This window comes from Panicum virgatum, chromosome 4K, assembly GCF_016808335.1.
Source record: "Panicum virgatum strain AP13 chromosome 4K, P.virgatum_v5, whole genome shotgun sequence".
Lineage (NCBI taxonomy): Eukaryota > Viridiplantae > Streptophyta > Magnoliopsida > Poales > Poaceae > Panicum > Panicum virgatum.
This window is the reverse complement of record NC_053139.1, coordinates 36709318-36776065: the sequence shown is the minus strand read 5'-3', so window position 1 is coordinate 36776065 and position 66748 is coordinate 36709318. Positions and strand designations below refer to the sequence as shown.

The following is a 66748-nucleotide window of genomic DNA, read 5'->3' as shown; positions in this document are numbered from 1 at the left end:
AAACCATGGCCTCCAACACATGATGTTCCTCCCCCTGTACATGAACGTAGATCTAGAAAAGAGAGAAAGGAAAAGACAAGAGGTTCGTCGAGCCATAGGACACCACCTGCACCACCACCATCTGTCAACTGGGATGACGACCTAGATGATTTCATGCCATGATCTATAACATATGATTTTCATCGGTTTAAGATGTATTCGCATTTAGTATTGTTAATGTTGTATTTTGCTTGTATGTATGTCTCGTACCAAACTTGCATTCACTGGATGTAATGGAAAATACGAGAGTGATCAGATGCGAACGTTGAAGTGTATAAAAAGCACTAGGGTGTCGGACCCTCTTAGCCCTCTGCTGGGCACGGACATGGCCCTCGGAGCTTTTCATGTGACTAGAATACTATAAAGCACATATTTAATTAATATAACGATAAGAAATAAGAGCTAAAAAATGCATTACATAATGTGAACCATCAAATTTTACATCATAATACAACGATAATGAAACAAACATCACACATGCAGTGGCATGGCAGAACCCGTTGCAAACTACGGTAACCAGATTCCGGACTAACCTAACATGCCTTAGGTAATTTAAAAAAAAACAGAACAAACACAATGATGCAGCAAGTCACTAGCACTATGGTAGTTCTAGTAGCCGTACCCCCAAGTAGCAAACTGTGTTGAGCCTTCTCCGCAGTATGCACCCATTGCAGGTGGTGCAGGCGGTGGTGCCGGAGGCGCAGGGCCCTTCTTCTTGTGACAAGGACAGTTGCAGTAAGGAATAGTGCATGGTTCATCCTGTGCAGCGGCAACATTGCTGGTATCATCATCTTTGTCGTCTTTGTTACCCTCGCTCACTTCCTCGTAATGGTTCACCTTGTATTCCAGATCACAAGTGCTGAATCCGGTAGGGCTTCGCCGCTTCCCTTCTCCTCACCCCTCTCTTTTTTTCTGGATTTTTGGTGGAATTTTCGGGCTCAAATGAGGAGGGAAGGGGGGTTGCATCTTATATAAGGGGGCTTACCCCGGTCGCCCGCGAAGGGGGCGACAGGCCCCCCTGTCGCCCGCGGGGGCGGGGCCCGACAGGCCCCCCTGCCGCGCCCGTGGGCTGGGCCCAGTGGTCGCCCGAGGGGGGGCAACAGCGGGGGCCGACAGGCCCCCCTGCCGCGCCCGTGGGCTGGGCCCAGTGGTCGCCCGAGGGGGGCGACAGGCCCCTTTTTTTCCAAGGACCTCGTTGCAAATTTGATGAAAAAAAATTACACTTAGGGCATGTCGCCCTATGGTGGGCGACCGGGGGATATTTTTGAAATATTTCAAAACGGACATATATTTTTGAAATTTTTATTTTTTAAAAATATAAAAAAGAAAAAACGGCGGCCTGATCCACCGACACACCGTTCATTATGGATTGGGCCAACGTTGTTATGATCGTATGGATGACAATACTGCATATGCAGCCCACCAAATGTATGTATTACCGGCCAATGTTAGAAATCGCTCGAGCTACTGGCAGTCAAATCATCGCACAAGACTCAATAACTATTTTTTTCGGAACAAAAAAAATTTCCCGAACCAATTTTTTGTATTTCTAGAATAATTAAAAAATTATTTCGGAACAAAATAAATTTGTTGTAAAACAAATTTGACTATGGGCCAATTGTTGGGCCAGTTTAGGCCAAAAACGTAAAATTTGGAGTGGGTGACAAGTCTGATGGGGTCACCCCGTGTGACCCCAGCAGTGCGAATACTAGGGGTCGCGCGCGCGGGTGCGAGCGCGCGCGTCGCACAGGCCGTGCGCGCGGCCCACAGCGCTCCAGCGACCCACAGAACGGCCAATTGGTGGATTGCCAGCCCAATTTATGTTTCACCTTTTTTCTACCGGAAGTTCTAACAATTTTTTTTTCTATTTTTTGTTTTAATGGAACATTTGTTCAGTGAAATATTTTTTAATTTTCAACCGTTCAATGGAACTTTTCTCCCAACGAAACATTTTTTTCTAGCAAAATATTTTTATTGGAACATTATATTCTGACGAAATTTTTTTGTTGAAACATTTTGTTCTAGCGGAACAATTTCTTATAATTATTGGAGACGGCCCAGCTTCCCCCGGCCCATCTTCCCAGCGCTTCCACGACCCAGCCCCCTGCGTTTGTGTGACAGTGCAGCTCGGGGTAGGGATGGCAACGGGTCGGGTATGGTGCGGGTAGAGTAAATACCCGCCGGTGACGATACCTGAAACTCTAAGATATACCCGTACTCGCGAAGTCTAGCGGGTAGAATTTTATACCCGTACCCGTACACATCGGGTACGGGTCGGGTTTCGGGTACCCATCGGGTCTACTAATGATAGCATAAATAACAAGTCATTTGGTCCTATAGACTAGCATATTTTGAATTTATTGCATATACATGTGAATGCAAAGCATTAGCAAAATAGAGAACTAATAATCGGTTCATCCTGCACCATTTTTTCTTTTCTTCATCATTTTTTTGTAGTTGTATGAGAGTAAATGCACAATTCTAACTAAGTATTTCATCTAAAAATGAAATAATGATGCATACACTTCACTACAAACTATAAGCAAAATATGTCGCTTTCACATTTGTTACATAATCTTATTATTAATCTATATAGTTCATACAATCACAAGAAAATGAGGCATAAAAATTTGAGAATGAATGAGTTTGCTAGGTTAAAAATTATTGTATTTCGGGTACCCGGGTACCCACGGGTAATAATTCTTACCCGCGCTCTACCCGCAGGTAAAATTCTATACCCGTACCCGCCGGTAAAATTTTATACCCATACCCTCACCCATCGGGTCGGTGTAACACCCCACTTTTTAAGAGCACGCATTAACCCTAAGTGATTGGAGTTAAGAGAATAAAAAGGAGAAGAGACAAGAGAAACAGAGGAAAAGAGTAAAGAAGAGTCAAACTGGATCAAGTCCGGTCAAACTTCATCCAAATTTGAAAAGCTTGGAATGTTCGAAGGTCAACTTCTTTGAAGAGTGTCAAGCAGCATATTCAACAAATGACTCTAAGATTTGAATTATGGAATCCAAATTTCCATAAGAAAGGGGTGGAATTTGAGTTACCTCACAAGACAAAATGGCTACTTGACCATGTTTAACAGCATATAATTGGAAACATTGCTAAGTAAGTTAATTATTAGTTAACATGGGAATACGGTACAAAGTGTATACTTTGCAAAGGAACCAATGTTGCAGTATTTTAGAGGTATTAACAATTTATTTGAGGGGCTCAAAGTTTGCAGAAAATGCTGAAACAGCCTCAACACTTGAATATTTTCAAGTCTGAAAACAGTAGTGATTAACCAAGTTTGGATCCACTTTCTGAATGAATTTATATGCAAACTTTGAGATGTGATGGACTGAAAATAACATTAGTGTACTAAGGATTATTTTAGTCAATTAGTTCAGTGGAAAATTTGAAGAATCATATTTTTAATCAAGGCCCCAAGTTGCAATGTTGGGCTGTTTCTGAATTCAAGTGCTAGCTGAAAATGGCTGTCTGAATTGCTGAAAGACATAAATGGCTGAGTTTGGCAGTGACTAAAATGATATTTGATGTATCCACTTTGTGTAAAAGTTACAAAACTGGAAATTTGGATGTTTAGGATTCACATTGGTACTATTTATTTATATTTTAATTGTCAGAAGTTCATTTAAATTTGAATGCAAAAACTGGTAAATGGAATAAGTTTGCTGAATTTCTGAAACTCGTTTGAACCAGACATGTTCAGAGCAAATTTTGACTATCTTAGAGGCCGAATTTGTGGATGTGCCTGAAAGAAAAAGTGTAGATAAATGTAAATACTAAAACTTTTATTTTGGGAGATTTTAAAGTATAGTATTGAATTTTGGAGATAAAAGAGCTGCAAGGTTCAGGTTCAGAAATCTTCAGTTTGAACTCAATGCATGCAGTACATTTCAGAGCTCTTTTTAAACAAGTTAGAAGTCGAATCATGGAAAGTGAACAACATGAAAAAGGTAGCCGGATGAACCCTATACAACTTTTATCTTGACGTATTTCAATGTTCAGTGATGAAAGTTTGCGATCTTTGTACTCAAAGATGGGAGGCTTAAGCAAATACACTGAAACTCTGTATGCAAAAATAAAGCCAACAATTTCAGCAATGTTTAGAGCTATTTTTGGGCATGGTCGAGGAAGAATTAAGAAAAATGCTCAACATGAAAGTTGTGGAGTGATGTTTCGTCTACAATTGTTATTTTGTACGATTTCAATGTTTATGTACCAATTGTGGAGATATTTAAGCCTGAATTTGCGGGTTCAGAAGGAGAATAGAGAAGAATATGCAGACTGACATAACAGAGCTCGAGCTTATCCAGTTATCACCTCACCGCTGATCTTTCGCGGTAAAAATTTGAGTGAGACACGTGTAGATTCAAGGCCAGGATAGCAGTAAGGTCTTCAGCATGAGGTGGCCGATCCAGAGGCGATGTGAATTCAAATAATTACCGCCCAGGAGCAGATCATCTTCAACCTCCCGCCATTCTGCCCCTTTGCTCGAGTTGTCTTCACCAGTGAAATTCGTCTCCATCGCTTAACCTCCGACAAATCCCTCGCACACACATCACCAGAATCCCTCCCTCGATCGATTCGAAGAGTTTTTAGCACCTGCCACCGACCACAGGCGCTAGCTTGCCATCATCTTCTTCCTCCGGCTACCAACGAGCAGAGAAGCTAGGTCGCCGGTAAGCTCTAGGTTCCCAAGGTTTTCGGTCGCGTTTGGGTAGTTGGTTAGGTGTCGTGATGGTGAGAGTGCTGGTCGCCGTGTTTTTCCGTGGCCAGGGCGGCCGGAACACGCGCCCGCCGCCGTGGCCGGGCATGGCCGCCGGAGGGTGCCGCGGAGCTCTGTGCTCCGGCGGTCCCAAGGTCCGATTTATGGCTGGAATGGGTTCGTGGGGTGGATTTGGTGCTCCTAGAGCCCACTTCCTGCGCGGGGAGGCGCCTCCCTGGCCGGCCGGCGTCGGCCATGGCGGGCTGCCGCCGACCATGGCGTTCCTCGCCGGGGCGCGCGGGATTTGGGGGTTTGGGGGCACGGGTGGCGTGAGGAGATCGGGAGCAGGGCCGCAGGCTTAGGGGCCGGCTGCCGGCCGCCGGCGTGGCCGCCGCCGGCGAGCTGCCGGAGCCGCCGCTCCCTGTCCATGCGTGGGCGGCAAAAGCAGAAGAGGGAGGCTTCCGTGAGGAAAAAGGAGAGAGAAGGAAAAAAAAAGAAAGGGATATAAGGGGTTTTGTGTAAATAGTTTAGATTAATTTTGTTTCTTGTGTTAAAAATTCTTTGTTTATCCAGAATTAGTGAAATAAATTTTGTTAGTCTTCTCAAAATATTATTTATGATTTAAAATTATAAAAACATTGGGTTGTGAATAAGGATTTCTATTTATTTAATTCCTTTATTCGTAAAGGACTTTAAATAAATGTTTAAATCCTTATTCCTTTTTGGAAATAAAATTTGCATAATTTTTAAATTCTTAATATAAATAATTATTAATAATAATAAATAGGAAATTAAGCTTTTTCTTAAGTAGAATAATTTAAGCTACCTTCTTTAAATGTTAAAATTTGTTTAGGCTCAAATAATTAGGATTAAAGTGTGGGTAGAGTTCTTAAGTGTGTTTAGGTGTTGGATTACAACTTTGTAGGGGTATAAGGTTGTAATTCAATTCTTCCAAATGCCTTGCATTCATGCACTAACTTTGCATCCCATTGCGACTAGAACCTGAAGTCGAGGTCATCTAAGTCAAGCTCGTCGAGCCATCATTCGAGGCTTCAGAAGAAGAGAAAGGAAGTTGATCAGGAGAAAGCTCGTACAAAAACTTCAAGTTGAAGCTTCACCTTCTGAAACGGAGCAAGGCAAGCACCGGAGCATCTACGCCTACTAATTTCCTATTATTGTTATTATTTCATGTTATCGCATATGAATGCTTAAGTCTAGGAGTTGTTTGAAACCCATTTGATGCATGATCAACTTCCTTGTTTTAAGGACATATTTGCCACCTTCTCAACTAGATAGTTCATACCAAGTGTCTAAAAGAAACTCACACTAAAAGCAACCAAAGGTCCAAATATTATTCGATGGTTCACTTGATGAAATAAAACAATGGCTGATGAATATGGTGGTCATTGAGTACAAAGCAGAAGAGGAGTTCTGGCTCTCTCCTCACTTCTAAAGAAAGAATAAGGAACTACGGTATGTTTGACCGTAGATCAAACGTTGAACAAACTGGTCCTATGCTGACATATGGAACCAGTAAGCCCGGTAGCTTGGTTGACCTAAATACTTGAACCGAGTGTTACCCCACCTGGCGTGGGAAGTTGGCGGGGTCGTAGCCTGAAACTCGTGTCGTGATTAGGCCCGACGGGGGGTCCTTCACGGGGGTGCGAACCCGGGTCTGGGTATGCTTGGTTCAGGGTTTAGTATCCTCCTCGTGAAAGGTTGTCGCGTGCAGCTTATTGGAAACTGTGCGTGACGTGTGCCCAGTTATCTCCTGCAGGATGTAAATTGATTCGAATCGCCGCAATTCTCGGATACAAATGCCGTTTGATCTCTCTTAAACATCGTAACTAATTACGATGCAACCAGTATAAAAATTGTTGCTTGTGAACCTAGAGGTATCTTGGTGCATGTATATTAGATTTATTCTCAAGTTAGTGTCTATATGTGAGTCTTTAGTTAAGTAGTCGTTGTTTTGGAGTCCAAATGTTTGAACAATGAACCAGTCCACCAAATACAACTTTGCATGCTCCTTGTTTCTATATATATATATTTTTATATACTCGTGTAGTCAGGTCAGTCTTGCTGAGTACCTTTTTGTACTCAGTGTTTGTGCTTAAATGTTTTTAGTAGCGCCGCCGGAAGAGCCGCAGGAGTGAAGCACCAAGACTCAGAGAGTATGTTGAGTCCATACATCTCTTAATGACTTATAAACTCTTGTGAGATAAGACCTGCATGTTAACCAACCCTACGGCTGTAGGTCTACGCATTCAAACTCTATAGAAATTGAAATGACCCGGGTTTCCGGACGGACAACCCGAATCCCTGTATCGTCGTGATAGTCCCTGAATCAGTAGCTATCACATACAGAACTCATTTCAGGCAGTAAATCAGTTCATACTCACTTAAAAGATTCAAACATGGGTTTAATTATTACAATATCCAGAGAATTTGCAGTACGAAACTTTTATTACAAGCCCATTGGGCTAAACTGGAACAAACAGAAAACGGTAGCATTAGCTGGTCTTCAGGCCATCCTTCAACTCAAACTTTATCTCCACAGGCAGCACTTGAGCGTAGCACGGGCTTCTAAGCTTCAGTCGTACCATCCGTCATTGTTGGCGTCGAACTCTTGCTTGGATCCTGCATCTTGCCAAACTATCCCCAAGGACGGGATAGGTTCACGTCACCATCCGTATGCAAGCTTTAAGTGGATGCAAAGGTAGAAAGAGTAGCCAAAGGATAGGCTGAGGTTTCCTAACCAAGCATATACATATATATCCATATACATGTCTCTCACCCATCCCAGGTCGGTGCAGGAAACTCTTTCTCCCTGCACCTCATCTGACTCCACAGGGGGAAGTGGACTAGAGGGAGGTAGAAATACTGAGATTCACTACTCTATGAAAGTGCAGCCGGATCAAGAGATGTACATGACCGAGTACGCGGCTATACGTATAGTTTTCACCCTGCAGGGGTTGTACACCTGTACCCACTCGGGCTGCAAGTTGGGAGAGACCCAACTGAGACACAGCCCCCAACCATGACTCCCTAACCATGACAGTATCATCCTGCATTCCCGGGGTGGGATACATTCGCCGCAACAAATGTTCCGGGGCTGTGAATCTCTAACTTGGCCATTGGCTTCGAGAATCTCGGAGACTGGGGTCGGAGAACCCGACCAGGCCCACGCACCCCGAATTGGGCGTGCGCGGTCTACCCTCTCCTGGAGACTAGGGTCGGAACACCCGACCGGGCCCGACGCACCCCGAATTCCCATGGGCGTGCTCGGCCTACCCTCTCCTTAAACATAGCCACAGTCTGGTACCGCACAGCTAGGAATGGCTGGAACCCCTGCCCATATGGGGGTAAGTGGTGTGTACGTTTGACATAGTTCCGTCACCTGGGGCACTATCTTGATCTATATTGCCGGGGTAAGCATCTTCTCGCGCATTCCTCCGTAAAGGTCCGCCAAAGGCACCCATAACAGGTATCGCCTCTCCTTGGGCAACCACACAGGTACACCCCTTCTCATCCCGCACCCACCACAGGTGCTCCTTGGGATGTGCCCACCACACATCCCCGGCCAGTCGCTTGCCCCCGCTAAAAGCCGTATCACTGGCTCCTCACATGGTGGATCTCATGCATGCCAGGACTATCATAACATGGAATCCCATACCCAATCACTCTCATAGTAGCCAAAGCATCCAATAATCAATCAAGGTATAATAGGGATGCAAGGAATACGGTATAAGTAGGCCATGCGGGCTAATCTCTCACACACAAGTAATGCGATAGCAATTCTAGCAAACAATGCCTAATAGGGATTCAAGTCATAGATGGGCGTGAATCTGGCAGCTCTTCGTTGTCTTTCAGGGTCCTCGGGGTCTTCTCATAGCCCGGGACGTCCTCCTGGGTCTTCTGGGCGTCCGGGGTGTCGATCTTCTCTTCAGCAGCAGGACCTATTCGTAATTACAAATTACTACAGGGGCCAAAGTGCAAGAATGCACAAAACTATCCAAATAAGATCCAAAACACAACAAAACCTACTCTATTGCGTAGATCATGATTTTAGAAGAATTATGAAACTGGTTTCATAATTTTCGAAGCTCCGGTGGATTTATTATCATTTTTTGAAGCTTAAAATAATTTCTAGAATTAATAAAAGGTTTTCAAAAAAAGAAAAACACACAGGCTGACATGTGGTAGCACCAGGGAGTGCCACATATCCTGCTGACGTCAGCATGACGTCAGCACTGTAGGATCAAGAACACCGACTAGAGGGGGGTGAATAGGCGGTTTAAAATCTAAAGCCAACAACACTATAGAAATTTAATTAGTAACAAAGGAAAGCTCTATGTCAAGCTATTACTATCTCTAGATGGGTTTGCAACCTAGGGTGACAAGATACAAAACAAGCTCTAGTAAAGTAAATTGCTCAAAGTAAAAATAAGAATTAAAGTGAGCAAGAGAAGTAACCAAGCTTGACACAAGAATTTATCCCGTGGTGTCGATGACTTGCCGGTCACCCCTAATCCACGTTGAGGTGGATTCCAAGAATCAACCGCTCCTCTATCAAGAACCTCTTGATCTTGAGCCGACTTGAATCAAGAAACCGCTGCACACCTCGATTCCACTAGAGTTGCTCTTCACCACTCCGGTGAGGTGAGCACAAGACCTCTCACAACCGAAATCGGGGCTCCTCAACAATCTCCTTGGAGGAGCTCCACGAAATCCTCTTCTCCAAGCTGTCTAGGGAGCGGCAACTCTCAAGTGTAACAAGTCGATGACGCTTGCTTGAAGTTTCCCTAGTGCCACAAAGCTCAAACTCTTGATGCAATGCACTAGGAAGCTCTCACACCCTCAAAAATGCAATCTCTAAGCAAATGTGTGTGAGAGAGGGATGCCTTAGCTCTAAGATGTCAAGTATGCAGTCCAAATGGCCAAGAGAGACACCCAAAGGCCGGGCAATGGGTATATATAGACATCCCTCCAAAAACTATCCATTACACTCTTTTCTGCGAAATCGCGGACCGTCCGCATTTCAAAAACCGGACTATCCGCCGTTATAAACCAGTGAGTCAGAGTGCATTTAATGTGTGCCAGAACTAGCCGTTAAGCCCTGGCGGACCGTCCGCGACCCAGGTGCGGACCGTCCGCAGTGAGTGTTCCACACCACCAGAGACGATGCCAGAGACGAAACATCGTCTCTGGTACAACTTTGAAATTAGCCTGCGGACCGTCCGCGCCTCAGGAGCGGACCGTCCGCAGTTCAACCTTGAAAACCCACCAGAGACAACAATGTCTCTGGTACAAATTGTCAAATAGCCGGCGGACCGTCCGCGCCCCAGGGGCGGACCGTCCGCCGCACAGATCATAAGCCCAACCAGAGAAAACACCCTCTCTGGTACAATTTGAGTTAGAGCTGCGGACCGTCCGCCCACCTGGGCCGGACTGTCCGCCAGACACCTCTAAAAACCACCAGAGCCAAACATGCTCTCTGGAACGATTGCGGACCGTCCGCGCCCCAGGAGGCGGACTGTCCGCGCTTGTGCAGTCAGCTCTCAAACATTCTTTTTCAAATCTTTTCAAAACATCGTTAGCCCTCATGCATGCAACTAGACATTTTGAGCAAAATGGCACTAAGGACCCGTCAAGCACGAGTACATGACGCCTCTTGATAGTACGGCTATCTATCTAACAAATCCGGTCACTTTTCATCCACTAAACGCCTTGTGACCGGTAAAATACAAAAGCCCTATTTTATACCTTTGCCTTGTGCCCGAGCTTTGCTCATCATCTCCAAAACTCCATACGTTCACAACCAAATCTCTTTCATCCGTGGTTCAACCTATACTCATTATCTCAAATGAAATCGTTAATCCACAAACCGTTGTCATTAATTACCAAAACTCGAATTAGGGGCCTAGATGCTTTCAAGCACGGGGTCCGCCAAATGCTGACGTCATCATGGCCTTTGATGACGTCAGCATTGACCCGGTCAACATTGACCAAGTCAACATGTCAAACTGGGTCCACGTCCAGGTGGGGTCCACATGTCAGCGACACTGGGTCGATGACCAGTGGGCCCCGCGTGTCAGGTTTGGGTAAAAGAAAAAGAAAAAGGTTAACGGGTGCAACAGGCTTAAAGGATGTTCGGGTCGGCTTGGGTTGGACGATTGGCTCGGCCCGCGACGGAGCAGGCCGGCTCGGCTCCTCAGGCTGGACGGCTCAGCGGACTGGGTTGCCTTACTGGATCGGCTCGAGATCTAGGGCCGGCTTGGATGCGCGGCTCGCAGGCCGGCTCGGCTTGGTTCGAAACGGCTCCGCTGGATGGCTCACTTGGTTGAGCCGGCTTCTCCTTTTTGCCTCCTTTTCTTTCTCATGGTCCTGCGGATTGGGCCGAAGGCGGCCCAACTTCTTCTTCACCTCTTTCTTTTCCTTTTCTCCTCCTTCCTTCTCTGGCTGACATCCTGGTCCCGCCGGTTGGCGTCTCCTTCTTCTTCTGGCCAGTGGGGCCCGTCTGTCGGTGACCCAAGGATCCGGTGTGGCTGGGTGATCCAGTGCAGCAACTTCGTGTGTGGGTGTGTGTGCTTCTTCGCGCTACAATGGAGTAGGGCGAGGCGGGGAGGTCCTGGAGGTTCGACGGCGACGGCGAGCATCTCTGCGAGGCAAAGCTCGGCGGTGGAGGCATGGCCACGGAACGAGGGTAGAAGCTCTGCTCCGGCAAGGCAAGGAGGACTGGGCACGGGCTCGGGCAAGGCTGGGGATGGCTCGTGGTGACGCGGTGGGCATCATCCCCCTCGGCTCAGCCGGCCAGGGATTGGGGCGGTGTGGCTTGTCCACGCAGCAAGGCAAGGGCGGATCATGGCAGGGCGGCGGCGGAAGCAGCGACATGGCGGTGGCTAGGCGAGGCAGGCGGGTCGGGGCTGTGCCGTGCTGAGCTGCTGCGTCGACGTCGGGGTATGGGGCGCTGGCGCGATGTCGAGGTCCCGGCGATGGCGGCGTCCTTGGCTGCTCCCCCTTGGCGCGGTACTGCAGCACCGTCTGCTCCTTGGCTGGGCGGCGTCCGGGCGGCGGCGACGCGTTCTCCTCCTCTTCTTGGCGACGTCGGCACCGGGCTTTGGCGTCAGCGGCAAAGGACGCCGGCGGCCTCCTCTTCTCCTCCTTCTTCTTCTCCCTTCTCTCCTCTGTTCTTGCCACCTCTCTGTGTAGCGGCGGTAGGGGAAAAGGAGAGGTGGCTAGGGTTCGTGGCGGCTGCGGACGACTTTATAGGCGGCCGGGCTAGGTTTCGCAGTCTGAGCACGGACGCCAAGGGCGTCGATTGGATGTGTCGCGGAGGCGGGACACACAGCGAGATCACGCGGCTCGGCGTCAGGGTTCATGGCGCGGAGCGCGGGGAAAAAGGTGCGCGGGGCGGTCAAGGCGCACGGCCGGGTGGTCTCCACGCCTTGTCGCGGAGCGGAGGCGGTCGCACGGGAGCAGGTGGAGGCGCAGGCGCGGGCGGGGCCGGAAAGCAGAGGCGTCGGGAGGAAGGGGAAAAGCAACATGGGCGCCTGACGCGTGGGGTCAGGTTGGCAATGGCACAGGCAGAAGGGGGAGGTGAGGGGCGCTGGGCGTTGCTGGGCTGCGCGATGCGTTAACGGGCCGGTGGGGGGAAAACAGGCCGGTGGCGGCGTGCTGGGCTGGGCCTGGTACGAGCACAGGCCGAAGTGGCCTGCAGGTTTGGGCTAGCTCGGGCCACGCGTGGGAAGAGCTGGCAGGCCGGGCTAGGTTCAAAAATATCCAGAACTCCAAATGTTTCACACTAATAATATTATTCTTATATTTATTGAGTTTTAAATCCTAGGAATTTTGAGAGAAAGAGAAGTCAACCTTATGTTATTCTAGCTATTTTCACATTCACACAAAAAGTTTTAAAAACTCGTATTTTTGGAATATATAACATTCCGTAAAAATTACGATATGTTACAGAAATGGTTTGTACTAAGGTTTTATATATATATATATATATATATATATATATATATATATATATATATATATATATATATATATATATATATAAACTTTCAATGTCTGTGTGTGATATCTGATGTTCCAATGCAAATCGATCATGTACGCTTATCTGAGACATGGTTGTACGGTGGATGATTCAGCTGAAACCCGACGGACTACTGTAAGGATCGATGGACCAAGAGGGGAGTGAATTGGGACTTTTTCAAAATTCTAAAACAAAATAAATCAACCTTAACCTATGCAATGCTAGTAAGGCTCAATTCACCAACCGGCTAACTAAGCAACCTACACAAGCTATAAAGAAAACAACAAGATATAAAGCTAAGCAAGGTAGAGCTAAGTTATGATCTCAAGGGTTAAGCACATGAATAAATTGCATGAAAGTAAGCGCTTGAAAGTAAAGAGTTGGCAAGAGACGACCGGATTTTTTTTCGTGGTGTCGATGTGTTGGCACACACCCCTAATCCATGTTGTGACACTCACTAAGAGTCTTATCACCTCCCTGTCACCAAGACAAGGGTGCTCACTAAGAGTCTCCGTTCACTATCCCGGTGTGGTGGAGCTCAGGCCACGTACAATCTTCTTCGGGCTCCCACAATCAACTTGGCAAGCTCCGCAAGAAGCACCTCAATCATCAAGATCGCCTAGGTGATGCCAATCACCAAGAGTAACAAGCTAGGGCCTTCACTTGAGTAAGAACCGATCACCAAGAATGGATGCACACAAGCTTCTCTCTACTCAAGTCCTTAGCCTTGCTTCTTGGATGATTGCATGATCAAATGAGTGGAATGTGAAGCTCAAGGTGGCTCTCAACAAGAGAATGAGTGTATGAGTGTTGCCTGGTGTCAAGATACTTCAAAATGACCTATTGGAGGGGTATATATAGGCAGCTCACGCGGATAGAGCCGTTGGAGAAAAGCTGCCAGAAAAAGTACTCAACGCCGGTTAATCTGACGGCCCTCCAAAAGTCATCGTCGGTTCAACCGATGAATGTAAACTGCCCATTTGAAATACTAGCCGTTACAGCTCGGGCAATTTAACCGACGTATCATCGGTTTAACCGGTGAGTGTAGTTGTCCACTGATCAACTGAAAAACCAACTCTCTGGACAACTGCACCGACGCTAACTCAAATCCTTCGTCGGTTTAACCGGTGAGTGTAAGCCTGAAAACCCCTGAAAAACCAACTCTCTGGACAACTGAACCGACGTTAATTTTAAACATCGTCGGTTAATCCGGTGAACACTGTGTCCAGACTTCAGCAACTGCGTTTAACCGACGTATAGAAAATTGATGTCGTCGGTTAAACCGGTGATAAGACTTTTTCTTGATTTTGCTTTTTCTAATCTGAGTCTTGAATGAAATCCAAATATTCTTGAGATATGAGCTTAATAGCACTTGTTTGAGCTTCCAAGAACCTGAGTGACCAATGTGTGCATCTATTTTTTGATTGACCATGTCCATACTCAAGTTACTTGGCCTTAACTCCTTTTAATAGTGCGACCTCTACAAAACTATAAAACCTATACTAACCTAAGTGTCCTTCTCAACCTTGCGACACTTAGGACTAGAAAGATCCTTAGTCTTGTTATATACTTGAGTTGAATGCCGAGATCGCCTTTTTGAATAATGAAATTTTAGGAGCCTCTTTAACATATGATCCAATGAGCGATAAGCTTTCATTAAGCTGCACAAACTCATTAGTCACAATAATAGTTGTCATTAATCACCGAAACATACCTTGAGGGACTAGATGCTTTCAACTACCGAATTTATTCCATTTTAAGAGCGTTGGCTAGATTATCTGTTTAAATGACGGTCGGGCGCTCTTAAGCCGGGATAAATTGGGCGGTTCCGCCACAGTCGGGTACCCGCGGGTACCGTGCGGGTAAAGTTGCCATCCCTAGCTCGGGGTAACGCGGAGACCCTGAGCAGCCGTAAATATTAGGAGTCACTCGGGTGACTGGCAATCAAATCATCATAGAAGACCCAATAACTATATTTTTGTTCTAGAACATTTTTTCCCCAAATAAATTTTTTGTATTGCTTGAACAATTAAAAAATTGTTTTGGAACAAAAAAATTTTGTCTTGAAATAAATTTGACTAGATTACATATGTGGGCTGATTTGTTGGGCTAGTTTAGGCCCAAAACATAAAATCTTGACTAGTGTGACAGGTTGGCCGGGGCGCGGTTAGGTGTCACTTCAGGCGATATTTGCACCAATCGTCACCTAAAGCGGGATTAATTCCCCCCACATCCGAGAGAGTGCACTTACTATTGGGCTAATGAACTTTAGGCCCACAGTTTGCTAGCACTGTTTCTGCGCGTCAGCGTCTTCCCCACATGCATGCATGCAGATGAAAACAAAACTGATGATATCACCCACATGCAACTGATGATATCACCCACATGCAAGAGAAGTTCATATTAAAAAAATCTATAAATCATTAAACTGTGCATCCAAATTAAATTCCGATTGCGACATTATCTTTTTTATGACAAGATCTTCAAAACAAGATCACACTTGCCTATCTTTGCACGTTATGTTTGACAAATATTTTTTAATATTAAATAATTAATTTCAGCTACTGGGAACAAATATTTTAACAACACGAACAAATAATTATTTTCTATGAACAAAAAAATAAAACATGACAAACAAATAATCATGTACTACGAACATAATATTAAACATAGGAAACATTTGATTGTATAGGTAAATAATAAAAAAATGCATATCACGAACAAATGAATCATTCACACTGAACAATTTAATTTACAAAGTGAACACATAATTTGATATTGCGAACAAATTAATTACATTCAGATAATTTTACATGAGAACAAACGCATTTGCATCGTAAATTTATTTTTATAAATATATATACACATGCTAAACAAGTTAGCATATAAAGAAAATAAAATCATTTCACACAGTATAGATTGAGCATGACTCACTCTAAAATGTGAACAAATAGTTTATTTTTAAATATATATTGTGTACCTGAGAATAAATAAATAGATATCAAGGATTGCAGAGAGAAAGGGAAATAAAAAAGAAGGAAAGAAATAGGAAACAGAACAAAAGAACAAACGAAATAAACATAAGAAAAATAAATAGAAAATAATTATTTTGTTGCATTAGTTGTGACGGCAGTGGTTGAAAAAATATATAATTTTCTATTAAAGAATCTATAAAAAAAGGGAAAGAAAAGAAAATAGAAAAAAATTTAGAAGCAGAAAGAGAAAAAATAGAAAGAAAAGAGTTCGAAAGAGGAAAAAGAAAAAAAGTGCAGTATTGTTGCATGCATGCAGTCGGTGAGAGGAGCGATCACTTTTCTAATTTTCTACAAAGGAATAGAGGATGATAAAGCTGACATGTATGGGCTGCCATGTGTTATTGGGCTACTTTTCGGTGCGGCCCACCTGAGATTCCCTTCAGCTGATGGATCAGATATTTCTAGCGCGCGCGATATATATAGCTCTGGCGGATTGGCCGGGGGTCACCCGCGTGACCCAGCGGCCCGTGGGCTGCTAGGCCCACTCCCCAGTGCAGCGGCCCAGCCCAGCAGCCGCCGCGCCACCTGATCTGAATCCGAGTCCAACGCGCTCCGGACTCCTGCCTGCCTGATCTGATGATTCTGATTCCACCCGCCGCGCCGCCCAATCCATCGCGCAAATAAAGAGAAAGAAACAGCACGCGAAACAAACGAAACAATAATAATCCGCAGACGCGAGCGGGATTCGGACGGCGAGCGCGGCGGCAGAGGAACCTCCTCGCCGGACGACGACAATGGCGGCGCCGCCGGCTGCTGCTGCTGCGGCGACGATCGCAGCAGCGGAGTCGCCGGCGGTCCCCGCGGCGGGAGCAGGGTCGCCGGCGGCGGCGGCGCTACCCGCCGTCGCGTCCATGGCGTCGCTGTACGTCGGCGATCTAGCTGCGAGCGTGGACGAGCCGCTGCTCGTCGAATTCTTCAGCCAGGTCGCGCCCGTCGCGACCGTGCGCGTCTGCCGGGACACCGTCAGCGGCGGCTCGCTCGGATACGGCTACGTCAATTTCCACTCGCGCCAGGACGGTAAGCGTCTTTGGTTGTTTGGTTCTTAGCTAGGGTTCCATGTGACGTTGTTGTGTTGAAAGGGGATTTTGGCACTCTCCGTGGTTTGAATCACAGCTTAGCGATCGGTCTCGATGTTTTTCTCATTAAAATGGGAAGGTTTGTGTTTCATGTGATGATTAATCTAGGTTGAAGTGTTTGGATTTAACTTAATAGATCCTCATCAATTGATTACTCATGGCCGTAGGTTGTCTTTGTCTAGGTTGTGATCAGACAAATTCAGAGGTCTGGCATTTGCATATGCATACACGTACATGTTCAGGCATGCAACATGGTTAAAGAATAGGCTAGCTGTACATTACCATGTAATATTTCTGTTCCAGGGAATGTCGATATTGATTAGTATGTTCAACTATATTTATTCAATTCCAACATTGGTATTTCATGCTTGCAGCTGTCCGTGCACTTGAAGCTTTAAATTTTGCTCCCTTGAATGGAAAGAACATCAGACTTATGTTCTCAAACAGGGATCCAAGCATACGGAAGAGTGGACGTGCTAATTTGTTTGTAAAAAATCTTGAAGCTAGCATTGACAGCAAGAATTTGTATGACATGTTTTCATCCTTTGGCACCATCCTATCATGCAAAGTTGCTACTGATCCATCCACTGGTCAGTCGAAAGGATATGGTTTTGTGCAGTATGAGAGCGAGGAATCCGCTCAAGATGCAATCAATCAGCTTAATGGGATGCTTGCAGATGGGAGGAAGATCTTTGTAGGCCTACACATGCGCCGCCAGAATAGAGAAGTCAAGTTCACTAATTTGTATATAAAGAACTTGCCAACTGAGTTCACTGATGATGATTTGCGCCAGGAGTTTGCACCATTTGGTGAAATTACCAGTGCTGTAGTCATGAGACACTCTGATGGTGCCTCCAAATGTTTTGGTTTTGTAAATTTTGAGAAACCAGAATGTGCTGCCGAAGCGGTTCAAAAGCTCAATGGAAAATCTATGGACGACAAGGTCTTATATGTTGGAAGGGCTCAGAAAAAAGAAGAAAGACAGGCTGAGCTACAAGCGAAATTTCAGCAAGGAAGCTGTGGTAAAGTTGAGAAGCCTCATCAAGGGATTAATTTGTACTTGAAGAATATTGATGATAGTATCAGTAATGAGGAGCTGAAGAAGTTGTTTGAAGAATTTGGTGAGATAACCACCGTGTTCGGCAGGCTGGAGCAGGAGGCTGGAGCTGGAGTGGTGTGAGAGAAAAACACTGTTACCTGACTGGTGGCTGGAGGCTGAAGCTGAAGGAACGTGAGAGAAGAATACTGTAGCACTGGAGGCTGGAGCCTCCAGCCGAACAGGGTGAACATCATGCAAGGTAATTTTTCTATGGTTGTTTTTGTCTTCTTTTTCATTTAAGGGACAGAAGAACCATACATTAAATACGAGTAGCTAGCATTAGTATTCATCGTGTTTGTTTGATAATTCTTTAGGTCATGGTTGATTCTAAAGGAAGAAGTAAGGGTTCAGGCTTTGTGTCGTTTACTACTGCTGAAGCTGGCCATAGTGCTGTAAGTTGACATCTGATTCTGACTTTTTAATCATTTGTCAGAATGCTTTCTAACGTTTGATGTTTCTACTGACATACTCCTAATTAATGTTACATGCTAGATTAATGCAATGAATGGTAAGATGGTTGCAAACAAACCACTATATGTTGGTTTGCATCAACCTAAGGACCAAAGAAGAGCAATGCTAACGGTATGTGACTGTGTGCCGACCTTTTCTTTTTTTGTAAGTGACATTTTTCACATTTAGGATTGGTGTTGATTAAGATGACATTATTCTTACTTTTAATTTATTTATCCGCTACTGAATCTAAAAATATATATATTTGCATGCCATTGTTCATTGTTTAGTTTAAAATGCTATTAATGTTACCATGACTCCATGAGCAGGCAATGATGTTGAACTATTTTTTGCTAGGCACATTTTGCTCAACGTAGCCTAGCTGTGGCAGCTGCTCCGTATGCTGCGCCCCAGCAGGTTTACTTTGGTCACCCTGCACCTGGGCAATTCCCACCGCAGGCTGCTGTCTTTGGATTTCCGCAACATTTGGTCCCAGGAATGGGGCCTGGCGCTCCAGTTATGATGCCACACAACATGCAGAGGCTGATGCATCCTGGCCAGAGGATTGGTGCTCGCCATGGAGCAATGTCGCCCCAAATGTATCGGCAGCAGCACCAGGTAGCATTTTTGTCTGTTCACGTCACCCATTCATTAGTTTGTACCAATGCGTTTTATTTAATCCTCACAACTTGTCATGGCACCCTGCATCAAACCATGTCTGGGATTTCACACTGCTTCTTGTGCTAATACTGCTGGCGTCTCGTGCTCAGATGATGATCCTCCCGAACGCCAACCAGGGCGTCAGGTACATGCCGAATGCCAGGATCGGGGCTTACCTTGCGATGCTGCCTCAGGGCTTCCCTAGTGCGATGCCCTCACTGCAACAACAGGATGGCAGCAGCCTTACTGGTGCTCTAGCTTCCGCTAGCCCGGCAGACCAACAGAAGGTAACCATATGATTCAATTCCCTTCCACCGTTGGCATGTCGAATTGCCGACCATGAGCAGCAACTCGAGATTTCAGATTGACCTTTTCCTTTTCTTGTGCAGATGCTGGGCAACAAGCTGTACCCGCTGGTGGAGCAGCTCGATCCTGCCCAAGCCGGCAAGGTGACAGGGATGCTGCTCGAGATGGACAAGTTGGAGATCCTACACCTGTTGGAGTCGCCGGAGGCTCTCCGGGCCAAAGTCAGTGAAGCCATTGTGGTTCTGCAGCGATCCCAAGCCGGAGCCTCTGCCGATCCTGCGCCCGCGGTTGCCGCGCCAAGTCCGGACGCCTGAGCGATCGATGAACTCGCGTCACAATAAAAGAAGCATTCGCCTAGGACTTTAGGGAATTCTTCAGTACATGCCCATGCAGCGCGGAACTGTGCGCTGATCCCTTTGCTTATTTGTTTGATGGTTAGGAACTTAGGATGTGTTAATGTTTAACTGAACCTTAGTATTCAGTGTCTTGTGGTTACTTGTTTCAGGATATACTCTGCCTGCTGGTTTGGCTGCTTATTTCTCTGTTGAATTAGCTTAACTTAGCATGCAATTTTCTCCAAATATTCTTTTTTTCTATAATAAATTAGACTATAATACTCCATAAATTAGATTTATTATCAAAATGGCTAAAGCTCAGTTTGCTGCTTTTACATTTCAAATTGTTGCGTGTTCATCAGCTTAGGCGTCAGTTTTAATGTGTTCAGTTAGAGGAAATGAAATAGTACTAGGCTACTAGCAGTTCTAGCATTCACACAAACCATAGGGGGGCCGGGGGCAGGGCGGCAGGCATAGTGCTCACCGCGCCGGCACCCTTCAGCACTCAGCCCCCTTTCTAAAGATTTTTAGCAATTTTCAGGTTAACTGCTTGTGATTCATGCTATAACATGTCTGGTCACATGATAAACACATACTCATGGCATTGGTGATTAAATAGAGCCCGAGTTTTACAGCTAACTGAAAAATATACCTGGAAAAAAATCCACTTATATACATACAGAACACCAAGGATCTCTCTTCCACGACAAAAAACCCGAGGCAGATTGATGGTGCATATAACTTCACTGCTATCAGTGGATATTGGATAAAAGCAAAAGCATTGCACCCTTCTGTATTCCTCTTCTCTTCAGGCCTGCGATTTGACGCTCAAGCCTAAGCTCTCGCTGCTCGCCCACCCATCCTGCACTTGCATGGAGTACTGCAGGTTCCAGAGGACGTCGTCGATGGAGGGCCGGTCGCTCGGTTCACCGACCGTGCAGTTGAGAGCAATCTCGGCGACCGTGCACAGGGACTCCACTGCGAAAGTACCTTGGATGGCCGGGTCTGCCATGTCTTTCAGTCTATCCGGGTCTTCAGTCAGGGCCTCACTTAGCTGCAAATCATCATGCGAAAGCAACCTTTTAGACATCTTGTTGACAGGTACAGACTGGTTGTGATTTGAAGATGGAGCTTGCAGTTAAACCTGAGCTTTCAGGGATTCCAGTTCACTTTGAGAATCTGTCGGTTTGCCTGTGATCACTTCGAGGAGAATTAGGCCGAACTGGTAGATGTCTTGCTTGTCGCCTTGTTCCATATTATGAGCACTGGGTAGCAGAGGGAATCACGTTGGTTGATTCAATTCAAGAAAATTGTACTAGTAATCATATCTTCATTTGTTCACAGAACTGATTGGCAACCTAACAACTACAATCACTAGACTCCTTTTTTTGAGAACTTGCCTGGGCAAGCATTTCATTAAGAAGACTCCTATCACTAGACTCCTATTTCTTCAGATAACTGATAACTACTGTATATAGTTTGGACACGTCGCTTTCTTTCCACAAGGTAACAAGGACAACGTACCTGCCAATACCATTATCTTCCTGGACATCAAATGGGATCTCTGAGAAGATCTGCAAGATAAAAACAGTTACAACTTAGCTATCAGGCAGGCAAATGAGGAACTTCACCAATCATTTGAACTCACCTTGCCATTCTTGCTAGTTGAAATCATTGGAAAATTGAAGTCATTGATTTTCGATGTGAGGGTCTTGTCCAACAGGATATTTTCTATGTTGAGATCATTATTTACGATGCCTGGAGCAGTCACATTGTGCAAAAACTGGATCCCTCTCGCAACACCTATGGCAGCAGAAACTCGTTGTGGCCATTTCAGCATTTCACGTTTTCTCCACTCTGTAAAAGCAGTCAAACTGTAAGTTGGGAATCATGCAGATGTTCAGTGTATAACTGCATGCATGGCATCGTTCCATGTGATTACCAGTAAGATGACTTCTTAGAGGTCCGTTTGTTACACTTTCAGAAATGAGGTATACTGAGCTGGCAATATTAGGATTCTCCTGGTCACTGAGAATGCAATGACCAACCATGCAGACCAAATGGCGGTGCCGGAGTTTAGAAATAATCTCCATGTATTGGACAAGGTTCTGGGGAGAGTACTTTGGCTTCAGCCTCAGGCATCTAACCAAGACTCTTGAACCATCTTGAAGCTGGCCATTATAATGCTAGGAAAAGCAAGGCACATAAAAGAACAAAAATTAGTCATAACAATATTTCTAGCATAAAGTTTTACTACTGATGGTAGGGTTGTGAAGGCCAACACTAATTGCTTATGGAAAATATAAAAACTTGCATAACACCCAGAATAAAATGGACAAAACTGCAATCAATCACTATGACTGCCAGCCTGGATATACTAGCACAGGATTCCCTGAACCATGCTATACTACTGAATTTGCGTCTCAGGTTCAGTTAGACACTGAAAATAATAGTAAATATCAGAAAAAATATCCAATTTGTTCCCATTTAAATATTTGTTTTGTACTGTTAATTAACAGTTAAAAAATCTACAGACGCAAGCTGTTAAAATGTATGGAAGAAAGGTATTGTTTAATAACCACCCCCAAAGCCTTCGTTTAGCGAATGCCCATAGTGACCAAAATGCAACAAACATAACAGGACAATAATTAGCAGTACACAGTTGTACTCAGCCATGGGTGGAGATACTACAGAGGACCATTTGACAAAATTTGTAGCTTAGTTTAGTTCAAAAAAAAATTTGTAGCTTAGCATCCTAGCATAACTAGACATTGTTTTTTGTAAAACTGCATCAGGTGAAAAATGAGTTAGATAAATACAAATTCACGCGCCCTATCCACCACGCTTCTGAAATAAAACATTCTGTGGAGTAAGCAGTACATCCTTTACGATGAACAGTGGAACATTTATTTGTATATTCATTGCCTTCCATGCCCCAGTCAAAGGTAAAAAGAATCTATTACTGCATACCTGTGCAAGAGGACTAGTCTTGATCAGGTTGGAGGAACTGAAGTTGTCAGTTGCTTCTTTGAGCTCCTCCAGTGTATACACACGGTATGCTGGCACTTCCAGTGTATTCACCATAGCTGCTTGCGATGCATGCCCTGTCAAAATGGAGACCAAATTAGAATGTGAAATAAAAACTCCAAAAAAGTATTAGTATTGGTGAGTTTAATTTATTTACTTGTCAGTAAGGCATGGTTCATTATTATTCTTTTTCTTTTTTGGTTGATTGACTTTGAAGCTTTTTACTTTCTCAAAGTCTACTGTGGACTGTGGAGTAAAGAATAAAGATTCTACCATGTTTCAAAAGCTCAGAGTCTTAGTAAGATCTACATAGTACATGAAGCAAAGTTTCCCAATTCATTGACTAAAGTGAGTAGACTTTATTCCCAATTTCTTTTAAAAAAACAATTGCAGGGAAGCATGAGAGAAAGCAACTAGATGTTCAAAGTTACTAGTGGTTCAATTCTATAATATACCTTTGTACCACTAATCATGGATCACTCATGCATTTGTAGTAAGGAGCCCATAATCTTGTGCTCCATTTTAATTTTAAATGTACTAGCTAATAATTGAAGAACACGACAAAAAAAACGAAATGACGCGATTAATTCGATTATGGAAATGAATTTCTTCTCTTACTCTTATCAGCAGGAGTAATAATCTTCTGGGTCGCCTTAGCCGGAGCCTTCCATCCATCCGCCTTCCTGGCTGGCGTCGCCGCCGGCGACTTAGGCAGGACGCTCACCTCCGGGTGCTGCCTCCTGGCCCTCCTCAGCACCACGACCATCACCAGCGCAATCAGCAATGCGCCACCGGCGACGCTGCCGGCAATCGCAAGGATCATCCCGATCTCACCGCCCTTCCCCCTCCCGTGCCCCCCGCCGCCGTTCCCCTGCGGCGGCGGCAGCACGGCGGCCAGCGCGCCGGGGCTGCAGTACGTGCTGGGCCGCTGCTGCTTGGCGTCGGCGAAGCAGTTGCCGGCGACGAGCACCGTGCGCGCCGAGGAGTTGCCCCGCATGCACGCCGGGCGCGCCCCGGTGAGCAGGTTGGCCGAGACGTCCACGAACGCCAGCGCCTCCGCGCACGCCGTGGCCGCGGGGAGCTCCCCGGCGAGCCGGTTGCGGGAGAGGTCGATGTAGCGCAGCGCCGGGAGCGCGAAGATGGAGGAGGGGATCCACCCCTGCAGCCGGTTCCCGGACACGTCGAGGTGCTGAAGCTGGCCCAGCGCGCTCACCCCCGCCGGGATCCTCCCGGTGAAGTTGTTGTCGGCGAGGACCAGCCGCGCCACCGCCTTCCCCACCTCCGGGAACGCCGGCCCGAGGCGGTTGCGCGAGAGGTCGAGCTCCTCGAGGAACTGGAGCCCGGCGAGGGACGGCACGGAGCCGTTGAGCCGGTTCCGCGACAGGACGAGGCTCTGCAGAGAGTAGAGCCGGGCGAGGTCGCTCGGGACGGCGCCGTCGAAGTAGTTGGCGCTGAGGTTGAGCTGCTGCAGCGCCTGGAGGCGGCGGAGCTTGGCGCCCGGGAGAGGGCCCCAGGCGCCGAGGCCGACGAGCGAGAGGCGCGCGAGCGCGGGGAGCCTGGCGAGCGTAGTGAAGAGCGCGTCGGCGGAGAAGGTGGGCGGGAGCGCCGGGGCCGGGTCGCGGTCGCCGCGGACCGAGAGCGCCGTGACGTGCCCCCCCGCGCAGGCCACGGCGAGGGACGGCGACGGCGGCAGTGCGCAGGGGTCCGGCGCGCGCCGCAGCGGCTCGAGCGCCGGCGGGTAGCCCAGCAGGCGGCGCACGCGGAGGAGCGCCTTGGCCTGCGACGACGCCAGCGGCTGCGCCTGCGCCGCCGGGAGGGTGGCAGTGCCCGCGCAGAGGAGGAGGAGGAGCAGGGCGGCGGCCTTCGGAGACGAATGGGAGCGCGCCATGGCGCCGCGACAGGCCGACAGCTGTCACGGCGGCTGTGGACAGGGGTGGCCGGCAATGGCGAAGCTAGGGAGAGGGAAGGGGTGCCGTCACTCGTCAGTGGGGAGAGAAGGAAGAGGGAGGGAGGCAGGTGGTGGAGGTGGTGGCCATGGGCGACCGGCGGGAGTGCTTTCCAGCCGAACTCGCGGTGGGGACACTCGCACTGACGCATGCAGCAGCCTCGGCCTCGCCACTGTGGTTTGTCTCCGTCCCCCCTCGCGCCGGGCCACGGCTCGCTGACGCGTGGGGCCGGATGCCAGGGTGGGGTACGGGTGGCAGCGACGCGGGGGACCGGGCCCGCGGAACACGTTGCAGCGGGGTGGGCGGCGCGGATCCCGTCTGGTCTAGCTGGCCTGACAGCGGAAGCGAATGAAGTGGTGGTGGGGGAAGGGGCGTGGCGTGTCACTGGGCTGCGGGGGCCATGGAGTATTCTGGGCCCACAGGTCGGGGCCAGATGGCTGCTGTGTTTATTGCACTGGGAGTTAAAACTACTGACTGCCTCCTCCGATTTCCTTATTAATTATTTTTTTGAAAAGATTCCTTATTAATTATGACCCATCACTGAATGCATAGTTCGTGGGAAAAAATAGTTTATCTTTGCGCAGATCTCAAATGGAATTTCATAAGTATTTATTTAGTTATTTATGTTTCTAAGAAAATCACGTAAGCCTGAGAGCGTTTATTAATCCATACTATTGTTGTTTTTCAGCCAAGATGCAAGACATAAAACTATGAAAAGGATTTCTTCCTCATGAAACTCAGCTTACCTCTTTCTCTTTTTTTAAAAAACTATTTACGACATCAAAAGAAAGCATAGATATAATAACCTATTAATTAAGATGAAATTCTCGTGCTCGATGGCCTCATAAAGCCAGAAATGAAAAAAGAGGATGTTAACTTCTAACGATGCAGTATTAACAGCGAAGCACGTTTAGCAAAAGAGAGAGAGAGTGAAGCACGGTGCAGCTGGAGTCGTTGGAAAACGGGGCAGCGTTCGGCGGGGTGACCCTGGAGACGCTGATAGCGATACGGGGTTAAGCGAGGAGAGTGTCAGCGGAAGTTTTATGTATATAAATATTTAGACTGAAAATTAGATAACCGTGCTAGATGAATTTTATGGTGATAAAATTCTTCTCACATTCGAAACTCTATGCTTCTCTCTTCTTGCCACATCAGCAACTAGCAGAATCTGTGGGAGGAGGCGAGTAGCAGCATCAGCCGGAGGAGGAGCGCAGCAGCAACTAGCAGAATGGGGACGGCGGCGACGGTGACAAACTAGCTAGCAAGCAGATGGTTAGTAATACTTGGGTTTGTGAATTCCATAGTAAAATAAATATAGATCTAAATGATCTCAAACTTGTTTCCGTTGAATCTGTTTTGTGATGCTTTACATTTAAAAAAATATGAATACCCATGCTATTGTCCTATGTTTTTATCTATAGATTTATTTGTGCTAGGGTGTTTAAATGCATAATAATTATGTATTGATCCAACAAAATGTGAAACAGAGTTTGTTAGACTCCATTTTAGATTTACATTTCAAAAAATGTAACCTTTACTCTTGAGAAGTGTTTATTTTCTGCTTTTTAAATGTATTTCTTACTTACTACTTGAAAATGGCAAAACCCACTTTTTCATCTTTTTCTTTGTGTAGAATATGAGAAAAGTAAGTTTGCTATGTTTTCTGTTAGTTTATATGTCTTTTATGATTTAATGTATAGGTGGTTTAAAAATTACTACAAAGAGCCATGCGAATTAATGTTTGTATACGTTTTATGATTAAATGTATAGGATGTTTGTATGCCTTTTATGATTTTATGATTTAATATGTTATATATATATAAGATTCATGCGAATTATTTGAATGTATTGTGCATTCTCTCATCTATGCAACAAAATAGTTATAAAGATTAATTATGCATTATATCACCATGAGTTTGTGTGTTAAAGGACGAATTAATCACCCTGCAGACAGCTAAACAGACAGCTCATTATATAAGCTGTTTGTTTAGCTGTCTATTTGTGATAAAAAGACAGCACCTATCTCTACTGTTGTACATGTCCTCGGGCCACGAGAAAGACGACGGAGGGTCGAGTGGGTTTGGTAAGGAACCGCATGTGTTCGTTACGCATCGGGGATGGCGACGATTCTGACAAACTCACAAGCGCGGGACTCTCATTTTATTTTAAGGTCAATCTGAGCGGTATGGTTATAGAAGTGTTATGGACATTAATTTTGCTGACGTGACAGTCTCATTACGAAGAGAGAGGAAGGAGAGTGTTATGGGATATGAGAGGAGTGTCATATGCACTCCTCCAGCTCGATTACCTAGTTACTGTCTTGTTAACTGTGTGGATGACACTCTCACTGATACTGGCCTAACATAGTTTATTTTAAACGGGAGAGTGAAGGAAAAAAAACCTTTTTAAAGATTACACTGCTACAGTATTGCTACATGTTAGGAGGAGCTGTAGCTGGTGATACCGCTCGCTTTTAGCCTGGTTTCCGATTACTTATTTTACTACTCAACATCGATCGAGAAGAGAGAAAAAATGGATACGTTCACTGCCCCTTGAGAACGTGACTAGACGCTAAAGAGCTGCTAATTTATTTTTTTAGTCCTCACGAAAAAATTAGATTATGGAAAAAATCCAAAAAAAAATACCAATGCATGCCGGGGACTCTGTAAACACACCAAGAACATATTTAGCTGGGCCAAGAAACGGCCACGAGATACACCGACGAACCGCCCATAGTGCGATTTGGTTACATGCTTAAAAACTCGTTGATGAACTCTGCAAATGGGAAATCAGACGTCAACCCATCGCCATCTCATAAGCACTCGTGATTTAAATTACTATTAGCAATCTTGCACGTATGGTCAGCATTTGCCGGGGGAATCTCTGCGACTGTGCCTTTAAACAATGGCAAACAGATTCTGAATTCGCCTCTCCAGGGATTACAAAGAAAGAACAACGCGCTCCAACTGCTCTGCAGTTTTTCAGAGTATGTGGACGCATTGAAGGACGCTTACAATACTGCGGCCGGACAGTAGTTTACGGCATGGCATGGCAGCAGGGAAATGGTAGCTCGATGATTCTTGGGATTGGTCCCTTCCCGTAGAAGGGTGGATAAACGAGCTGACACTGCCATTTTTTTTATCAAGCTTTGTTCAAAAAATGAAAAAAAATGGCCTTTATAAATTGTAGCTCCCTGTACCATTTGATACCAAATTTTGAGCTATTCTAACGATTAAAGCCAGACTGTAATTATTAACTGTTTTCCAAAATAAAGTAGTTTTGATTCCAAGAGGAAAGAAGTGTAATCAAAGTATTTTTTGAAACAAGCCCCTTGGCTTAGCTTACCCTCTGGACCCAGGTCTTCAGTACTTACTTATCCATAGGGGTATCGCAGACATTGGATCTCCGAAAGGAAAATAAAATTAATAGCAGTGTTTTTTTGTTATGTTCATCTTGTAGCTAGGTACCCTCGCAAATAGTGGCGGATCTAGGATAATTCTTAGGAGGGGTTTATTTTCAACTGTAGATAACTTCAGCCTCTCCTCGCAGTACATTCATGACAAAAAATTGTACGAGGGGCTTCATGGATCCAACGGTGGTAGGAGGGGTCGCAAAAAAAATCTTGTAGCTAGGTATGAAACGGATGCACAAAACGGTAGAGTGCCATGTTCTTGCTTGAAGATCATGTTGCTCAACAAGCACTTCTTGTGACCACTCGAAGCTACCATTATGCAATCTTCGAAGAACATGGAAACGATGCCATGGAAGGAAAAGCAAATTCATTCGACGGTGGATCTGTTCTTACTTCCACATGCACGATGAAAGTACCAGCCACAGTTTTGGTCACTACCCCCGTGTGGCGGTCAAAAAAAAGTTGCTGAAGCATTAATTCTGGTGTCATCACTTCGTACCCCCATGTCCGTGCCGTGACGCAATTTTTACAGTTTACACATAAATTTTTCAAGTGCTAAAAGGACGTAGATAGCGCGCACGCAGCAAGAAGTCTTACAGACTTGTAAACTCGTGTAAACTCGTCAGGCGAGTGCGATCCAGACCCCGGAATTTTGTGTGGGCTTGTGGTCCGTTCCGGTCTATGGTGGGGGAATGGGCGAAAACCTCTTTGCTCTCGTGTCGGCGGTGACGTTGACGGGGACGGCCGCGGCCGTCCTTCCCTTCCCCGCTCCATCGGATGCCCCCGGCCGGGCTGTCGTGCCGTGGCCCGTGGAGCCCGCGGCCGCCGCAGACAAGGGGAGGGGGGCACGCGCGCTCCAGATCTCGTTTGCAACCCTGCACGTACCATGACGCCGTGGCTGGCTGCCTTTTAGTTGGCGAGGCGGCGGGTTTGGGCTTCATCTGCATGGCCTGTTGCTCTCGTCTGCGTCCGGCTCATAATTCGGTTCCCCACCATTGCTCGTTCATTTGCTCTCCAGGAAACGGGCGCGGTTCCAGATCATTCATGAGATCCATCTGTAACGCTGAATTGATGATGTTGGTATCGAGATGCATTTAGCTAATGAGACCGACGCCTTTCTGCAACCAATCATGCGGTCACGCCGTCCGCTGTCATGCATCTCTGCTGATGTTTTTTTTTGACAAACTCTGGGGGTGTTTAGTTCCCAAACACAAAAAATTTTGGGTGTCACGTCAGTGTTTGACTAGATGTCGGGAGGGTTTTTCGAACACTAATTAAAAAACTAATTTCAGAACTCACTTGGAAACCGTGAGACGAATCTTTTGAGACCTTTGACCGCATCATTAGCACATGTGGGTTAATGTAGCACTTATGTCTAATCATGCACTAATTAGGCTCAAAAAAAGATTCGTCTCGTCGTGTACATCCAAACTGTGTAATTAGTTTTATTATTTAATTACATTTAGTGCTTCATACATGTGTTCAAAGGGGAGTTGAAAATTTTTGGTTGAAAATTTTTTTAACTAAACGGGCTCTCTGTGGATTTTTTGACCCATCGGCGGAAAACAGGAGACCCACCTGCCAGCTCCTCGGCCTATAACTGGAAGAAAAGAAAGGGAAACCTGGCTAGGCTAGGCTCCTAGCTTTATCTGTCTGTTCCATCCAGTGCCCAGCTTTATTCTTCAGAGTTTCAGTTCAGCCTGGAGCCTGACCTCCACCTAACTTGCCTTGTTCGCTTCCGCGGCACCGCGTCTGGTTCCATCATCTTGCGCGGCGGCAGCCGGCAGGGCACCAGCTTTCGTTGGATTCTTGTAGCTCCTGCGCGTGCCCCATGCATGCATATCGCAGCAATGAATTATCGAGTCCATTCTCTGGTAGGTGCACGCCCCACCTCGCCGGACCGTGACGTCGCAACTTGATCGCGGCGTGCACGTTCGGCCTCGCGTGAGGTGAGGCGACGGCCACAGGCCATGGTGTCTGTTCATCGCGTCACCATCTTCCAGCCGTGGAGTCGGATTCAAATATCAGAGATCACTCCCTTTTTCTTTCTTTTTGCGAAGAAGGCGTACAGCTAATTAGGATCGATCCAATTCCGTGGAAGATCCATGGAAACCCACATGATCGCACAGTACAAGCTCCTGCCCCGGTACAGCATGCGACGTGGACACACGTGCGTAGGACGCAATTGGGAGGAATCATGCACCCCGAACGAGCAGTGTAAACGCAGACAGGACTCAGACACCAGGGAGGAAGAGGATTTTTCTGTCAGAAATTCCATTCACACGAATAAATAAACTCGACTATATTCAGATGCACGGCTACTACAGGCAAACCATCAAACCAGCAAACTTAATGAAAGAATACAAGCAAGCAATCTACCACCCATCAAAGCACACAATGCAGTCCCCCCATCCAAGACACGGTTCGGCAATCAAAGAGACGAGCTCGGGTAACATATTAACAATGGAAACCAAAGCAAGCAACCACACGCTAGTACTTCATCTTCAGCGATAAAAAAGGATTGAATCTGAAGTCGGTCCGGCTCTTCTAGGCTTCTTGGGGAATGCCAGCATCCATGGGCATCTCAGTATCCCCCTACAGTCAAACGAAATCAATTAGCAATGGTGGAAAAAAAAAACAGCCTGCTGCTGTCATAAAAATTGATCTCAGTTGGTAGCCATATACTTACCATGTTCTCTTTATCCTCATGTGTAATCTCCATCACCACATCAGCTGCAGAGTAAAAAGACTGTCAGTAAACATGATATTGCTCACACGCCACACTTACACCACACAAAGACATTTACCAGGATCTTGATCTGGACCGGCGGCGGAAACCCCACTATCTCCATTGCTAACTTCCTGTTGACCCTTGGTCTGTTTCTTGGTTTTCTTACCAGCGTTCTTGGGAACCACCTCCGTTGCTGTGGTGTTTTTGGCAGGATTCTTGTTATAGGAGGCTCTGACCTTTGCATCAGGCTTCGCCTTCTGAATGTTCTCTTTCTTTCCTGCTACCTTACTTTCAGCTGGCTCAGAGTTCAGTGACCTTGGCTTCAGGTTACCATTGGGTGACACATTAGTGGCAGTACGAGCTGCCTTGTCAGACTTTTTTGGTTGCTGTGAGGGCTCTGGAGAGATCTTGAGCTTCTCAAAATCCTCCACGATATCATAAACCTGAAGAATGTCCTTTACTGGTTCCTCCAATTCTGTAGCTAGGCCATGCCGGGCAACATATGACTTGAGTTCTTCCCTCATCCGATCCAGTGGCTGTAAAGAAAAGTATGAACCATTCTAATATCATCTATGCAACAAAGGTAAACTGATAAAAACAACAAAGTAAAGAAGAGATGCTCACCTCACATTCTGATTCTAGAGCAAGCCTAAAGAAAGCCAGGGCAACCGAGTGCTTGCAAGCAGCCTCTGCCAGCCTGATCTGTGTCATCCAATACGAGACCGAGGACAGCGTGCTGAACTTGCGCCTTGCCGTGGACATGGACACTTCAGATGACGGGGTATCAAACCTCCTTGACCGAATCCCAGATACTGGAGTAACAGTTCCAGAAGGAGTTGGCCTTGGGCTTGCTCCTGGCTTAGTTTGTATTGAGTGCCTCCGTGGAGGTTTGGCTGATTTATCCTTCACAGAAAGGTCAATACACATGCTCTTGCTGACATCTGAAGATGGTTTTGACCTATATAAGGAATCAGATGAAAAATGCTTTGTTAGAGCAATGCTAGTACATATACATGTTAAGTTGGAAGTTGAGAGGTACCCAGCGAAAATTCTAGACAATTGTAGGTAGAATGACATAACACCAAACAATCGGATGCTTAGTTTTGAAGAGATGTCCTGAACATCTACTCTCTTGAAAACTGACCAATGGTCTTCCCAGAAACACTGTTTCAAATGTTGATAGCTCAGAGTAGTAAATGCCCCTGGACCAATCAATGTGGGACTAACTAGGACCTACAATACCTAAAATGTACTACATAAAAAAGTAAGACCCACGAAGAAACAGCACAGTACTACCATTTCAAAATTAGCACAGTATGGACAGTTGAGCTCAGAAATAGGCTATATACATATGGGGGTGTTTGGTCTCCTGGGCTTATTTTAAGTCCTGTCGCATCAAATGTTTCGATGCCAATTAGAAAGACTAAACATAAGTTAATTATAAAACTAAGGCCAGTCTCAGTGGGAGTGTCATCAACACAGTTACCTAGACTGGAATCTTAAGAACTGTGCCAGTAGAGTGTCATGGTGATGACACTCCTGTCACATTTCATGACACTCCTCTCTTCTCTCTCCTCATACTATTGGTACATATTAGCAAATTTAATGTTCATAACACTCTTATGACACTCTCACTGAGATTGGCCTAACTGCATAAGCCTAGGCATGATTAGCACATATTTATTATAGCACAACATGGGCTAATCATGGACTAATTAGGCTTAATAGTTCCGTCTCGCGAAAAAGCCTAGGGTGGGGGGGATTTGTGTTGTCATTAGTCTATGTTTAGTATCCTAATTACCATCCAAACATTTGATGCGACGGGGCTTAAAATAAGCCCCAAGGGAACCAAACAACCCCTGCAAGTGGGCCTGCAAGACCACATTCAGACGATCTCGATTAGGCAGCTGAAAGCCTGAAACTACAGGCATGGACCTGTCTCTTTTAAACTACTTTTAGTTCTTTCAAGTAACCAGTCATAGTGACCAGGCTTGCTTTACTGCAGATATATTACCACAGTTGATTTTTTTCTCTCCATAACATTCCCAAACAGTAATCGCGCCTACAACCCTTCACATGTCAACAAATGCATCATTACCACTATATATATCGGCTCATGCTGGCTAATAATGATCCTGAGTTTCTTTCTGAATTAAGTGTGGCAAAGCAATTTGCAGTGATTTCAGCCACTATTTGAGCACTACTGAACCGAAGGTTGTGAGCATAATTGTAAAAATATATCCAGGCAGTTTTAGACTTTCCAACAGTGAGCACACCTGAAGTTAAATAGTACCATCTGGATAATGACATCTCAGTAACCGTTGCACGCAACAAAGAGGCGTTCAAAAAAGGTCTGTGTAGTCAGTGTGTGTGTTTGTGTCCTAGTCCTGCGCAACAGAATTACTACTGGTTTCGGAACTACACCACAGATTCAAATCGCACAGAAGAATCATGGCTCACAGATGAAATAACCCGAGTACCCGACTGCCCCAATCCCCCACCGTGAAATGTGAAATGTGAAATGGAACAAATAAAAAAAAGCAATGAGGTGAAACAGGCCCGGCACCTCGGCGCGGAGACGGTGGGAGGCGCATCCGCCGCCACCTTCCCCCTGCTCGCCGACCGCAGCGGGTAGCGCAGCCTCGACGCCCGCGCCGGGGACCCTGCACAGAAGACGAAACGAAATCACCACGCATCGACGCACACGCATCTCGCCTCAAAATCCCACAGGGAAGAACCAAGCCCAATTCAGAAGAAGAAGAAAAAAAGCACGGACCCCACGTACCGCCGCCAGCCGGTTGATCGCCGGGAGTGGCCATCGCGCTCGAAAACCCCGCCGCGCGCTCGCGCTCGACCACCACGGGAGGCGAGGAAACCCGGCGACGCGAGAAGATGGAATCGAACCTTCGAGACCGGGGTCTGAGGATTTTTGTTTCCGTATTTCGTCGTGGGCGGAAGAGAGAGCGTATAAATAAACGGCTCCCCGCGGCGTCGCACGGCAGTCGGCGGGGAGGCGTACCCGCGGGCCCCAGAGGGGTACTAGCTGTCACGCTGGCGTGTGGGCCCCGTCGGTTTATGGGCGCGCCTGTCAGTGAGCGAGGGCCGCGCACGAGCTCCGCGGGCTGGCCGTTCGAGGGGGGCGGGGGAGCGGGGGGTGCGCTGCGCGGGGCCCGCCCACCCGCGGCGCCGGCCGTTTGAATCGCGAGGCGCGGGGCGGGAAAAGAGGGGGGAGGGCCGGGCGGCCGGCCGTTGGGCGAGAGCTCGGGTCGGCGCCGGTCTGCCGGAGTTTGGAAATTCGGGCCCTATCACGAGAAAAAAAATCTCACATATATGGAGTACTAAACGAAGTTTATTTGTAAAATTTTTTCATAGATGAATGTAATTTTTCACGACGAATCTAATGACAGTAAGTAATCGATGATTGGCTACAGTGATGCTACAATAACCATTCTCTAATCGTGCGGTCAAAAGTCTTATTAGGTTCGTCTCGCGAAGTAGCGCAGGGTTGTAGAGTTAGCTTGATAAATTACTTTTATTTAATACCACTAATTATTGGTCAAAATTTTTGTACTACTACACCTCGAATTGGGCGGTAGAGCGCGCGCGCAGATGGCGGGGTGGGCCGCAGGGAAGAGGTTGGCGTGGCTGGACGTGAGGGGGGTTGAAGGGGCCGTGGGCCCGCTTTCATTACCTGATAACAGCGCACGGTAGTTTGGACCAAGATGGCAGTTTGGAATGGTTAGTTTGGAATGGTTGTGATGGGCCGTAAGCCCGTTGTATACTCGGCCTTTTGTCGACGGGCCTTCGTGTAAAAAGACCGTGCACACACAACTGATACGGGCCTGCTTTGTTGTTTTTTCTTCTTCTTTTGTTGTTGATCGTACACAAGCCGCATTCGTTCGTTAAACAAGTTCGCGCCGTGGTTAGTTGCAAAAATTTTAGTGTGTAAAACATACTTTCGTTTATATTTGGTAATTATTGTCCCGTCATAGATTAATTAGGCTCATTAGATTCGTCTCGTGATTTACAAGCAAACTATGCAATTAGTTTTTTATTTCGTGTAGATTTAATACTTCATACATGCGTTGAAAAATTCAATGTGACGGAAAATCTTGTAAAGTTTTGGAATTTTGGATGTTTACGCCTCGGTTTAGCTTTGCAGTCCTTTGCACCGCTCTTTCTCTCTGAAATCTAAGGGTGGAACTAGACATCCAAATTCTCAGAACAAATTTGATATTTTAAAATAGATATGTTTGAAATTTTATGCTAACCTTTTTTATATTATCAAACATATTATTACACATAAGAATAAAATTTTGTATAGATTTTTTTATGCATTATTTGCTCCCTACAATTAAAAAGGTGAAAAAACATCTGAATCGATATCCGATCCGTATTCGAATTTTTATATCTATTATTTGATAATATATATGATAAATTTGAGGTTTAGTTTTTATGAATCTTTACAAGGTCAATATTAAATACAAGGCTATGAATTTACATAGTAAATTCTATATTTTATTTATCCATAATCAAAGAAAAATAATAAAAAATCTGACATTCTAATAAATATCCGTTTCCACCCTTAGAAATCTACGTCATGTTTTCGGTCGAATCACCCCGGGGGCCCCGGGGAAAGAATCTCCCGGTGCTCTGATGCTTGACGATATGCTCCCACCACGTGAGTGGGGATTTGCTCCAGGATTACGGACGGCGTGTCACCACATGCCACCCTCGCTAATCAGCCGTGGATCGGACACGTTAATTATGAGTAGGTTTCCACGAGCTCAGGTGAGGTCGATGGGATATTAGGCCAGTCTCAGTGAGAGTTTTATGTAGAGTTTTATGACATTAAATATTATTAATTTTGCTGACGTGGTAAGAAGAGAGAATGATGAAATTTTATAGGATGTGAAGAGAGTTTCATCACCATGAAACTCATCTGGCACGGTTACCTAGTTCTCAATATAGATATGTGTGCCCATAAACAAACTCCCACTAAGACTGGCTTTGTTGTAACTGTATCTATCTTGCGAGCCATAGCGGACAAAATAAATCAAAACCCGCGGAATCACCTTGACTTTTGTACACGAGACGCCGAAACGAAACCCTCCGTTCCCAAGTCGACTACGCCTCAACCCGTTGCTTCGCCGCGAAGCCAGTCTCGATCAGCGCTAGTAAAATGATCAGTCAGTCGGTCACCACCACGCAGAAGCATCCGGAGCCGGGTCGCTTCGCCGGCGAGCTACAACTGCTGCTTCATGCTCCACTCTCATTCGTCTCATGATGTACATACAAGGAGTATTTTTTTAACTTCAAAAAATATTTTTTTTCTGCGATGATCTTGGAACGTGTCATTTATGTTCATTTTTTGATCCAGTAAAAAGATATAAAAAACTGTATCCCGACCCGCTGCAGTTCGTAAAGAAAAAAGGAAGCGCAGCTTTGGTTCTTAGCGGCGGGCACTGCGCAGGTCAAACAGCTAGCGAAACAGTGGGGAAAAGAAACCCAGAAATCAACGAACCGCGTGCACGAACGCCGCTGGGAATTTCCGGAAGAATCGTCAAACGATGCATGCATACGTGATGTGTTGATGTGTCAAGCCGGCAAGTTCATCACGCGTTCATACGTATGTCACTGTTCAGTTGTTCACCATGGAAGAGCAAACGAGTTGACCAAGAAAACGATTCTAAAAGTATTTTCCCGAGAAAAAAATGGTCTCATAGCACTGAAAAATCACGATTTTCGTAAAATACCATCAAAAGTTTGATGCCCCGTAAAATACCACTGAAAGATTGAAACGTTACCCAAATTTAGCATTCTGTTAGTTTTTCTTCACAAAAGGGTCTCGGTCAAACAGCACAAAAGGGGCAGTAAAATGACTCATTTGCCCTTGGCTCATAGAAACCTTATCCTCTGCTTGCTTGGACCCCTTCCTGCTCACACTCGACCCAGACGCCGCCCCTCCTCCCTTCCGCGGGCCGCCGCCACTACGCCCCATCCCCACTTGCACCGCGTCGGCGCCACCCTGCCCCCCTCCTAAGCCGCCGCCACCCGCCCCTCCCGTGCCGGCACCCCATGCCGGCGGCGCCCCTCTCTGTTGCCCCGCCTTGGACGCATCTGGGCGGGCGAAGCACCGGCGCCGCTCCCGCCCAACTCCTGGGCCACCGACGCCCCGTCCCCCTCCTGGGGTGCCGCCACTCCGTCCGTCCCGCGCCGGCACCCCACGCCGGCGGCGTCTGGGTCCGCCGCCCCGCCCTGGACGCATCTGGGGGGCGAAAGGGGGTGCGCCCGAGCATCCCCAGCAGGGGTGGCCTCCAGGCTAGGCTCCACCCGGCCCTGCCCGACCCCACGTCCTCGACGGCACCACGTGGCGCGTTGCTCGCGCTCGCCGACGCCATCTGCCGCCGCGGCGACCCGCGTGAGATCGCCCGCCTCCTCCCGATCCTCGCCGGCCACGGCGTCCGCGCCGACGCGCACATCTACAACGCGCTTGGTCTGGGGGTATTTTTGTCCAAGTTAACAGACTTCCCACTAAAATCTAACATAATGTTAAATTTGGGTAACGTTTCAATTTTTTAGTGGTATTTTACGGACCTCAAGCTTTCGATTTACGAAAATCGCGATCTTTGACTGGTATGAGACCAATTTGCCCTTTTCCTAATCCGTGGCGGGAAGCAGCATCATCTCCCCCGACTGAAGTCGCTGGTTGCGTCTATAAATAAATTCCCTCTTCCTCCGATCTTAACGGCTAATCATATTTGCGGTTGCCTTTTTCTGCTTCCTCCTCCATCGAGTCCACGGGCAGAGAAAAAGAAAAAAGAAACAGCGGCGGAGAAGCAAGAACTGCCGCCGCGCCATGGAGCCGTCCTCGGCGGCTGCGGCAGCGGCTGGGCCGAGGCCGCCGACCTTCGCGTCGCAGACCAATGCCCTCCTGCGCAAGAACCTCATCTTCCAGGTCAACCCTTATGGCATTCTCCTTTCCTGTTCGTTTTCCCTTTGAGGTTGCTCCATAGGGAACTTCTCTTGTGCAACTGCAAAATGGGTATGCGGTTTCCGATTTCTGTTTTCTTGATGCTGAGGAAGACACTTTGATGGATGGCAGTTAATGGGGAATGTTCTTACAGTTATGTTGTCACCATCCGCGCTGTGGATACCATATTTTGTTTTGACTAAATTGCGGTCTTGCAGGAAGTCGTGGGTTAAGTTATCTCTTTTATTCCCCTTCCAAGAAAGTATGTACTCTTTAAATGGGGAAAAACTTTTACAGATGAGCCTCTATAAATGGAAGGTTTGATGTTCTCAGGGGCACAAACAATTTGGTCTTGTTGGAATCTGGGAATTTGTTGGTCGGTCATCGTTTTGGCCTGCCGAAGGCTAAAGCACGAGCCATTTTTATGCTTGGTTGGGTTGGGATGACGAGGATTAGGTCTAAATCACGGTAGTAGAGAATGAACTGATTTCCGTGCAAATTTGGAGGGATTTGGTCTAGTTCGTGCCAAACCAAAGCAGGCCTCAGTGTTGATTGGGACTGGTAACAAGTCCAAATGGGTAGAATTTTGGGATGGGCACCGTGACGCTGTCCCTGACGAGGGTAGTTCCCTCTAATTGTCAAACGTCAAAAGTTGCTGTAAATGTCACCTGTGCTGTATTTTCTACCCTGCTGACGCTTTTTGCTTTGTGTCTAATCTGTCTATGTGCTTATAACATGCCAAGTGATTCTGCAAGGTTTTATTAATGGCAAATTGGAGTGTTCAAATTGTATTTGCTGTAGTAGCCTAATTATATACTGGTTGTATGAGTTTTAAGCTAACAAGTGCTGGTCCATGTTTCATCACCTTGCAGAAACGTAATAGGAAGGAAACCATTCGGTTAATCATACTTCCCATATACCTCTGTCTCATAATCAGCGTTCTTCAAAGACTCATCAACCATTTGGTGGATAAGCCGGAGTTCAAGTGCGGTTGCCAGTGTGTTGATATCAACGGCACAGGCCCTTGCCAAAATGTGTGTGGAATTCAGTACTCTACACCGAAACAGGCAGGCAGTTGCCCCATACCAAATCCTCCAAAATGGCCTGCCCTCGTGCAAGTACCCCTCCCAGAGTATCGCGCTGTGCAGGATTCCTCCAGTTTGTTGACAGGCCTCCCTGATGCATCATGTAGAAAGACTCAATCCTGCCCAGTCAGTATACCCTTCACTGGGGCAAACAGAACTCTATCTAATAGTAAGTACTTTGTACCATCTGCTTTAGTTCCCCATAAGTCCGGCTAATGTTGGGCCCATAAGTAAGAAGTAACTTCTTTTGGAAGATTCTTGCTTTGTTTTGAAGTAACTTAGGAAGTGAGCGTTGTGTCACTTATGAGAAGAATACTCTTGTAAGGTTTAGTTTACTAACCATGTTCCTCAAACAGTTAACTTTGCTCCTTTGTTTGACAGGTATCATGCAAAACCTGTTCAGAAGCTCACCGCTTTCAAATCTTTCTGATTACACAAGCATATCTAGTCCTCTGCTTGTAAGTTTAAATCTGCACTAGTACCTCAATGATTTTTTTTGTGAGTTTCTACGAATGTTTTTCGAGAATGAAATAAAAGCAAATCCTTTTTGACATATAAATAAATTCCAGGGTACAGAACTACCAGGATTTACTACAGGCTTTGTTGAACCTGCTTTTGTGTCAGATCGACCCATATATGTTCTTGAACAGCAATGCAATTCCAGTGATTCAGTTACAGTCCCAATTACCATTGGTTCCGTAAATGCTCAGAAAGGTATTGTATTGCTTCCTTACTTTTTAGTAGAATGGTGGCCCCTTGAGAAAAAACTGGGTGAAGGACCTTAACATGGGCCTTCGTAGTTGTCAGAGTCGGAGTAATCATATTGACCGGTTGTTATCATTTTCCTATACATAAAGAAAAGGGAAACAAATCTTGAATATTCATTATACTGACAGGTGCAGCCACAGATTTTTTTCCAGAATTTTTCTTCCCATAATAATCACAGACTTTTCTGCATTCCTGCAATGTTTCCATCCCTCCATTTTCATCCTCATTTGTTTCTTATCTTTTTGGGGATGTTTGGTTGAAAAACATTTCATTTTGAACCTCATACTTAGGAGTATGTTTTAGCAGAGATAAAATGTGTCCAAGGTTTACCATTGTGGCGGAACAGTTCAAGAACAATTAATGATGAATCATTCCAGGGTTATCGGAAAGGGAAAACTGCAGAAGGGATAAATGAAATTGCAATGGGTATGTCACCTCCCCTTACCTATGCTGATGGTGCTATTGTTTTCTGACATGTGGGCACTAAAAAGTACCAAGTAATTCTAACTACTACTGTTACTGCAGCCTATGATTTCCAAGACTCAAATGAGAAGCACTTTAACATACTTGCTTTATATAACTCAACTTATCAGAATGTCTCTTATATTTCGATGCCATTTGGACTTCTGCGCATTCCACGCTCATTAAATGCGGTGGGTGTCATTTACTTCACTGATATAAATTGAACTTTTCTGATATTTCTTGCAGTCGTGCCTATCAACCCACTGAAAAAGTTGTTTTTCTGTGCTGCTCTGTAAAATGCTAAATCCAGAACAGTTGCAATATCATAAATTGTTATCCAAATAAGGATGAACTGATGAGCATGCATAAAACTCTATATCTTTTTAATATTTTTTTTTGTCTGATTTAGCTATAATTTTCTGTTTTATTTAAGATATGGATTGATGGGACTGATCTCATTACTGCTAAAATAATTTAACCTTTTCTTCTAAAAGATACAATATTCTTACTTGGCAATATTACTCATTTGAATCTATACACCTGTCTCCCCTCAAATAACATATTATCTTGACATCTCTTCAGGTTTCAAATGCCTATCTCCAACTTGTACAAGGTTCAGGTGTACAAATGTTGCTGGACTTCACAAAAGAGATGCCTAAGCAAGCCACTCGTGTGATAATTAATTTTTCTTCTGTTCTCGGTCCTCTCTTTTTCCAATGGGTTGTTGTCTTGCTTTTTCCGGTATGATGTTATTGGAGTTCTTTTTTTGCGGGTTGCATACAATATAATATTTACGCAGAACACTGATTTGGTGTGGTAGAATAGTGCATGATGGAAGTATTGAAACTCTTAAACTATAATTCAGGTTATGGTGACTTACCTTGTATACGAGAAGCAACACAAACTCCGAACAATGATGAAAATGCATGGGCTTGGGGATGGCCCTTACTGGATTATATACTATTTGTACTTCCTTATTTTCTCCACAGTATATATGATTGTATTTGTCATTTTTGGATCCATCATAGGTATGATATCAAACAATGATCATCATGACAAAATAGTACTTTGTTTGAAGCTCTGTATCTAATTCACCTATTACTTTGCAGGTGTGGATTTTTTCAAGATAAACGACTACAGCATCCAGTTTGTTTTCTTTTTCAGCTTCATTAATCTGCAGATTGTATTGGCCTTCCTAGCTTCATCATTCTTTTCCAAAGTCAACACCGCTCAGGGTAAAAAGAACTTCAACTTTTTTCCATGTTCATTTATAATTTCTTCAGTTCTGAAAGATATGTGATGTTTCTGCTATCTTGTTTACCAGCAATTGCATACTTGTACATATTTGGGTCAGGGTTAATCGCAGGAAATCTTGTTCGCAACTTTATTGAAGGTGGAAAATTCCCAAGTAAGTTTAGCTATCTCTTTAAAGAAATATTTTGTTATCTTTTTGTGACTCACATAGCTGTATAGTTGTCATCGGAATACCATATTATAGTTTTAATCATGCATTGTAAGAAAATAGGTGCTGTCTTTCCTGCTTCTTGCCCTCAATTTCTTAGGTGTAGTTCTTCGATGAACCAGTTTGAAGTTATAGCATAACATTTCCCTTGTGCTATTACAGGACACTGGATTACAGTTCTGGAGATAATACCTGCATTTTCTTTATATCGAGGACTATATGAGCTTGGCCAATATGCTATTGCCGCTTCAGAAACAGGAACTGGCATGCGATGGAGTGATCTAAATGACCATACAAATGGAATGAGGGATGTGTTAATCATTATTATTTTAGAATGGTTGGTTTTGCTTCCCATTGCATATTATTTCGACCATGCTGCTTCAGTTGGACACACATCTAGTCCCCTTGCTACAATCAAACGTCTCCTAAAGAAGGACCCCACTTCAAGAAGGATAACTGTTAATGAAATAGCTGATAAAGATGTAAACGTAGAAATGGAGAAGCTAGACATTATCACAGAAGTAAGTTTCTTATTTTGCAGCCATTTGTTTTGCTTTTTCTTGCACGCCATCGTTTTCCAGCATTGTTTAAGTGTAATTTCAATTTACCTATAGTGAATTGTTTTTATGTCATGGCCAAGGAACGTAGGGATTTATTGGATGAAAACAAGGGAGACAGAGGGCAGTTTGAGCTAGATCGCCTCCTCTAGAGGACATCTGTCCTCAATCTTTGCCTGCTCAACTAATCAATCCTTTCGGCTTATATAATGCTGGCCATAACAAACAATCTAAAGATACTAACAAATCTCCCCAACAGCTGCTAACAAACCCCTGACCAACTAAACAAATCTTTGAGCCTAATCCTGCTGACCCGGTGCTGAGGATGAAGCTTCTGTCTCCTTCCTGCGGTGCTGCCTAAAATAAGTCCGGCCCACAAATGCGTCCATAACATTTTATCTCTACCAATACTCTAAATAACTACATATCTATATATTTTTTTCTCGAACACGCAGGAGAGCTGCGTATCTTTTGCGTATCTTTGTATTAAGAGAGATACATATCTATATATTTATTTTGCTGAAAAAAATTTAGTTTGCAACTTAATTCATTTATATGTTAATTCTTTATCCCAGATGTCACTGTGCTACTTTATTTTTGTTCTGACAAATTAGCATGATATGGTTTAACTGCAGAGGGAGACTGTTGATCAAGTGCTACAGCAACAAACTTGTGGCTATGCTGTTGTCTGTGATGACCTCAAAAAAGTATATCATGGAAAGGATGGTAACCCTGATAAGTTTGCGGTTCGGGGTGTATCGCTTGCTTTGCTTTATGGAGAGTGTCTTGGTATTCTTGGTCCTAATGGCGCTGGCAAAAGCTCTTTTATCAGCATGGTTTGTCATCAGATCCCTCTACATGATAAACTATCTAAGCTCAATTATCTACCCATGCTGATAAACTATGCTGCTGACAAACCAGGCCTTTATAGTCTTTTCAGTCCAGCCCTTTATTTTTTTTTGTCTAAAACATGTTTGTTAGAATTTTGTTCATACCACTGCTATTTTTCTTTTCTATCTTCTCCTATATTTCTTTGAGTCACACATTGCTGGAAAATTTAACCATGCTTTCTTGAATCACAGGCTCCTTTTTAAATGTCACAATGTAGACTATCAGATGTCCTGTTTCTTTTTTCCCATGGTATTGACCCATCCTTCTTGTACCTGACAGCTGATTGGGTTTGTAAAGCCAACATCAGGAAATGCATTTGTACGGGGTTTCAGCATACAGAATGACATGGAAAAGATATACAATAGCATGGGGGTTTGCCCACAGAATGAGTAGGATGTGCATCTCTTTATTACTGATATGTTCTAAGTAATATTTTTGTCTGGGACAAAAAAATACCAATTTTAACACGGTTATCTTTATTTGGAATGCAGTATGCTTTGGGAGACGCTAACTGGCAGGGAGCACCTCCAGTTTTATGGCAGACTGAAGGGCCATAGTGGTTCATCTTTGGATCTCGTATGTGGTCACATGTTCACATGTATTCCAGTTGCATACTACATAATTTCATAATGCAACCATAACCTTTTACATGAAATTATTTTAAAAAAACTTTTACATAGTTTTATTTGGATGTCTTTAAGCCATTTGTTGTTTAACTTTTGCCTATTAGATTATAGCAAAACAACTACGTTCTTCCTTTCTGGAGATTTAGCCTCTAGAAGAAGACTTACCACAATGACAACTTTTGCAGGCCGTTGATGAGTCTTTAAGGAGTGTAAATTTGCTTCATGGTGGTGCTCCCGATAAGCAAGTGAAGAAGTACAGTGGTGGCATGAGGAGGCGCCTGAGTGTCGCCATCTCTCTGATCGGAGATGCTAAAGTATTTCTTTCTGCAGAATCTAACATTTCTGTAGGACCACAAGTAGTCACTGCATGCTAACACTTTGTAATTGCGCCTCAGGTTGTGTACATGGATGAGCCTAGCACTGGATTAGACCCTGCTTCAAGGAAGAGTCTCTGGAGTGCTGTGAAGCAAGCAAAGCAGGATAGAGCAATCATTCTCACAAGTAAATCTTCAGACTCAAAAACTTTAATCATTCCCTAGCTTGCCGTTTGCCCATAATTTCCTCAACTATTGTAGTATCTTACTTTTTTGCAATTCATGGCAGCACATTCCATGGAAGAAGCTGAAACTCTTTGCGACAGGCTTTGTATCATGGTTGATGGAAGCCTGCAGTGCATAGGCACGCCCAAAGAGGTAGTCCCACACCACCATATATAGGATTATATAACTTCTTGATGATCGAATTGCGACAGTTATGTTCAAACGAAGATTAACGCAAAGAATCGATCGTGTGGCAGCTCATAGCTAGATATGGAGGCTACTACGTGCTGACGATGACGACACTGCCCGAGTTCGAACAAGAGGTCGAGAATCTGGTGCGCAAGATCTCACCGAGCGCCAGGAAGGTGTACAATCTGTCAGGGACACAGAAGTACGAGCTGTTGAAGCAGGATGTGAGGATCGCGGATGTGTTCATGGCCGTGGAGAGCTTCAAGAAGAGGGTGGAGGTCCAGGCCTGGGGCCTCGCCGACACCACCATGGAGGACGTGTTCATCAAGGTCGCCAAAGGGGCGCAGCTCAGCGAAGAGCTCTCGTAGCCTGATGCACCGGTGCAAGGGCGGGGGCCTGATGTACTGACGTTTGCTGTACCGTCGTGCATACTTTCTTCTAGCTGATAGTTTGATTTGCTCACTTTTGTCAGCCAGGATTCTTTGGGTCAAATTGTATGCTTTTGTATTCTTTTTCTAGGTACAGGTGACGTGTGTGTATTGATAATCACATTGTAAATTTGCATCATCGTGAGATATAGTAGTGATTTTTTGCATTCCAATATATAGTCAGTTTGTGCAGGGGCCGGAAAAGACCAGGAGGCCTTGTTTAGTTCCCAAAAAAATTTCTACAGTACCCGTCACATCGAATGTTCGGACACATGCATGGAGCATTAAATACAGTTGAAAAATAACTAATTACCACAAGATGAATCTTTTAAGTCTAATTATTTCATGATTGGACATTATTTGTCAAGTAACAACGAAATATGCTACATTACCAGAACCAACAACTTTTCACCAACTAAACAGACATGCCAAGCCAGAAAAAAGCTCGAAAATTTTGGGGCTATAAAATCAATGTCTAGGGCCGCTCAAAAGGGGCATCTATTCGTCATACATGCAGTTGAAGACAATAATATTCCAAAACAAAATAAAAATATTTCAAGCAAAATAAATAAAAATAGAATGTTCTTTTATATTGTTTTGAAACATTTTTTTTGTTCTGGAATATTATTATCTCCGGTGGATATATGCGATGATATGGCATCTAGTCGAAGTTGGGTAGGCCACCCTTTTCCTTTTAGAAAAAAGTTATTTTTACCTCCTTCAACTATCACAAAAGTCTGCTTTTCCTCCCTCAACTATAAAATTGAACATAGTTGCTCTCTCATCTTTTAAAAAAACTGGACACGCGATCTCCCTTGCTGTTTTCCCTTGTGGTTTTTCTCCTTTTACTTTTATGTTTATTTTGGTTGAATCTTTAAAAATCATAGTAAATCACAAAAAATATAAAATGGAAAATCTAATTTTATTGGACTCCACATAAGTAGATCTATGCAGTGAACATATGATATGGTATACTTTAGTACAAAGTTTTTTTCTATCTTTAGATATATACATTTTTCTGTAATTAATTCATAGCTACAGTCATGGTGCAACTATGGTGAAATAATCATTACACACTTGAGCTGTAGTAAAAATTTCATGCTCATCGGATATGCATGCCTGAGTTATAGATATGTATAGGTTTATATATAGATTTATCTAGACAAATATAGAACTCGGCCATATATGATCCAATGAGTATGGAGTTTTTACTACATCTAAATCATGTAATGATTATACCACTATAATTGGATCATAAAAACTATAGCTACATATATCAAAATGTATAACAAAAACTTTATACTAAAGCATACCATATCATATGTTTACTGCATAGATCTACTCACGTGAAGTTCAACAAAATTGGATTTACCATTTTATAATTTTTTATGATTTACTATAATTTTCAAAGATTGAGCCAAAATAAATATAAAAGAAAAGGCGAAAAACCAAATAAAGAAAACAGCCTAGGAGGTCATGTCATGTGTCCGGTTTCAAGAGATGAGAAGCAACTTTGTCCGATTTTATAGTTGAGGGAGGAAAAATAGATTTTGCGATAGTTGGAGAGGTAAAAAGGGCTGAGCTCAGGTTGGGCTCCATTCTTTTCAGGCTCCAAATTCCTGGCCAATTTGCTCTCTGTTTTCGAAGCTTATGCCGCAGGCAACTCATGCGAAAATGCTGCTCGGAATCTAAAATATCCAGAAAATAGGCGATCCGAATTTAAGATGAAAAGTTACATTTGAGTGTTATTTAGGAATTTCGTTTATCTTTTTTTAGGGGGAGAAATTTCGTTTATCTATTCGGTATTTCTTATATGTCTCTTACTCTTTGTGGCTGTGGTTGAGCATTCGCGGCCAAATGCAATTTAGCCCATTTAAAACTATCATGCGGGCCTCGACTAAGATGAGTGTAGCCCGAGAAGACGAGAGGTCTAGGCGACTGGGCCTGTTCGCCGAACCTGAACTCGCCCCATCCCAAACAAACAAAAAATTTCCCAATCAATCAATCACACCCAACCCCTCAGTCAGGCTGGCCCCCTCCCTCCGTCTCTCGCCGCTGCGAGACTCCTCCTCACCCAACTACTTCCTCGCCCACGCCTCCACGCCACGCTTGCGCCGCCGGCCTCCGCCCCCGTCCCGCCCGCCGCTGAGCCGAGGCGGGGCGCAGCCCTCCTCCTCCTCCTCCGCCCCGCCCGCCGCAGCACGACCGGAGATCCGCGCCGCTCCTGCCCGCTCACCCGATCGGTACGTCCGGCCCCGCCGCTCCTTTCTTTTTTTCCCCCAACCCGATTCGCGAATCCAGGCGTGTAGGCTGCTCGATCCGGAGGCCGAGCGCGCGGGGTGCGTAGGTGGGGTAGGAGGCCGCCGTCTACCACCGTCAGATCGCCTCGTGCTGGCAGCCGCGGCGTGCGTGTGCTCCCCTAGGGTTCGGTCCGCGAGGGGCGGGGAGGCGGCTAGCTCTCGCCCCGCCGGCAAGCGCCGGGCGGTGCCCTTGCCGGCGCGATGCGGCTTCTGCGGGTTTGGGTTGGGCGGCGCGAGGAGTGCTAATCTGCGGCCTGGCTGCCAGTCCCCCCGCCTGTCCGTGGCTTCCTTGCATACTTCGTTTGGGGGTTGGGTATGGATATCTGAAGAAAGGAACCTAGTCGAGCGCTTGATGTTGGGATGTTTGGGGAGCAGCACCGCCTCCGGACTTGCACACACTTGGGGGTGTGGATCCACGAGGGGATAAACCTTGCACTTTTGTTGGGCGAAGCCGTGCATTGTGTTTTTAGTGAGGCAGCTCATGAAACCACACGCTTGGTGTTTCATGGACCGTGGGCGTCATTGATATATGCACAGACGTATTGCGGTCATGTTTAGGGTTTACTGGAGCATACTGATGCTTATATACAAGAACGACTCGTCCCATGCCCATGACATGTGGACGCGAAATGTATTGCACTTATGGGAAAAGTATTAGTCATGACAACTAGGACTTTCAAATTTCAACCGGTAATGATTCTGTTTTGGAAAGTTTTTGCATGGAGTGGACCTTGTATTGTAAAGCTAATCTAGTTTCCTGCTGCTGAGTATACTGCTAATCATAGATTCATCTGGAATTTATTTCCGTTACAAGTTACAACCTGTCCATTTGGCCATCTTAGGAATCAGTTGGTATTTATAAGTTATAACTGTTATTAAAGTATTGCACTGAAGAAAGGAAGAATGGTAGGAAATCAAGGAAGGCCAACCAAACACAGCCATCCTTGCTGGCGCCAGTGAGATGCACAACACTTGCTCCAGTCAGCTGTAGGGGTGGCGGCTTGGAGTGTGGCGGAGGCTATGGTTGATCTGAGGTGCTGGCAGCCTGGCACAGGGGGAAAACAGGGAGATTGAGTGGTGGGCTGCTCGTGAAAGGCAGGATAGAGTGGCGGCAGTGGTGATGCTGCGTCGCATTGGGGGGACGGCACTTCATCAAGGAAAGCCTAGACCTAGAGCATATCTACTGTTGGGGTTCTCTTCCCTTTGCTCTTTTTATAACAAAACAGCAAAGCATTTTTGTCCCCAGCAACCCTTTTCTCTTTCCCCTTTTCATTTTTCTTTTTTCCTTCTGCTTTGCTGTTTCTTTGGATGTTTGTGTCATCACATAGAAGGGGTTGGTTTACTATGCCTTGCCTTGCCCAGCCTGAAGACAATTGATCTTTATTGCTTTATTATCTGTCTAGTAACTCTTTACTCTTTTTCATGAAGACATATTAGTTCTTGGGTTAATGTGATTTGAAAACTACTGTTTAATAGCAGGCACATATATCTATATGCCTATGTCCTATCTGCTGACATGTATAGACAGACTCAAGTTCAGTCAGGCTTTGGGCTGGCTTCCATGTATATTTAATCTTTCTGTAATTCTCACTGGTTTAATATGCGATAATTGTTCATTTCAACAGCATAGTGATCAGCTAGCAGTTTGACTTCATGCATCTTTCTAATGTTTTTCGTGCTAGTGATTTTCTTAATGAATTAATTGGTCATATGGTTTGTGGATCACATCTGCAGGCTAATTTGAAAAGCTGTGCCAAGTTGGATGCGCTACAATGGAGGTTGACAGCCTAAGGGAAGGATTTGACCGAGTTGCTGAGAAACGTGCGTTATCTTCTGCTAAAGCTCTGGAAGCTGTTGATCATTTAGTGAATGAAGTTGAGCAGGCAATTGTCAAGCTGCAGATGATGAATACAGATTCTACTGGGAATGTTGACCATACAACCATCCTTGCAGAACTGAAAGCTAAGTTGAATGAAATGGCACCACTAAACCAACTTGAAGGCAGTCAAAAGGAGCTTAATGTTGCCCTGAGCAAATACCTCAAGCTCCTTGAGAAGTCTTTTAATCCAGATATATCGAAGGCATACCGAAATGTGGATTTTGAGGTTCATATGGTAAATAACATCATAGCGAATCATTTCTACCGCCAAGGCCTCTTTGATCTTGGTGACATGTTCGTCCGTGAGTGTGGGGAATCAGGTGGAGCATCCTTAAAGTCATCATTTCAGGAGATGTATGGTATCCTTGAAGCAATGAAAGCGAGAAACCTTGAGCCTGCCCTCAGCTGGGCTGCCAATAACCATGACCAGCTGCTGCAGAATGGATCTATGCTCGAGTTCAAGCTCTATCAGCTTCAGTTTGTTGAGATACTATCTAAAGGAAGCAGGGATGGGGCTAGGGAAGAGGCTATTCAATATGCCCGGACTCACTTGGTACCCTTTGCATCTGTGCACAAGGAAGAATTCCAGAAGCTAATGGCTTGCATTCTCTGGGTTGGTCGGCTGGATCAATCCCCATATTCCGAGTTAATGTCATCAGCGCATTGGGATAAGCTAGCTGAGGAGCTTACCCATCAATTCTGCAGCCTTCTGGGCCAGTCTAGGGAGAGCCCACTGAGTGTTGCAGTATCTGCTGGTTTTCAGGGATTACCAACTCTACTGAAGCTGACGCAAGTCATGGCTGCAAAGAAGCAGGAGTGGCAAGTGATGAAGCAGCTCCCAGTCCCCATAGACATCGGGCCACAGTTCCAGTACCACTCTGTTTTCGTGTGCCCGGTGCTGAGGGAGCAATCTACTGAGGAGAACCCTCCGATGCGAATGCCTTGTGGGCATGTGGTCTCGAAGCAATCCATCATGAAGCTGTCAAAGAGCAGCTCCAGGCCTTTCAAATGCCCCTACTGCCCCTCAGAGGCCGTCGCGTCACATTGCAAGCAGCTGCATTTCTAGGCGTCAACTTTTATGGCTGTGCAAACCTGTTGATACATGCTTTCCCTCCCGTTCCCTGCCACACCTGTCAAATAACTTTTCTGTACTCTGTAATATACATGTGTGTTCGGTTAAACATGTAGTATCGTCTTGATGTTAATCTGTACAGTCGCAAGTTCCAGTATGTTCATGTCATCTGGTGGTTCAAGGGATTTAATAATGTTACTGGGCAAGTGAAGTGGGGATGGTCTGGGAATATGTCGCGGGCTCGTGATGCTGCAACAATGTAAGTTGTTGAACCATGGGGCGACCAAAATTTGGCTAGCCAAAGCCGATATTGATAAACGGGAAAGAATTGGCCTTGCCAATGTTTATTCATGACTCGTTCTGCCGGGAAAAAAAAGTGTGGAGAGATGTCTGCCAATTGGTGAAAGCCTGCAGACATAAACCAGCCAATTGCAAGGTTTTGGGTCTTTTGATAGTTGGACAGTTAACATCATATGTCAACTAATGACGAACTTTGTCGAAAAACAAAACCGATTGTCAGGGTTTTGAATCTTAAGAGACTTTTTTTGTTTGGGGGGTGGGGGTCATTTATATATAGGAAAAATTAGATTTATTAAAAGATTCTAAAGTTAGATATATATCATCGCGATCCACATGTTTTTGTCTCATGGGAGCTCTATATGTCAGTGAGATAACAATGATATATATCTAACTTTGAGATTTTTTAATGGTACAAATTCAAATGTCTCTTATATATATGGTAACTTACAACAAAATTAAGCAAACTACTTCCTCCGTTCCAAAAAAATATATTCTAATTTCATATATAAATTGTCCTAAGAAACGATCTTGTACCTCATATTGTTTATTTAGTTTCTAGATTCTCAATAAATGCATATGCATTCAAACAAGAAAAGTAGACTTTAGAGCAGGGCTAATAGAGACGTTGCGTTGGCTCGCAGGTGTCTCACGCGCTAGCTCACAACTGCAAACGTGGAATGATGAGAGCGGACGAGTTGTGGCCAACTGCCAAAATAAGGCATTGTGCCTGCTTTTGGTCAACGTTTTGTGAGACGGCCGTTCTCTTTTCTCTTCTATTTTCTCTTTGGGTAATTTCGCTGGTGGACATTCTTCATTGTTGATGCTGATGGAGATCACTCAATTTGATCTTTGCCGTTGGACACCATTCAAATACAGTTATTTGCTAGCACACACTATAGCTAAAATATATTACTTTTTATGTAATAGATGACAAAAAATATTTAAGAGTGAACAAAATACCCCTGCCAATAACTCGTTCCCCATCCCACCAAGCACACCAGAGGATGCCCCACCCAACCGATCCACGGGGACCTGCTCGGGCGCTCGGCCTCTGCCAGCCCTCGCGGCCACCGAGCCAGAACCCATCCCTGCGCCGCTTCCAGGTGCCGCCGCCGCCGCCCGACCTCGCCGCCTGCCGCCAGGGCCGACACCCCAGCAGCGGGAGTGTCTGGAGGGTGAGGACGAGTCGACGAGATCAACCAGGCGGTCAGGCGGACAACGCGACACAAGGAGGAAGACAAGCTTGATGTCGTGAGGGCTCATCGGCGAGCTCGAGCTCCGACGTCGGTGCTGAAAATGGGCATGTCGACCTCCTCCCATGTGTGCGGAACAGAAAAAGAGCTTAGGGTCTTTCATTTTGCAAAGGAAAATTGGTCATTTGAAGTACTAAATGAAGTCTATTTGCAAAACTTTTTGCATAGATGAGTTGTAAATCGCGAGACGAATCTAATGATCCTAATTAATCCATGTTTAATCAATAATTAGCGGATGGTTACTGTAGCATCACTGTTGCAAATCATAGATTAAGTAGGCTCATTAGATTCGTCTCGCGATTTACAGCCCAAACATGCAAAAAGTTTTGTAAATATACTTTATTTAGTACTTCAAATTAGCAAGATTCCTTTTCACTTTAATGCGTTTACGACTTTTTTGCGTTTACATGTAAAGAACTAAACAGGGCCTTAGGCTATCCACACTCGTCGTATTTTAAATTCACTCTCTAAACGGAATATTTCTATTCTATCCTGACATTGAGATTCTCTACTCTATATTCAGTTTCTCTGCGCCCATCCATTCTCAAAATCTCCCCTCTGTACCAACTACCGGCTGCGGGACCCACATATCAGAATTTTTTACTTTTTTCCCATCCCGAGTCCCGATGGCCCCTTCCTCCCACTCTCCCCTCCTCTCTCTCCGGTGCTCCCGGCCCCATTGCCGGCGGAGCATGCATGCTCAGGCCGCGGCACCGCCGCGAGAAGCAGCCCGGAGCTCCCTCCCGGCCGGATCCGCACAGGGCGCGGCGGATACTCCCTCCCGGCCAGCCCCTCCCTCTCCGGCCCCTCCCTCTGCCGGTGGCCGGGCTGAGGAGCCACGCCCGGGATCCGGCCAGGCGCGCCCCTCCCTCTCCCTTCTATCTCGTGCGGGCAACGGCAGGCGCGCGGCGGCCGGTGCGCGCAAGAGACCGCGGCGGCCTGCGCACCGGCGGCAAGGGCCTCGAGCTTCGCCGCGCTGGCGAGAGTCCAGCAGTGCTCCTCCTCCCGTGGTGGCCGACATCACCCTCCTCTTTCTCCTGACAGTTGCGAAGCAAGGAGGCCACGGAAAAAAGCAACGCTCGAGCGTTTTGGTTTCCATGGCTGTAGAGATGGAGCTGAATTAGTTGTTGCCATCATCAGCAGCAGCTAGGGAGTTCTTGGCGGCTTCGATCAGGAGTCTCGGAGAGGGGGAGGGCGGCGCTGCTGCGTGCAATGGAGAGCCAGCGCGTGGTGGTGGTCGTGGAGGACGCGGCCGCCGCCCACGCCGCACTGCAATGGGCCGTCGGCAACTTCATCCGCGCCGGCGACTCCATCATGCTGCTGCACATCTGCCCGCCCGCGCGCTCGCGCCGGAAGCACCGCAGGCTCCGCCTCGGCGGCTTCCAGCTCGCGCTCGCCTTCAAGGACCTCGGAGGCTCCCACCATGGCGGCTCCCGGCCGTGCCCCGGCCGCACCTCCTCGTGGGGTGGAGATGGAGTCGAGCCACCCCCCAGCTCCTCCGCCGCCCCCATGGCTCCACGGCTACGGGCGCGCATGCGCGTGCCGGCGGCAGCCGCGGGAGGGCGCGCGTGCGAGCCGACGGCGGGCACGGGCAGGTGCGTGGCGGGGTGGCTGGGCGCCGGCGAGCCTCTCCTCCTCCGGGCGGCATGACCATGGAGCTCGCGGCCTCCCATGGCGGCACAGATCGAGCTGGCCCGAGCGCTCGGCCGGATCCGCGCGCCCCTCCTATGGCGCCGGCGCCGGCGGCCTCCCTCTCCTCCTTGCTCCCCCTTCCTCTCCCGGCGGCGGCAAGCAGCGGGTCCGGCCGGTAGCGGCGTGGTGGGGCTCCGGCAGGCATGCACGGCCCGCTGGAGATCTGCACCGCCCCTGCTGCGGCCCCGCGGCGGCGGCGCCTTCCTCCTCCACGTGGGGCCACCCTCCCTCCCTCGAGCGGAGGTTGTAGCGAAAATGGCCTCTCATGCCATATTTCAATATAATGTTTTGGCGATTGATGACACACACAACACTTGGACTAATATGATTGTCAAGATAAACATTCCCAGGCTTTTAGGTTCAAGTGATGACAAAGAGAAGATAGGCGCAGCTAGGCTCGAAGAGACTGTGAAGAAATTCAATACACCGGTTAAACCGATGTTAAGGAAAAGACACACGCCGGTGTAATTGTCCAGAAGCTGGAAACTGAAGATACACTCACCGGATTAACCGACGTTGAAGAAAATGCATACGTCGGTGCATTGCCAAACGAAGACCGATGAAAATACATACACCGGTTGAACCGACGATGCATCGGTCAATTGCATCGGTTCAGTTGTCCAGAGAGGTGGTTTTTGGAGGAACGTAAAGAAGTTACAATCACCGGTTAAACCGACGCTAATTTTACATACACCGGTTGATTGCATCGGTTAAACCGGCGATACACCGGTTAATTGCTAACGGCTAGTTTTTCACGTAGCAGTTTACATACACCGGTTAAACCGATGATGGCTTTTGGGGTACGTCGGATTAACCGGCGTTACGCAGTTTTCTGGCAGCTTTTTCTCCAATGGCTATATTTGCTTGTGCTGCCTATATATACCCCCAAGGCCGGGTCATTTGAGAGTGCGGAGTTCAAGGAAGTATACAAGAGCTAAAGATCATCTCCAACCACCATAGAGCTTCATTGTACATCATATAGGCTTAAGCACACTTGTGAGAGTGCTTAGTGCTTGTTTAGGCTTAGTTCTTGAGAGAACTAGCTTGAGAGAAAGTCTTGCTGCGGCAAGCAACTTGTGTACTCGTCGTGTGACCCTCCGACTTGGTGTGGAGTGGCAACGACACTTTGTGCGGGGAAGGAGGCCCCTACTTGGTGTTAAAGCTCCAAGATAGTGAAGACGGTGCCGTGGTGACGCTTCGAGATAGACGGTGGCGGTGACCTCGTCTTTGTGACTTGGCGTCACTTAGCCTTTGCTTGTCGGGAGCCTTCGAGGCGTGGCAAGACGGTGATCAAGCGAAGAGACTCGGCATCCCACTTGTTCTTTGTGAGCAAGTGGCCGTGGACGTAGGGAGGGACTTTGGTGTCCTAACCGAACCACGTTAAATCGTGTGTCTTGGTGTCTTCACGGGAGTTTGCATATCCTCTCCCTTACCGCATTACGTTTCCACATTTACTCTTTCTTGCTTACCTTTACTTTCCTAGTTAGTTTGATTAGGATTGGCTATAGGTTGCAAGTCTTTTGGGGTAAGTAGAGGGTAGCATAGATAAACCTTAGTCATAACTAGCATGTGTAGAACGTGTTAGGTTTATCTTATGCAATTAGATTGAGCCCTAGGATAGAAAAGCGATTAGCGACCCTATTCACCCCCTCCCCCTCTAGGATCGGACACCCCGGTGATCCTTACAGAGGTGCCCCCTCGTCGCGGAGCTCGCCGGCCGAGCGGAGCCGCCCTCCCTCCCTCGTGGCCGGCGGCGCCTTCCTCCTCCATGCGGGGCCGCCATCCCTTCCTCGCGGCCGGTGGTCCTCCCCCCGCCAGCCACCCGCTCGTCGCCTCTCCTCCCGCGGCTCATTGGCGGAGCTCCGCGCCAGGGGCGTCCGCGGTGCGGACGGCGCGAGCTCGGCTCTCCCCGGTGTGGACGGTGGCAAGCGGGCTCGAGCTTGGCGGCGGGTGGCCATGGTCCCCTGGCGGCGCCGCAGGCGGAGCTCGGCCGCGGTCCCCCTTCCTCTCCTGGCGGCAGCGACGAGCTGTGTTGGTTGGGTGCGCGCGCGTTGGGAGGTCGGGCCCCGTGCCACGTCGGCGATAGCGCGCCGTCCATAGCAACGCTAGAAGTTGCCGACGGAAGGAGCAGTGCTAACTTGGCGCATCATTTACAGATCCCCGCTGCAGGTAGTTTTTGCGCCAAAAAACAACTGCAAACGGCTTACCGCGTGGGATAGACGCTCCCACTGCGGACAACCTTAGGCTATCCGCACTCGTCATACTCCAAATTCACTCTCTAAACAGAATATTCTGTCCTAGTCATCAATATTCTCTTCTCTATATTCAGTTTCTCCGCACCCATTCATCCTCTATATCACCCTCTATACCAACTACTAGCCACAGGACCTACACGTCAGATATTTTTATCTCTTTCTTTTTACCCTTTCCATTCTCTTTCTCCTCCTCCCATTCTCTCTCTCTTCTCCCCACCGCATCTGGACCTCGGCGCCCCCGGCGACCTCGCCATGGTTCCGTCGCCGGTGAGGCATGGGCCGGCGCCCGCCCCATCCATCCTCCTCGGTGAGGGGCGGGGCGCGAAGCAGGGGTGGTCGGCGGGCCTCCTCATCGCGGCACGCCCCATGGCCCCTGGCCCCCGGCGGCGCCCGTCCTGCCCCCGGCGCGCCGTGGACGTCCGCTCGGGGCGGCGCCAGATCTCGGCGCGACTCGTCGGGGAAGCCCGTGCGGGGCGGCGGCTGAGCTCTGGCGGCATCCCCGATGAGCAGGCCCTGGATCTCGCGGCAGCCGCCCCCTGGAGCTCGGCGTGTGGGCGGAGCCGTGGCGGAGGCGCGGAGGCCATGGCGGCCGCGACCTTCCCTCCTCTTTTTCTCTCGCCCTTCCCTGCGCACGCGTGGCGAGCCGGCGGCGGGGTCAGTCGCGCGACGGCGAGGCTGGGCGGAGCGGAGCGCCCGCGGCGGGGCTAGTGGGCCTTGGCGCGACGAGGCGGAGCGCCCGCAGCGGGGCTGGGCGGTGAGGCCAGCGCCGGCGAATCCGAGGAGCTCCGCGGCGGCCTTGGGCTGGCGAGCACCGCCGCGCCGCCACTGGCGGAGGAGCTCCGCGCCCTCCCTCCCTCGTCCCTCTGCTGTGCCGAGCTGGCCCTCTCCCTCTCTCGTCCCTCCCTCGTCCAGCTCGCGGCGGCCGCGGCGGGATGCAGCCCGCACTGGCCGCGGGTCTCCAACACCCCCGCCCCCGCCCCCGCGCATCTCCGGCTGCGAGGCTCGAGCTCGGACGGGCGGAGCGTGCGCGGCGCGGCGGCCACGCCTCGTCCTCCTGCCGCTCGGAGACGCACGGAGCCTGTCGGTGTCCTGACCCGGGGGTCGGGACCCAACTAGTGATGATTTTGCATGTTCCTCGTCCCAGATGGTTGATGCAAGAGGCGACACAGTCACACACGGGTTTATCCTGGTTCCGGCCGTGGGGCCGTACGTCCAGCAAATGGGTGTGCGAGAGCACTGTACCGTCTTGCACCAGGGGTGCCTGTAGTAGGGGGTACAAGCGAGGTGAGAGAGGGAGGGATGCTCCCAGGTCTCTGCTAGAGGAGAAGTTGATTGAGGCGAGTGCCAATATCAGGGCTCAGAAGAGCGTATGTGCTATGTGAGTGGTGCTAAGTGTTGTGTTCTCCCGGTTTTTCAAGATAAAGCCCGCCTCCTCCTTTTATAGATGCAAGGAGGGGCGGTGTACATGCTCAGGAGGTCGTGGAAGTCATCGTCTTCTTCCTGAATCGAGGGGCGCAGTGGTCGAGCACTGCGGGAAGTACACCATGGGGTATGGCGCCTGACGTGGCAGTCATCCTGGGTGTCGTCCTTGGCCTTGTGGAGATCGCGCCGGCGTCCTTGTTGCTCCAGCGGGTGGCGTGGTCGTTACTGTAGGGGGTACCGTCCTCCAGGCGTGATGTGGCGACGTTCCGAGGGTCCTGCAGGCCAGGGCCTTGTCCTGGTCAAGGTCGGAGCCACTTCCGAGGGTCGTGCCCATGCCGTTCGAGGGCTCCGCGGAAGGGAAAGTTTGAAGGAGGTATGGATAGTTGGCAATACAGTGGCTGGAGCAGTGCCGAGCACGTCTTGCACTGCGTCGCAGGTTCCCACAGTGTCACCACAGCGTCCGGAATGGTGGAGCAGTGACCGGAGTTGGCGGACGGGACTCTGGTCACAGCCACTGCGCGGAGTGGTTGCCTGACGCCGTCTGACCCGGGCGCTGTGGAGGAGTGGTTGGAGTTTAATGCCTCCGTACGGTGGGCAGGTGAGCGGAAGGGCCATTTGTCCTTTCCGTTGAGGGGTGGCCTCGAGCGAGGCGGAGATGATCTGCTCCCCTGTGGGTAGGCTCGCTACCCTCAAGCGAGGAGGAGATGCGGGGTGCGGTCGAGGGTCTCAGCGAGGGGGGTGCGGATAGGCCGCTCTGTGTGCGTGGGCCGCATATTGGGCTTCTTTGAGTCCTTTCCTTTCTTCCGAATTGGAAGGAGGCTGAAGGCCTTCGTGGGCCCGGTTGCCCAGCATGTGTTTGCGTTTTCAGGGTGATTTTAGTCCCCTGGTTAGGGTGCCCCTGATCATGGTACCCGACAGTAGCCCCCGAGTCTTTGGCCAAGTCAGGGGATTCGGCCAAAGGGTATTTTGGCAATTTTACTTCTTGATGTGATCGATCGGCGTTGCCTCCCCGTCGGGCGCGTCTAGGCGCTTGCCTGGTGGACATGACAACTCGCCGGTCGGGGTAGTGCGCCTGCAGGAAAAGTACTCCGAGGCGCGCGCCCCTTCTTGTTTTGTTTTGGTGACGAGACGCGTCAGCGTGCTGAGCAGGCCAGGGTCGTGATGGCGCCTGCTGCTCTACAGCCGGTGCTAATGCGGCGCTGTCCCGCATGCAGGGTCTCGGCCCTGCTTTCCCTGGTTGCTTTGCGACGCGCCGTTCGAGGGCAGTCGGCCAGCGCCGATGTTGCGTCGCTCAGCGTCCAGGGGCTCGGCTTTGCCCTATCTGGCCACGTCTCGGCACGGTAACCGAGGGCATCTTTCGCTCGTGGGGTGCCGCACCATCACGGGCGGTCCAAGCCTTCCCCCTACGACAGGCTTAAAGCTTGGCGCTCGACGCGGCTATAAATAGGGGTCGTGGGACTCCCTTTTCTTTCCAACTTCCCTACTCTTACTTCTAGCTTCGCCTAAGTCTAGTAATGTTTCCCTTTGCCTTTCACAGCCGGCCCCCGGACGTGGTGGCCTGGTTTCTTTAGGCTTTGAGGCTAGAAGAATGCTTGCGAGCGGCGGGGGAAAGCTGGAGAGGGCGTGCTCACCGTCCCTCAGCTTCAGTGGGATTAGCAGAAGAACATTGGGCCTGTGGGGTCCTGCTTTTGCGATTTCCCTCAGCTTGAAGGGGCGTTGAGACGCCTGACCTTGGCGTCGGTGCCAGGTTTGGCGGCCGTTCTTCGCATCGTCCCTCTTGGCGACAATGTCCCTCTCGGGGAGGTGGTGTAGAGGGTGCTGTCCGCCAGCTTGCCCCCCGCAAGGTCTTCGGTGGAGGAGAAGCTAGAAGAAAGCTTGCGAGAAGGGCATTCCTCCAGACCCGTGCGGTCTAGGGGCTGCTCCTCGCAATCCCGAGCAGCCTGGTCGTAATGTCGGCTAAGGACTCGGTGCTCTTCATCGGCGCTCGCTCCTCCCTAAGACAGAGAAAATTGCCACGCAGGTGGCAATGCGTTTGTACTTTTCGACGGCTTCGAGCCGGTAACCCTTTGTAATCTTTATTCGCAAAAAGCAATGAAGTCTCCTTCTTCGCGGTGGTCTTGGTTTGCCCGGTGGGGGTGCAACGGTGCTTTGAGGTGCATCGTTATAGGAGTCTGATCCGAGATCGGGGTTTGTCGCTGGAGAAGCAGTGAGGTGGCCACTCCGAGTTGCCTTTGCAGACCATAGTCGCCTCGAGCACCATGGTGCCACCGCTGGGCAAGTCGCCGTCGTGCTGCTGAAGGCGTTCGAGCAGGCCTGCATAGGATTTTGGTCCTCAAATGTGTGAAGTTTCCTCCGCAGGGGCGCATCAGTGCACTGTTGACACTCCTTAGAGCCCCAATTTACGTTCCGCAAGCGCACGGATCGTGGTAGCTTTTCCCTTAGAGTACTCCCCCAAGGTTTATCATCCGTGGATCAGAAGCAAACTGACTAGGGTTTACCATCTAACCTATCGAACCCATCCTAAACATAAAGCGAAGATTGCATATAAACTGAACACTTGATAGATATGAATGAAGCATAAGTGTTCATCGCACCCACAACCGTAGATGAGATAACACAACCAAGGAGCTAGGGCCTATCGTCTCTAGGTACAGTTCTAGTAAAAAAGGTGATCAAAACATAGATTGCATCTCAACTAAAGGTACACGAAATCATCTCTCAGAAAGGCGGCTCGCAAGCGGCCTACTTTCCCAAGGTCACCAGTGCGAGGTGCGTGTCGACGCCTAAGGTTTCCCAAAGCTTTACCCCAAACGCCCACCAAGTGCTCTTACTCAAAGCTCCTCCTCTTGGTGGCCACGCAACGACTCCCATGGTACTCGCCATCGATCCTATTCCACATCATGTCGTCGCTAGAATTTTTCCCTCCGCCATGCTGTCACCACACCAGGGTAATCAACCAACTAGCTAAAACACGCTACCTCAACGTATCCGCAAGATATAGACTAATCACCACGAATAGATCTAATCTTACTATGACCATATGGATGCATCACATATGAGAAAGAAAGCATGAATTGAAGTAGACCAAAGTCGAGACAACTAGAATAAAGAATAGATTGATATCACCATCGTGTGTGTACATATCCCGACGAATGTTGGGGGTGACTCCCGAACTCCACCATGGCACAACCTCGCAGGGAGGCCATGGCGGCTAGGGGTGGCCTAAGCCATCTCCTAGGTACCTTCGAAGACTTGCGGCGGCCGTCAGCCTCCTCCGGTCTTGGCCCTATGTTTTCGTCGAGTTCTGGGTGGATGGATTCCGCGAGTTGAATAAGGTGCAAGCTATTTATAAGCCGAGGAAGCCACCGGTCGAAGGGGAGGCCGAACCGCCTCAGAAACGGGCTAGGCCGGCCGGCCTCATGGGCCTAGGCCCGCCGGCCTACCCTCTTTCGGGACCGCCTCGGTCTCATCTTTCGCGTGTAGACTCCTCGCATCTTCTAGAGTTTATGTCCTTCACGATTGCACCCCTTTGGACGTCGTTATCTTGGAGATATCTTCGAGGAAAGGATAGGATAGGGAATCCTTCCTTAAATCTTTATTTGCTTTGCTTAATCCCGAAGTATCTTGATCTCATCTTTGTGGGCATGGTCCTTTGGGCTCTCTTGGAGGATGGATGTGCATGAATGAGCTTCGAATCAACATGGGCTTTGGTCCTTCCTTTGGGCTTTGGCCTGTGTCTTTCTCCGTGTTAGCGCTCGATCACGGGCCTCATCATTTCATGCTCCAAAATAGGTCAAAAACTTGCAAAAACGAAGTTCCTCCAAAATATATGTGCAAATGTGAAAATAACCAATAATTAGGCCGGGGTTAGGACGGTTAGTGATTTTGATATTAAATTCATGCCATTATCAAGGATAAACAAGGGATAAAATGGGTACTTAAGGAGCGCCAACATTCCCCCCATGCTTAAATCTTGCTCGTCCTCGAGTAAGTCCAGGAGCTTTGCTTATAAAAAAATCAGCGTGGCCCCTCAATGTCCTCTCTGCACTTAGTCATACATAACAAGACATATTGATCTCTCAAGTATTTAGCATTTAAGTTCATGTTGTGACCGGCTACTTTTTCATTATGGAAGATAGACTAGCAATTAAAGAACAAGCCCCAATAATAAATAAATGTAATGCTCTCAAACTTAAGCGAACTTCAAACCTTTACCTTGTTTCATCGTGAAGAGTTTTCAAAAGAATGCATATCAAACATAAGTGAGGTTCTCTTGCAAAAGATCATGGAAATACTCATCTCATCAAGTCTCTCAAGCCTACATTAGATTGTCTTCAACCTATTCTACTCATATATAAAAGTGGAAGGCTTTTGTGGAGCTTGGTAGGTAAAAACAATCCTAGCAAAACATTATATCTGAAATATTGTCAAACTAAGAGAGAGATCTATTGGATTTACTGAGACTTGTCAAAAAGGCCATTGGAAAATAATGTTGGAGAGGGAGAAAGATGAAACACACACATTTAGATAGGTGGACATGTGCAAGTGGCAAATGGATGATCCCGAGACACAAATGAAGTTCTCGTTATCGGATTGCACATGGTTGGAAGATTTGAGTATGGAATAGTTCTTCAAAGTAACTTGGAAAATTAATGAAGCCAAAAAGAACTAAGGAGCATTTTATTCTTCTCTTTTTTTTCTTTCATTTTTCTTTTCTCCTCTTTTTTTTAATTTTCTAATTTTCTCTTTTTCTTTCTTTTTCTCCTAAGAATTTTGATAACATAGAATACTTACCCAGCCATCCCCCCATGCTTGAACAAATGCTCGTCCTCGTGTATGAATAGTGGGAGAACTAATTAGCTAGGGTAAGTATCTCAAATTCACCTTCTTCTTCGTAGAACCTCTTGAATCTCCGGGGAGCCTTGTCTCCCAAAACTTTTCTTTATATGGTGCCCTTGATTCTTTTGATTCCGTCGAAATAATAATCCATACTCAAATTGGGTTGTGGTCAAGAAGGTAATGACAAAAAAGATTTTTTTTGGTTTAGGGTGGATATCCAGCGAGGTTTGCAAAATTCCCGAAGTAGAAACTCACAATGCATGGATAAATAGGCTAGCAAAAAGAAGGTTACACACAAAAGAAAATGGAATGACCAGCTTCTTAGTCTCATACCAAAGAAATCAATCTTAATCCAACTCATCAAAATATAAGTTTGCAATCTAAAGGTTTCATCATGAAAGAATATGTATGTATAGGCTTTGGTAGGTAGAACTTTGCAAGAGATTCACAGATGTTGATAGCATAGGAATTAAGTTTTTAAATTAAACAACACAAGGTGTAAGGTTATCGGTAGACTTAAACAAAGAGCAACATAGAATATGTGGGTCTAGAATTTAGTCATTTAACCTCCACAAATAAAAGAGCCGGTATTTAATCATTTTAATTCCATTTAATTGAGAGCAAATGGTCAAGTCATATACAACATAGCGTAGGTAAAACAAAGTAGCAACTTTCATCACTTTTCCATAAGCAAGAGCATATAAGAATATCATCGTGGTGAGCTCAAGGTGATGGTGGTTATCATTCATTGAAAACAAAAACAAATCTAGGTTGTACTCCTAGTAGCCATGTTATTATAGGGAGAGATATAGAAATGTTGCATCTATGGTTGAAGGCATATATGTACAAACATTAGAAAAAGAGAGAGTTGAGGAAGAATTACCGTCCTTCTCGATGCTCGTAATGAAGTGTAGCGCGGCCTCCCCTATACTTAAGCATTGTGCTAAGCATGGAAGAAGAATCATGAGAATCTTGTGGCAACCGTGATTATCTTACTCCATGAGATCTTTCTTCCTTGTCCACGAAATCCTCCCCCATGCTTAGCATGATGCTAGGCGTGGAAGGAGAAGATGGACTATCTTGCAATTCTTGAAGTCCTTCCCTCATGTGTATGAATATCATCTTCAATGTGTGTTCACCTTTGTTGCCTCAATTTCCTTCAACCTCTTCATGTACTAAGTCATGGTCCCAATCATTGCTTCACATCGTCGTCGCCTCCTTCAATTCCTCGTTGTCCCATTGCTGCCTCATCTTCACAAATTTTTCTTTCAATTTCCAGAACAGAACATGTATTGATACATTGCTCCATTGCGAAGTGCACGAATTTTCCTTTCCAACGAGTCCTCATTCGCCCAAAATTGATTCCGAACAAGAGAGTTATGTCCATTTTATCTCAGCGCTGCAATCTGTCCCGACGAATTTCAGAACGCGCAACATCCAATGTTCTTGCCATATCTCCTTATACGGGTCTTCAAATTCATTGATCTTGGATGCGTTGGAACGAGAATTTCATGGAGCTTATGAAAATCATCTTTTCTTCCTTGTACATCTCTGTCCATGTCCAAAATTTGATGAAAACAGCGGGGCTTGCTCTCAAACATTGGAGATGTTGACGAATTTGATTTCTTCTTTGATCACGAATTCATGGGAACGCTTTGTCATGCCTACAAAACAATTCAAGTGCACAATCTACCCCCAAGGTGACAGTTGGGAGTAGAAACAATTGCCAACAAACCAAAAACATCCCCTACGATACTTAACTTGTGGCATAGTTAGTCTAGTGAAAATTAAACCTAATGGGTGTATGTGAATGCAAGTGGGAGGTGTGTGTATGCAAATGAGAGGAAAATGGATTGCTATCTTGGTCAAAAGACCTTAAAGATGGAGGCCTGCAGACAAGTTTAAACACCACTTTTACACAAGATTGCAAAAGGTAAATGCTATCAAGATAAGCATTACATGGATAGGAAAGCATACATCAATAAGATTGAGACTAAGCTAGCAAAATGAGGGCATGAACAATGGAATGGATGCAAAGTGCAAGTGCAAAGTTAGCAAAAACAAGTGTTAGCAAGGTTGAAAGGACCTTTCGATGTCGTTCCGCAACTAGCTTATTCAAAAACAATTGCTTAGAGTGACAAAAAGCTTTCGCGACACTTCATAAGAAGTGAGGTTTTTGTCAATGAAAAGGTTATTTATCGAAAAGGACCAAGCAACCGAGCTAACAAGGTTTTAGAAGTAGGTTTATGGGTTTCCTATATTATGGCTTAAAACAAAAATTTTGAAGAGAGAGTGTTGGGTATAGAAATTCTATCTAAGGTGGTTTTTAAAAAAAAAACTAGAGAGAAACAAAAGTTAGATTTTTTTTGAAAGAAAAACATAACCTATGGTTTTAGGATTGCTCTATGAGTGGTTTTCCTAAGGTTTTTAGGATCTCAAAAGTGAGGCTAGTCAATGTTTAGTTTAAAAAGAGTTTTTTTAAATACAACATGCAATGCAATGCAAGGGTGAGACGAACAACATGATATGCAATGCAACACGAGGTGGGTGAACAAAATGATATGACATGATGAGGTGGTCTAAAACAAAACAAAAAGTTAGCCTAAGTTAACTAGCCACAAGTTTAGAATCAAAGAGCGGTGCAACACTTCATATTTCCCTCTAAAAGGATACAAATAAAAAGACTCTAAACACTAATAGGCACACAAAAAGGTCTACAAGTTTCCCAAGATCAAATAACAAAGTGCTCCCTCAATAACATTTAGAATGAACAACATGAAGTTGTGGTTTTTGTTAGAGCAATGGTACAATGTTACTTGATATTCCGATTAAAGAGTGCAATGTAGACGATCATATTAATATATATAAATAGATAAATAAAATGAACGGGTTGCCTCCCGCAAAGCGCTTCATTTAAAGTCATAGAGCTTGACTTTCTCACATACCTTCTCATTGATGTGAAGCCATGGTCCTTCGTGCGAGAATTCGAATTGTCCATGCAGCTTGTATTGATGTCGCCTTTCGTAATCCATCGTGGTTCGCTCTTAACATCTTCATGCGTTGAATGTTGTCACTCGTGCCTTCCTTTGCCAACATCCTTGGGGCCCTATTTTGTCCTGACCTTCTGAATTCGATCATGTATGCTTGATGAAACCACAGCCCAAGCTCCTCTTCATTGTTGTCATCCTTATCTCCTTCACCTTGTTCTCGTCACGTTGCTCTTCGCCTCTCCTTCATGGATTTTCCCCTGCGTCCAGAATAGAACATATACCAAAATATAGCTCTATTGAAAAGTTTATGAAATTACCTTTGCAACAAGTGGTCATTCGCTTTAAACGGAGTCCAAACGAGAGAGTTATGACCGTTTTACTTTAGCGTTGCGTGCTGTCCAGAAAATTTCAGAGTGCACGACCTTCGATGTTTTGGCCATAACTTCTTGTGGGAAACTTCGATTGACTTCATTCTTGATTCGTTGGAACCGAAACTTCATGGGGCTTTTGAATATACAAAAATATACTGCAATTTTTTTCTGAGGTCGAGCAGAATATTGATGATAACAATGACTTCTTACGAATCGATCCGAAGATGTCGATGATCTTGATCTTGTGGTCTTCGGAGCGTCTTGTTGTGCATCCTTGGCTTCAAGGTCATCACCATTGATTCACCAGTGAGTATCATGGCTCCAATGGTCTGTCTCCATGGTTCTTGCTTTGCCTAAGGTGTTGGGATCGAAGGAGCCTCCTGTCGGTGTCTCGACCCGGGGGCCGGATCCCAACTAGTAAATGCCGCGTGTTTCCTTGTCCCAGATGATGATGCAAGAGACAACACAGTAACGCACGATTTATCTTGGTTCCGGCCGCGGGGCCATACGTCCAGCAAAGGGGGTGTGCGAAGGCACTGTATTATCTTGCACCCAGAGTGCTTGTAGTAGGGGATACAAGCGAGGCGAGAGAGGGAGGAAGGCTCCCAAGTCTCCGCTAGAAGAGGGGTTGAAGGTGGCGAATAGGGATGCCGGAGCATAAGTGATGATGGATCACGTCCGGAAGCGTCTAAGTGTCCTTCGAGAGAGAGAGAGAGAGAGAGCGAGAGCCCCAGAGAGCCTAAATGAAGCCCGTCTCCTCCTTTTATAGTCACAAGGAGGGGCGGTGTACATGAGTAGGGGCGTGGAAGTCGTCGTTTTCCCCTGAATCGCGGGGGTACAATGATCGGACACTGTAGGAAGTACACTGTGGGGCATGGCGACCGGCGAGGCGGTCGTCATGGATATCGTCCTTCGTCCCACGGAGATCGCGCCGGTGTCCTGCCAGTCCTTGCGGGCGGCGTGGTCGTCGCTGTTGGAGGTACGGTCTTCCGTATGTGGCGCGGTGACGCTCGGTGGGTCCCGTAGGTCAAAGTCTTGCGTGCTCCAGTGGGGGTGGGGCACGCGGCGGTCCCGAACCACCTGGACGGAGTGCAGGCGCACGCACCAGGAAATCTGGGAGACACGTGGAGGTCCCGGACCCCCCGAGGGGGGTCCGGGACTCCGGCTGCGGGTGATGGGCATCCCTCTTCGAGGGGCCCGTGGCGACACCGGACCCCCTCCCGAGCAGGAGGAGGACCCGGGGCCATGCGTATGATGAGGTAGAGTCCGGACGGCCGGAGTTGGCAGAATAGTGACGGGGACTGTGCTGAGCGCGTCTTGTCCCGCGTCGCAGGTTCCACACTACCGCCACAGCGTCCGGGATGGGGGAGCAGTGACCGGAGGTGATAGATGGGACCCCTGTCACAGCTACTGTGGGAATGGCGGCCTGCCGCCGCCTGTCCTGAGCACTGTGGAAGAGTGATGGGGATTCAATGCCTCCAGACAACGAGTGGTTGAGCGGCGGGGCCGCTT

General features: G+C 46.9%; 5 protein-coding genes and 1 long non-coding RNA gene across 8 annotated transcripts; 3 read left to right on the top strand and 3 right to left on the bottom strand.

The window, feature by feature from the left end:
- Positions 1-16556: 16556 nt before the first annotated feature.
- On the top strand, positions 16557-19990 carry LOC120705199 (polyadenylate-binding protein 5-like). The gene is made up of 7 exons (XM_039989670.1): positions 16557-16858; positions 17292-18052; positions 18331-18408; positions 18509-18598; positions 18824-19084; positions 19237-19413; positions 19516-19990. Exons 1-7 carry the CDS (start codon positions 16576-16578, stop codon positions 19744-19746), a joined length of 1881 nt encoding a protein of 626 aa, XP_039845604.1. The 5' UTR covers positions 16557-16575; the 3' UTR covers positions 19747-19990.
- A 354-nt stretch (positions 19991-20344) lies between these two features.
- Positions 20345-24888, bottom strand: LOC120703785 (probable LRR receptor-like serine/threonine-protein kinase At1g14390). The gene is made up of 7 exons (XM_039987955.1): positions 23413-24888; positions 22738-22871; positions 21710-21953; positions 21416-21624; positions 21292-21341; positions 20912-21032; positions 20345-20821 (listed from the first exon to the last, which is right to left on the bottom strand). Exons 1-7 carry the CDS (start codon positions 24680-24682, stop codon positions 20576-20578), a joined length of 2274 nt encoding a protein of 757 aa, XP_039843889.1. The 5' UTR covers positions 24683-24888; the 3' UTR covers positions 20345-20575.
- Positions 24889-30424: 5536 nt separating this feature from the next.
- On the bottom strand, positions 30425-33817 carry LOC120703784. 2 transcript variants are annotated; one of them, XM_039987954.1, is made up of 6 exons: positions 33669-33817; positions 33450-33546; positions 31508-31844; positions 30960-31419; positions 30842-30885; positions 30425-30747 (listed from the first exon to the last, which is right to left on the bottom strand). In XM_039987954.1, exons 1-6 carry the CDS (start codon positions 33700-33702, stop codon positions 30700-30702), a joined length of 1020 nt encoding a protein of 339 aa, XP_039843888.1. In that variant the 5' UTR covers positions 33703-33817; the 3' UTR covers positions 30425-30699. The 2 variants fall into 2 exon arrangements, with proteins under 2 accessions (XP_039843888.1, XP_039843887.1); XM_039987953.1 differs by having other exon boundaries at positions 33660-33793.
- A 3819-nt stretch (positions 33818-37636) lies between these two features.
- Positions 37637-45038, top strand: LOC120703781 (ABC transporter A family member 7-like). The gene is made up of 18 exons (XM_039987951.1): positions 37637-37841; positions 38729-39110; positions 39323-39399; positions 39511-39655; positions 40016-40135; positions 40235-40362; positions 40754-40912; positions 41037-41199; positions 41281-41406; positions 41496-41579; positions 41796-42154; positions 42826-43026; positions 43361-43470; positions 43573-43657; positions 43893-44021; positions 44103-44208; positions 44311-44399; positions 44504-45038. Exons 1-18 carry the CDS (start codon positions 37743-37745, stop codon positions 44801-44803), a joined length of 2862 nt encoding a protein of 953 aa, XP_039843885.1. The 5' UTR covers positions 37637-37742; the 3' UTR covers positions 44804-45038.
- LOC120703783 lies at positions 39512-44420 on the bottom strand. 2 transcript variants are annotated; one of them, XR_005687256.1, is made up of 3 exons: positions 44291-44420; positions 43873-44166; positions 39512-39786 (listed from the first exon to the last, which is right to left on the bottom strand). It is a non-coding gene; the product is annotated as an uncharacterized LOC120703783 (long non-coding RNA). The 2 variants fall into 2 exon arrangements; XR_005687255.1 differs by lacking the exon at positions 39512-39786 and adding an exon at positions 43026-43360.
- Positions 45039-46887: 1849 nt separating the features above from the next.
- Positions 46888-50320, top strand: LOC120703780 (protein RMD5 homolog). The gene is made up of 2 exons (XM_039987950.1): positions 46888-47106; positions 48898-50320. Exon 2 carries the CDS (start codon positions 48936-48938, stop codon positions 50106-50108), a length of 1173 nt encoding a protein of 390 aa, XP_039843884.1. The 5' UTR covers positions 46888-47106; positions 48898-48935; the 3' UTR covers positions 50109-50320.
- The last annotated feature ends 16428 nt before the right edge of the window (positions 50321-66748 follow it).

Excerpts from the sequence above, each read along its gene's own strand:
- LOC120705199 (XM_039989670.1), top strand. The coding sequence starts at position 16,576 with ATGGCGGCGCCGCCGGCTGCTGCTGCTGCGGCGACGATCGCAGCAGCG. Across the intron at positions 16,859-17,291 it reads TTTCCACTCGCGCCAGGACG|CTGTCCGTGCACTTGAAGCT; the intron begins GTAAGCGTCTTT and ends TCATGCTTGCAG. Across the intron at positions 18,053-18,330 it reads AATTTGGTGAGATAACCACC|GTCATGGTTGATTCTAAAGG; the intron begins GTGTTCGGCAGG and ends ATAATTCTTTAG.
- LOC120703785 (XM_039987955.1), bottom strand. The coding sequence starts at position 24,682 with ATGGCGCGCTCCCATTCGTCTCCGAAGGCCGCCGCCCTGCTCCTCCTC. Across the intron at positions 22,872-23,412 it reads TATTACTCCTGCTGATAAGA|GGCATGCATCGCAAGCAGCT; the intron begins GTAAGAGAAGAA and ends CCATTTTGACAG. Across the intron at positions 20,822-20,911 it reads TGGAATCCCTGAAAGCTCAG|CTAAGTGAGGCCCTGACTGA; the intron begins GTTTAACTGCAA and ends GATGATTTGCAG.
- LOC120703784 (XM_039987953.1), bottom strand. The coding sequence starts at position 33,702 with ATGGCCACTCCCGGCGATCAACCGGCTGGCGGCGGTACGTGGG. Across the intron at positions 30,886-30,959 it reads CGGTCCAGATCAAGATCCTG|CTGATGTGGTGATGGAGATT; the intron begins GTAAATGTCTTT and ends TTTACTCTGCAG. Across the intron at positions 30,748-30,841 it reads ATGAGGATAAAGAGAACATG|GGGGATACTGAGATGCCCAT; the intron begins GTAAGTATATGG and ends GTTTGACTGTAG.
- LOC120703781 (XM_039987951.1), top strand. The coding sequence starts at position 37,743 with ATGGAGCCGTCCTCGGCGGCTGCGGCAGCGGCTGGGCCGAGGCCGCCG. Across the intron at positions 40,136-40,234 it reads GATAAATGAAATTGCAATGG|CCTATGATTTCCAAGACTCA; the intron begins GTATGTCACCTC and ends CTGTTACTGCAG. Across the intron at positions 40,913-41,036 it reads TTGTTGTCTTGCTTTTTCCG|GTTATGGTGACTTACCTTGT; the intron begins GTATGATGTTAT and ends ACTATAATTCAG.
- LOC120703780 (XM_039987950.1), top strand. The coding sequence starts at position 48,936 with ATGGAGGTTGACAGCCTAAGGGAAGGATTTGACCGAGTTGCTGAGAAA.